This window comes from Pyxicephalus adspersus, chromosome 2 (assembly GCF_032062135.1).
Source record: "Pyxicephalus adspersus chromosome 2, UCB_Pads_2.0, whole genome shotgun sequence".
Taxonomy (NCBI): Eukaryota; Metazoa; Chordata; class Amphibia; order Anura; family Pyxicephalidae; genus Pyxicephalus; species Pyxicephalus adspersus.
In genome coordinates, this window is record NC_092859.1 from 85064121 (window position 1) to 85126660 (window position 62540).

At 36.8% G+C, this 62540-nt stretch overlaps 1 protein-coding gene across 1 annotated transcript; it reads left to right on the forward strand.

Annotated features, from left to right (window-relative positions):
• Nucleotides 1-15356: 15356 nt before the first annotated feature.
• WIF1 (WNT inhibitory factor 1) lies at nucleotides 15357-56377 on the forward strand. The gene is made up of 10 exons (XM_072401301.1): nucleotides 15357-15609; nucleotides 15745-15884; nucleotides 32139-32247; nucleotides 34837-34977; nucleotides 36895-36990; nucleotides 38533-38628; nucleotides 39192-39287; nucleotides 41191-41286; nucleotides 41885-41980; nucleotides 52438-56377. Exons 1-10 carry the CDS (start codon nucleotides 15468-15470, stop codon nucleotides 52557-52559), a joined length of 1134 nt encoding a protein of 377 aa, XP_072257402.1. The 5' UTR covers nucleotides 15357-15467; the 3' UTR covers nucleotides 52560-56377.
• Nucleotides 56378-62540: the final 6163 nt, after the last annotated feature.

The window sequence follows — 62540 nt, forward strand, 5'->3', positions numbered from 1 at the left end:
AATAAATTCCATGTGTCCATGTCTAAAAGTTCCAGCATTCCAGAAGTCAAGCTGTTTTGATCAGTGCCTGGTACAGAAGTAACCCTTGTACTCCAATGGAGGTCCTGCAAAAAAGACTTGAGGATTGATAGAGGATGTAACTTTGCAATATTTTAGACTGTGAAGTCTTAATTTTAAAACACTTGTGTTTTGAAAGTTCTGTAATAAAAATAAAACTCCACATGTTATTATTCTATGGGTTGATTTATAATTGCTATCTCCACAGGACAACACAGTGTTTACTCAAAACTACACCTTCATTTTTTGCATCATTCATAAAATTCAGGGTGCAGCATGAAGCTTATTGTTTTTGTCAGAGAGTTCTATGATTATTATTATTATTTTTTATAAACAGGATTTATATAGTGCCAACATATTACGCAGCGCTGTACTGCATAACCCTACAGGTAATACTCCATAATATAAGAAAAGCCCAGTAAAATTACCTATCAAAGTCATGTGACCAGTTACCTCCTCCTGACTATTTATTTAATTTATCAAATCACCTGTACACTGGTGTCCCTCCAACTGCAGTGTAGAGTAGTAAGTTAAATTCACATTTTCATTGCACTCTGTCTTTATTACTGTATGTTTTAATACTCCATTGCACTTTATATGCTGTGTTGTATAATACATAGGGTGCTCTGGTAAGCACTATGTGCTGTTTTTGTACAATAGGCTCAGTCAAAATGTTAGCTCCAATACTATGTTCTGTGGTGCCAGGCACCAGCATGACAATATATTATTCAGAGGCTGAATATTTAAAAAAATAAGCTTCTCAATATGAAATCCTGCCTATGGCCTTGGGTCAGGCAGAACAATTTTATAATTTGTACAAAGGCAGACGGTTTACTAGTAATGCAAACTATTTCAGCTAATAAATAATGTGAATCAATTCCATATGCTGCATCAATATCATAAATACCATTTGAGCAACAACATTTTTTTTTGTTTTAGATTCGTGACACCTGATTTTTAGCATGCTAACTTTGCCATGTGCAGTCTCCCACATGTGGCTTTATGAACATTTTTAGATTTTTAATTTGTCCATGTGTAGTGGTGTTTGTTTGGAAGCAGCAGGAGCATTACAAACACCTACTAGCCATAATGTTTATTGTACCCAAGCAGTCTCATTGTTATTTAAAATTTGATCTACATGTTGACTTCATTTTTTTTGTACTTTGGGAAAGTTTGTTCCAAATATATATTTTATTACAAACTCTATGAAGCTTTTCAATTACACTAAAAGGTTTGCAGTATCTGGGATCATACTGAGTAGTTGCATCAGCTAACTCCGTTTCTCTATTAAGCTGTGCGCTTTGCCTTGTATTTATAGTACCCTGTGCTGTGAATAACACAGTTTCCGACTCCATCCTTGTTCTATTATAGTATTTTATATGCTTTGCACCTTGAGGCAGGAACAGATTAAAAATGTATTTGTATTTAAATCTGCATTATTAACATCTTTTAGAAGTGGGAAGAATGTCACCATTACAGATCACCAACAAGATCATTGGTATTACTTAAACTGACCTGAGAGTCACAAACTGCCGATTGCTCACGGAACCCCTAGTAACCTCTGGAGGAAATCTAGGGTTCCCTGGTTCAGAAATATACAGTGGCTCCAACAATGGGCCTTAATGTTTAATACTGTAGGCTACTGTATCTGCTCCTTCTGGTGTGTGATGCACAAAAACATCAAAAGTAATGCATGTTCTTAAAAAATCTATCACTATTTAGAACAAACAAGCCTGAGCTAATCCCGTCAAAGATCGAGTTCTAATGCTGTTTCTTACTACTCACCTTTGACTGTAAAGACACATTACAATCTGACATGCAATCTGTGTGCAATCTTCAAACAAATTTACCAAAAATATACCAATAAATATGTAATATAAGGATTTACTTAAAGTTGAACTTTTTGAGCCTGTTTTATTGTGCCCTTTCCTATCCTATAATCTGGACCCTGATTGTTCCCTGGATAAGCCTACAAATAGAAAATTAGAAGCTACAGTCTCTCCTATTATGCAACTGTATTTGCTTTATTACCAAGCCGATGGACTAGTTTACCCATTGCAGCCCTTCCCCATCTGTGCTGTCCATGGCCTGTTTATTCCATTATTTCCTTCTTAAAAAGTAATTTATGTTTCCAGCATAATCCGTGGGCATCACCAGGGGCGGTCTGCTTACGTATGCAGTCTGTCATGGAACACCCACTTTTCATAAAATATTATAGGTACTTTCATCTACAAGACTTGATATGCACCACTAGTTCTGCTCCACCCACAAGCGCCCAAAGATTTTTAATTGACGACATCAGGGGACTGCTGTATAAATGTCAGATTTTCACCTGAAACAAGAACTGCCATTTGTCCCAGGCAATTATTATCTGATGTTTTTTATTGAACAAGCAGTCCATTCAATTGGTTCATCATTCATTTGTTTTCTAAATTTGATCACCCAAAAGATAATAAACCAAGCACAGAAGCAAAATAGCTGTGAATAATCTGGTTTTAAATTTTTCATAGATCATACAAGTATCTAACTCAGGGGTCCTCAAACTACGGCCCGCGGGATGAATACGGCCCGCTGAAGTTGTCCATCCGGCCCGCCGGCTGCTGAGGCCTGAGGCTGCTTCTCCTGCCTGAGTTCTGGCTGCCTGCCATCTGCACTCCAGGGAACCCGGTCACGTGACACCACTGTTGCCGGGGTAACGCTGGAGCTGTCGGGCTGAAGCCATCAGGCAGAGAAGGTATGAGCAGAGCAGAGACTCACTGCTGCCTTCATTCCTTGCTCACTGCTGCACAAATGTACATGATCAATGTACATTTGTAAATAGTATAAACATACTATGCACATTGATCATGTACACATGTGCTGCAGTGTGATCCATGTATGAAGGCAGCAGTGAGTGACAGGTATCGGACACTGACAAAGTTTTTTTTAGCAGCCCTTTTTTAATTAATAAAAAGTGTGGGGTAGTGTTGGGTGTAGGGTAGGGTGTATAAAAAGAAGCAAATTAATGAATTGCTTGAGAATCTTCATTTGCATGGAAAATGCAAGATAAATTTGCATTTTCAATACACACAGTGAAAATTCAAATTTATCTGTGCATTTTCCAATGCACATAGGAATTGAGGAATAATCTCAAGCAATTTTAAAGCCAAAGTAAACGCCACTTTTTTTTTTTTAATGATCGGCAAGTGTGCTGTGCATATAGTATTGTTCTTTCATGTTTTTTATACAATAAATACGTTTTGTGCACTGTGTATAAGAATCTTCTCCTGTTTCTTTTCAAACTATAGTACGGCCCCCCGACAGTCTGAGGGACCGTGAACCGGCCCCCTGTTTAAAAAGTTTGAGGACCCCTGATCTAACTGATTTTTGAAAGATGATATACATAGCTTATTCCTGTAAAAGCAAAGTGGAATTGCCACCTGATGCTTAATTAGAAACATTATTTGAATGTTAGTATCTTTTGTGCCCTGCTGTTCTTTTATCTGACCCTTTCGTTACTACTGTAAAAGGAAAGACAGTAGCTTTGTCATCTTATTTCAGTTTTGTTGGAATGGAAAGGGTGGGGTGAGTTTATGTCACAGAAGGAATGAGCTTTTCCTGGTTTGCAAGACATCTCTGTGTTCCCTAAGGCAGCATAGAAGCCAGAAGGGACAGCAATTCTCTCTTCTAGGTCCCTGCTGTGAAACTAAAGCTGCGTACACACTTTCAATTTTTGTCGTTGGAAAGGATCTTTCACGATCCTTTCCAACGACAAAGGAGTGCACGATGCATGAACGGTGCTGTACATACAGCACCGTTCATGCTCTATGGAGAGGGGAGGGGGAGAGCGACGGAGTGGCACCCTGCTGCGCGCTCTCCCCTTCCCTTTCATTACGATCGGCTGTCGTCCATCGTCCGTGGATCCGGCAGGTGGGTCGTCCGGACGATGGACGACACCGACTGTACACACGGCAGATTTTCGCCCGATAATTGGCCGATGCCGATTATCGGGCGATAAAAATCTGACGTGTGTACGTAGCTTTACTGTCCATCAGCCCTCCCATTGCATTAAATATTAACTTGCAGAGCCAGTACCACCTAGAACCTTCAACCTTTAATGTGTCAGATGGTTTGGTCTCCCTGCTGCTCAGTGAATTTTTTCCCTGACTGCTGTGTCAACGGTATATCCCTGCAGTTCTGAAAACAAATCCTACAATATATGAATAAAATGACAATTAAAATAATGTGTACACAAATTAAAGCTTGCTGGCAAACTTCTCTTGTTTACTCCTTTCTGGTCTGTAACATGTACAATGCGATCCCAATAAAGAACAAATTATTTTGGCTTTTGTCACACTGTGTTTGTATGCGTGTAAAAGGTAATATCTGATTTTTGTGCAGTGCTGTAGTACATTGGAATTTAAGGATGGAGGGTCTGCTTTCTTGCTAGAACTCTGCTCCCTTTAATGATAAATATTGTGGAAAAAATAGGATCCTAGCCTCCAGTGTGGGCGATATCACTGCTGCAATCCAAGCACTCGAAATGCTGCAAGAATGGATGTATTTTTAGGGGGTTTCAACATTGCTCATACACCTCAGTATATCAATGTGGTCAAGTTCAACTAATTACACCATATAACAAATGTGCCACATCCCAACTGAAGATATATTGCAAACAAAACCAAAGAAAAGCGACTTTTTAGGCACTAACTCATAAGAAAATGTCTTTCTTTCTTACATTAAAAATAATATGAAACAATTCTTATTGTCATATTACAGTATTTAAAAAAAAAAAAAAAGGGGGATATGATGGATTTGAGTCTGGATAGATAACCTCGGGAGGTTTAAGGCATTTAATCAATCCTATGTACATGATTATATAAAAAAAATAAAACATTCATTTATTCAAAACCTAATTAAAAATACATAAAACCATCAAGTTGATTGTTACATTCACATGTTTGATCTGTTTTAAGTTGGTAGGCACTAAACGTTCAACGCGTTTTACAGAGCAAACTCAGCTTTCTCAGGAACTGAGATCTGTCTCTATAGTGGCTCCCCGGTTCAAGCACCCAGACCAGCAGAACAATCCTTTCTCAAGATGTTAAGACATGCAGACGAAGACCACCGCACAGGGAAAGGAGGGCTGTAGATCCATCAGTTAATGGCCTCAATCATCTTTCAGATCGTATTTTGTATCTCCTGCGTCCTGTTTTTACTGATCTGCATATATCACACACAGCACACAAGGCCAGAGGGTTACTAGTGGGTACACTGGCTAAAGAGAAAACACCACATGCATTCTGAGAATAGAGTAGTAACTGTTTATGTACATTTTAGGGGTAAAAAAAGGAAAACTTTGAAAACTTTGGAGTTGTGGTTTGAACAATTCTTATTGATAGTTTGTAATTTGATCTTTCATTTGGAAACAGATACATTTGTAGGATCCATGTCAAAGACTAGCTGCCTTGAAGTTTATCTAGAAGTTTGGAAATGATTAGAATTCATCACATTTTGACACTAAGATTAACTGATTCCCAAGAGGAAACAAACATTCTCTGTCTGTATCACAGGGCAGAAGTGGGTGGAGGGGAAGACGATCCTTAATTTTATAAGAGGAAGAGGGAGTTTTTCCTCTCTTTCTGATTCTGAGTGGTGGGAGGATATTGGCTGTAGACAGAGGTTTCTGTTACTAGTAATTAGGGCTGGGATATTCGATTTTAGATAACATTTTGTGCTATAGATTCTGAATGGACATGACTGTATTTCCTTAGGAAGGGGAGCCCAGTCTAGTTTAGTGTAGGTGCTGCTCAAGAAGAGCCTTCCTTGACAGGAAAACAGGTCAGGGTTGAAGGAAAGCTGAATGGAGCAAAGTACAGAAATATCAATTAAAACCTGTTCCATGTGCTCAGGGCCTCAGACTGGGCGGAAGATTCACCTTTCAACAAGACACTCTACATTACACCTCCACCTTTACTTAATACATCACGTCCCTCCTTTATATCCGAGTCATACTTTCACACCAAAGTCTCCCCTTTACATCAGAATCCTACATATTCCCAAACCTCTGTCAGCACAGACCCTCAGCAGCTCACCCATGACTGTAACTTCACTAACAACTCACTGATAAACAAAGCTCACTGAAGAGATTTTCTGCTACAATCTCTTTTTACCAGGCTTTTAACAGATGACATCATCTAATGGATAGCCAGGAAGAGGAATCTGATAATAGAAGAGCTTCTTGCCTCATCTGTGTAAACAATAATTGTCTAGAAAACAGTGATGAGGAGGTTCCCTATAGGCCCTCTGGGGTAAGGGGTCCAGTCTCCATCAAGCGCCCTCTGCGACCTCCGTTTCTACTTCAGTGCCTCCCCTCAACCCCAACAAATCAACCTCTAATCTATCTATTTACTAATAAAGAGACCAATTGGTTTCCATTTCCACATTGTATTATAATATACAACCTGAACAGGGATGTTAAACTTTTCTAATCATGGTTGGCACCCATTCTTTTTAACACCATGAGAAAAAAAAACAGCACACAACTGAGAGGTACCCAGAGCCCTTAACTAAAATGGTATAACTGAATGCAACATCTGAAGCCTTCATTGGACAAAGTGTAAAGAGCAAAGTTACCTATGCTGTTACATTATGCTTCTACAAGTACATAGCCGCAGACTCTGCTCGTGCCATCCCAACCCATGGCCATACACAGACATTGATCCATTTTTGGATCGCTTTATTACAAGCTGAACTGAAGTGCATTTTTAATGGTTGCAGACAATTAAACCTGACCACTTCTTCATTATGCATCTGTTTAAATTGAAAATATGTCCCAGACCTTGCAAATCTGCCACAGTTGGCTGCCCAGGTAATCAGACACATTGGTTGCTAGTAGAGTTTACATCTTTTCCAGGGGTTATGCTCTGTTACAAGAAGCCTGATTTGCATCTAAAAGTGTTTCTAATTTGGTTGTTGTCCCCCAGTATTTTGGCTGCACACCACAGACTCTGTATTGAAAGGTGAAACCACACCAAATACTGAATAGGCCTCCAAGGCCCATCAAAGTTCCCACAAATGTACCACAGTGCTGTAGGACTAGGGCATAAAAGGGTAAGAGCCTGGAGAGGAACTCAAAAGTCTTCTCATAACTTCACAAGTTTTCCTATTGTTTTATCCCCAAGTCTCATTATACCATACCATGTGTTACAATTTTAACCTCTTTATCTTTAGTTTTTTAACACATAATTTCTGTCCCATTGCATCTTTTGCATCTGCCTATTTTCTGTCTATCATCTCAACAGTAAAAAGATATTTTTTTATTGTGAAAAAAGAAAATAATCAAACAGTGGCCATGGTTAATGCTAGAAAATTATATTATATAAATTAAAATATATTATATTATAATAATATTTGTGACCCCAGCACTGAAATCATTTGTCTCCATACCATATGCTATGAGACTGTTGCAAATTCTTATAAATATCTTAAAATATTGCAAAGAAATGTTTTTAACCTAAAAGATAGTATTTGTCTGTATAAAATGTTTAACTTATTAGCTGGACATTAGGGGTATCTTTTAGCTTGTTACCTTAAAATGATATAAATACTACCTACCTTATATTTGTGTATGTAAAAACAATTACATTTTAATCGTTTTTTTTTTTTTGGGAAAGCTATACAAAAAAAATAGAAAAAAATCAGTAAAAAATAAAGGCACACATACAGTTCATAGGGTTTTAGGGATGATTCCTTTTAACAGTTCACATCTCTATCCTGCAGAGGGCGACCTTGCACTACAAGCTGACCTGTTAAATAACAAAGTACCACTGAATCATTTGTCATCTTGCACATTACACTGATTACAATTTTCTTTTGCTTATAGTTTTGTTATTTTTGTTGGAACTGTTTTCGCGTTAATTTTTACAAAACAAGCTAAAATCAGCATTGTTTTTATATTACAAACATCAGATTTATATATATATTCTGACCAAATTTAATATGCCATCTGCAAATGATTTTTGTAGTTTTGTCTTTCAGAGCACTTATGTATAATTAACTTTTATATTATAATTACAATTTTTGTGCACATACATTAAAAAACATATTTATTCCCTTGAACCTTTTTATTTACCAATCCTTATTTTAAGTAAAGGTATAATTTTTCATTTTATTAAATAACTCTGCATTTTTATTCCAATTTATTTAAAGCTTGTTATACAATGTAAAAAGTTGGAAGGGATTTTGTATATCTTTTTATATATATTGAAATAATAGTTGAAAGAATTTATCATAATTTTCAATGTGATGTGGAATTGGGCTGCCCAATAGCCTGGTAGCATTTCAGCACCAGCTGATATCTGAACTCAGCTGGGCATGTGCAGGGACAGGTAGGGACAGTATGAGTCCTCAGAACACTGAGTTTCAGATATATATTTTTAGAGACATTAAAAGGCTGTGAAGGGATGAGTAATAAATACATATAGTGTATATAGAAATGAAAGATGATTTCTACTACTATTGAGAGCAAGACTGCCACTTTCCATATTCTGCAACTTCCTATAGGCCCACCACTATGATGGGGATACTTAATGGTCAACCTAAAAGAAAAGGAAAATGTGTTCAGTCTCTGCAGAGTCTACTTGTACAGTTCTGAGGCTCTGAATGTCTTATTTATTTAGTTATCTTTGAAGCAGAAAAAAATTATATGGATTCTTATTACATGCCTAGAGTTTAACTTGGCATGTATTTTTTTTTAATTTTTAGGTGGCCTAAAAAGTGTTGCAGGAAAAAAGCAATCCTTTACAATCCATAGTTTAACAGCTCACTGAAAATGTATAATTGTGCCTTATAAAATAGCAAGTTGAATGACGAGAATTTCAGTCCAGTTCAATGTTTATCATTCATGAGGACACAAAACATAATCCATTGCTTTTCATGTGCATTACCATTTCCCCTTTATTAAGGCTACACATGATACATATAACGTACATCACAACTGTAATTATAGCAAAAAAGTCATTTATAATGTAAATGTGGCACAGTGTAAAATAGTAATGTGGAATGTAATGAAAGGTTTGCTATAAGGGCATAAGTCAGTTGGTTAAACATATATATGGATAAATAAACAATATGCAAAACAATAATAAAAGTATATGATTAAAAAAGAAGACATAGTCATATTTTACAATATTTAACACTATACTTTTTATTCTAGGTGGAAGAGAGCTGTGATTAGGATGTATAGTCCAAAGTAAGTCAGGGAACAAATTTGCTCCATGAACTTTTACTAAATAAGCTATATGGAGAGATGATTCAATAAGTCATTTTTTTAGCTTAATGTGTCATTGGAATGACAAAGTTTGATCTACCACTGTTTCTTTAAATGGGAGTTCTGCTTCTAGCCCTGAAACAGCCGTAACATTTTAGCAGTACTTTTATGTTTTCTGTCACTGTGCCTGGTAAAGAGTCGTTAAATAATCCTGAAGCAAATCCATTTTAGTATACAGGGGATCATTCAGTCTTTAGGATGTTCCTAAAGGTATATATTCAAGTTATGTTGGCCAGTGATCCAAAAGTGACTTGTCCCTGCTATATCATTGGTGATTTCGCCATTAGTTCAATGGAGAAATGTTGTAAGCCAGAAGTAATTAAAGCTACTCTCTCTATGCTAAAATGGGTGGAGATTGGATTTTTAAATTTTATAAGATTTTTGGTATGCATTCCTGAATTATACCAGTGTTACCAAAAGGAGGGGTAATATTTTACTAGTGAATGGGAAATGGGGTCATGTGTTTTCCTTCCCCAGTTCCTCATATCTTCTTTAAAGCTTTTGTTAGTCTTATAACATCTTTGAACTCACATGGATTACTAATTTAATTGCTTCGGCTTTTACGAGTTGTCTTAACATGGTCAAACTGGCATACACAATTTATTGCCATCTTGGAAATAAAAGCATTTTTATTTTAAAAAGAAATACTCAAAATGACAAAATAATATTTAATGAAGACATTTACACAGTCTGATGTTATTATTTTAGGATGGTTTAGCACAGTATTTTTGTACTGAAAAGGGTATGAAAATAAAATAACATTTGCTATGGGTCACTAATTGAACATGATTTGTGGTTGTAAAATTGCTGTACTTCAAACACATGTTTAACTGCCTGCTGTCTGCTCACACTTGGAATGTGTCCCTGTCTTTCTGGACCTAATTACTTGCTTCAGAAAGGCAAATGCAGTACATGTGACTGAGATAACTATATGATGGTTTTTGTTCTAAAGTAACAGATCTAAATTCTCATATTCTATGGTACAACTGATGAGGTGAGAGCTATAGAACTGTCAGCCTTTATGATCGGTAAAGAGCAGAACAGCTTCATGCTTTTTTCCCTGTACCTAAAGCCAGAAAATACCACACAGATATTTCTCAAAATTTAAATAATCGCTGCTTATGGAGCTCCTAATCCTGCTTTGTACTTTGATAATTAGTCCTCTCCATTATCCCTGCTGGACAATGATTTGCAATATGTTTTCCTTAGCTGCAATTAAACTAACATAGTTTAAAAATCTTGTGACTTTTTTTTTGCCTTTGCATATGAAACATAAGGGATGTCACATCCCAATTTTATGACATACAACATAAGCAGAAGGAAAAAGAATTTCCACAGCATTTCAACACAGAAGAAAGGCAGGAAAGACAGAGGCAATCAAAATGCTATGTACAACTTCACAGATCTTCAAAATAGTTTACAATCAATGACTTGATCATGAAAAAGAACCACCAGGAATTAAGAAGTCTACCATTGGGATCCAAAATTTGATATGAAGGTAAGTAATTATCCTGCAAAATGTTGTTAGATAGATATTTTATAGCACACAAGCTTCCTCCTACTGTTTTTTAACCCTAATAGAGTTGTAAAGTCCTTATAGCATCCAAACTCTGTTGTGCTATCCCATGTGGCCTTAGAGAACACATGCAGAACAGCAATTTGGAGTGATCGTCAGATACGTCTCTGTCTTTCCTGAAGAAGCTGAAGGATAAACCACAAAATGTGTTAAAAAAAAATATTTGTAAAGTTTGCATATTGATGCTTCTTTAAACGTAATAACTTTTAGTCATCAAGGAACATATACTACAAGAAGCCGTGCCCAAGGAAATCTAAAATATATTACTGATAAGTAGCTGAGGCCATGTTTTTAATGTTTTTTAAGTAAGGATAAATACCCTATTTATACTTGTGACCATTGTCATCTCAACTTAAAGTTTGGGAAAACCCCACTGGAACTGGGATAATAGGGACTTGCATGTGCAAGTGCATCATCCTCACTTTCTGTTGAATCTATGGAACAGAAGTGAAAGGAGACCACTCAAATAGGGCATCAAAAAATAAAACTTGACAGAGGTTTTAATCTTTTCCAAGTATATTCCAAAGGTAAAAGGGGTTCGGCTTTAGATATACAGATCAAGCTAGTACCTAAATTACATGGGTCTTTGAGAATATAATGAAATGAAATAAAATATGCTTACATATAGGCTTATTTATAATGGAAGCTGAAAAAAAAATGGTGTGGAAAAATAGCAACACCCAGAATAACATTTTAGGTCATTTTTTTTTAACTAAATGCTGCAGACTCAAATCATATTTGCTTAATCACTACCATATAATCTGACCCAGTGTATGCAGTAATAATACCTAAAGTTTATACTTAGTATAGGTCCAAGGGGATCTAAAGTTTTGCTCATTCAGTATTTATGCTGAATAAAAAGAAACTAGCAGTGTACCTTAACTTTTACCTAACAGGTTTAAGCACAACAAAGGACTTTGATCAGTACTTGTATGCCTGGCTGCTCAATGGGAATTGGAATCATAATAATCCTTTATCAGATGGCTTCACTTCTCCAGAATGATCTTTATTTATTTATTTTTTAAAACATTCTTTATTTTTTAAAATTTTCTGGGTAAAACAGGGTAATAACATTAATGAAATGAGTAAAAAAAAAGAAAATATAAACTAACGTCACAAGGAGTACATCACAAAGTCCGATAAAAAGTCAGTGGTTGAAGGATGATCTTTGTTGACATAATGAGATTGATTTACCAAACCCATTAACGAGTTAAAACTGTGTTGACCTTGAATGTCCAAAACAAGAATTTAAAAAAAAAAAAACATGTTTTGGCAACATATACGTAATTGGATTTTTGTAGCTTCACGTCATTTACTAAGCCAATTCACATTTGGTAAGATTTTAGTGAATGAAGTTGTGCTGACTTTATACATCCAATAATTTGCTTGGACAAATACATGACATTTCACCTAGCTTTGCCTCATTTCAATGTGAATATGCTCTACACCTATAAAAAATCAGCTTTGATGTATGTTTACTATGGCTATGCAGGTATGTCTGCATAAACTTTCTTTACCTTGGCAAATAGCTATTCTGAATACTTCTAAATCCTAATAAAACAAGTGCAGACTAAAAACAGAGGTATTTCCATGCTTTGCAATATATCTTTCCAAGGTAGATGCATTTATGAGGTTTGGATTATTTATATCACAGTTGTTTGCATTTTGATTCTTTGCAATGGTGAAATTCTTTTAGGTGTTGGTTGATTAAGGACTATATTATAGTCCAGTATTAAATTTGTGTTTGTGTTTACAGTTTCTAATCTCTGTGCTTGTAATAAAGCATAAACAACTACTTCCTATGTGGAAAATGATCATTCTCTAATCTGTAAGTATTTTGGCACTTGAGGGCCACATATAGGCTACATTTTGGTATTATTTTCTGGCCCTGTCTCTCAATAAATAGAGATAAGGACCCTGATTAATAATACATCAATGCTGACATAGGAGAATAAATTAGGGCGCTCTTGTATATCTTTTAGTGCTTTAATGATTGGCTTTCGGGGTTACTCTCTTCCAGCTAACATATCTTTGGATTATTGGAGGTATTAGGTTTATTTTCTGGCTTCAAGTAAATTTTGAGCCCAGGATAGTTTTGTCTTTTGATTTGTATGACTGTCCTGTGCTGTGAGCTATTATCTTGATCGAGTGAACTACTATTTTTGTTTTTATGTCCAACGGGTGTATGCAAAAACACAATAGGATTCTCACGGTTGATTCCCTATGCTGTTTCCCATGAGGTTAGAGCCCCAGGCTCTTTGAAGGCCTCAGGTAGGTTCACTCACAAGTTTTTGACCTTTTAAATATAGGTCCCATTGTGGCTGCAGTCATTGTTAAGGTTAGGAAGCATTTAGCTTCCATCAGTGTAAGGACCCCAGAATTAGTTTGCCTTGATATTGGCTATGGGGGTTACCCTCATTAGAGGTTTATTCACTGGCTTTTGTGTATCTATTTTATTTTTATTTTTTTTGCTGTTTAATCACCTGGCAATCATGTGTTTACTAGCAATACTGCATTCTTACCAGACAATAGACTGGACAAATGAACAATCTTAAAATGGCAAATATTTAAAAAATATCAATTCCACATCCCCCATAAAAAATATTCATGCTGAATAAATAAATATATTCTGTATAATAAATTAGTCATTTGTAAGCAGAGATTAGTAAATTTAGGACTTTTCATTTACTCCAAATTTCAGAGAAAAGTTAGTTTTTTGGTTTGGTTTTTTTAGTTTCATAGTTTTTGTTGAAATGCATTTTTTTACATTAAAGTATCAAATAAAAAATTTTTTTAAACAGTACACACGTAATGTTAAATGCCACACAACCCAAGGTACGCCAACCGTGTAAAAAGTTACACACCTGCCAAAGAGATGCAAACCTACTGCACAGACAATGTACCCCATAAGAGGTGTTCATGTTTGAAATTTTCCCATTACCTCTTGATATGGTGACAGCTATACATGTGTTTTTTGTTTTTATTTCTTCAGTCTATATTCGAAGCATTTAATTTGTTTACTTGCCTTTTATGTTAGGGGAATTAAAAAAAGGTATTTTAAAAATAGTAAACGAGTACTTTCTTTGTGCCAATTGTACACACTTAGAGTCTCCTGCCCTGATTTCTGTTTGTCATCATTAATTTTTTTAATATATTTTTTTTTGGCGCCGTCACATGGCCTGGAGAGAAAAGTAGATGGATTGTCTGAGCAATCTGGGACATTGGTGCTATGTGTCATTCTGGGGCCAGCACAGAAGAAATGAATCTGGAAATGTAGGTGCTTCACAAGAATGTTGGATTTAGCTGGACTGCATGGAAAGGTAAGTGTGTATTTTATGTGTGTCATGGTAATGTTTATCTCTGTGTTTTGTTAGATTAGGCACTAGTTGTGCTATGTGTGCAAAAAGAGTGCACAATCTCATGTGAAAATAGAGAGTGAATCTCACCAATTGCGACAAAGATGGCAATATATATTTATACAGGTAGTCCCTGAGTACAGATGACTCCTAGATATGAACGGGGCTTCCATGCTTGTTGGTGCTTGATGGGCGGGGGCAATCTTTTGCTAAAAACAAATGAGCCTGAGCTCTTTCTGTAGCCTCTTGTAACTATTTAATGACCAAGACAAACTCTGCAGTTGTTTCTTTTTGCATATCAAAGCACAGCTTGCTGCAGTAATTAATGAATGTCTGGGCACCATAAAGTTTTTTTTTTTGCTTGTAATTTACTCACAGTGAGGATTTTATACAGTAACTGACACAACTCTGCCTAATATTATGTTGAGACAAACATCTGTCCTAATTGCATTTATTAAAATAATGTACATGTTCCGACTTACATACAAATTCAACTTAAGAACAAACCTACAGTCCCTATCTCGTATGTAACCCAGGGACTACCTGTATATTTATGACATAGGATCTAACCCTTCCCCACAAAACCTAAATACAAATGTTACCAGGATTGCCCCTTATTATCTCTGTTTAGTCCTTACTCCTGAATAGTACATTGTACACCATTGTTATCATCCCATGAAGTCCTGATGAGCTGGGTGTTGTGTGATTGTGTATTCAGCACCTCGGACAGAGCCAGGACAGGCAGGTTACACAGAGGTAGATACAGGTGGGGAGATCAGATCGGCTATACACTACCTATGGAATATGGGAAGAGTTGATGGATCAGCCATCCCCCCTATAACTTCTATATAACAACACATCACAGCCAGCAGTGTGTGACTTGGGGTGACTTCTGTGCAGCGATCTTCTCCTGACACCCCCGATCATGGAATCCCCCCGATCCCTACGATGGAGGCAGGCGTGGCGCCCCTGGTGGATGTAATCGGAACCCTCCCCCATGTCACACTCGCAGCTTCCCTCCTTTACTACTTCATTGACTGGAAGTGCAGAGATCCAACCCCTCAGTGAGATCAGAGCAGTGAACAGCAGCAGCACACGGGGCAAAGTAAATACTATCAGTGCAAGATCTCAGAGGAAGCCAGCAAGCAGATCCTTGTGTGTCAGCAGCATGGCCCTGACAACGTTGTGCTGCTTTCTTCTCCAGCTTTTCACCCTTATTAGTTGTGTGATTACAAATACAGAGGCTGCACAGAGGCAGGAGGACAGCCTGTACATGTGGATTGATGCACACCAAGCAAGAGTGCTCATAGGTATTTCACTTCCAGGGATGCACTGCCATACACTGCCATACACTGCCTGATCTGCTCATAGGAACTTATCTGCCTTATGTGATTCATGATATGATCAAGTCCCATGTCTGCTCATCACTCTACTATTTATTGCAGGCTTTGAAGAAGATATCTTGATTGTTTCTGAAGGGAAAATGGCACCTTTCACCCATGATTTTAGAAAAGCACAGCAAAGAATGCCTGCTATTCCTGTCAATATCCAGGCAATGAATTTTACTTGGCAAGCAACAGGACAGGTATGTCTGATGTCACACCTCTGTTAATATGTTATACATACTAAATATATATACAGTATATATATATATTTATATATACTAAATATATACTATATATATATATATATATATATATATACTAAATCCTCAGCACCGATATTGAATACGTCTCTGTCCAAATAATGTATTCATCTGAAAATTGACTAATATAGGATTAGAGTGCAAAAAAACCTGTATTGACATATCATGGGACTACATAACTAACTCAACTGCAATTTTTATTGCTCAAAAATGAGTTATGAATTTGTAGTCATTATAAATAATTATAAACATTTAAATTATTCTTCATAAATATTATTTTATTTAAAGTATATAGGTAGTAAATAAGTATTTTGCAATACTTCTGCCATATAAGTAATGATATCGTTTATTAACAGTAAAAAATCTAATATAGTATTGATAGTTTGGTTATGCTTACACATAAGAGTCACTTTTTAGATGATTGGATATGAGCTGTTTTAATTTTTTTTTTACAAGCGCATATACAATTACTATTGTTTTAGTTTTGCATTGATAAAATGAAGCAGTGACAAAGACTAGACAAGTGACAGGTTTTCTTGAACCTGTTGTGGCGGGTCATAGTGCTGGCAGAGGTCGGGCAAGATTCTTCTCATGTCCTAATGCCAAGCAGAGCTTTTGAATATTTAGGGAATCTATATTAGTCCCAAGCAGCTGGCCTTCCCCGAGAACCAGCTGCTCAAACACAGAACTGACAATAAATTTGTCACACATAGTAACTTGAAGGAGAAACAAAAATGTGTGTTTAACCTTTCTTTTAAGTTCATCCAAAACAAGGTCTTCATCAAAGGGGACACAGCAGGTAAGCTGTGCGTTGGGCTCTGTGTAGTAAGATCAGCCACATGACACTTTGATGGATGAAGAAATGCAGACATACATTTTACACTGCTGCCTTTCTAATGATTTCATACTACAGAGCAGAAAAAATGATTAAATAAAGTGAACAGTAGATTTCAGATATTTGTTTTTATGGAGATTGATTGCTTTTTTGTCTTACTAAGTCCTATGTATTTTTATCCACAAATGACCTATTTCCCTGCATGTACTGTCATTGCATATTGAAACCAAATATTATTGATGCTAGTAAGATACTTTTCTCTTCTTCGTCTATGCTTCCCTGTACGTATGGATCAATGGCGTATTCATAGAGCCTAACCGCTGCAGCGTATTTGATCATGCTGCTTAATATGAGCGTGGCGGACTCTTTCCTAATAAGTATTGTAGTGTATGTGAGCCAAGGGAACTACTTCCACTGAATTGCACTGAGAGCACTAACACTTCTACCTTTGCTGTGTAGCATGTCACCAAATAGAGGAAATACCTTGTTTCCTGACCTTTGCAGCAGAATTTCCACTCTGGAATGTCAGTATGTTTACATTCTGTGGGCTTGACTTTTTTTCACTTAAAGGGGTTCACATATCAAAAGTGTGCAGCTTCCAGGCTTTAATATTGAGATTCTGGTCTTCTGTGGTATTTTGCATCTTGGTGTTGTAGACATGCCACCAGGGATCAAAGCATAATGCTGCTGAGATCCCACTTCATTTAGTAGAGCAAGCATGTGCATGCCATCTGTTCTATCTGATAGAAAACAGCGGTAAACGGCTCAAACTGTGGCCAAAAAAGGCTTTAGTGCTCAGAGATGAGATGCGAGGCACCTTGTAAGCTACATCTGGTTTCCATAGTAGTTTACATAGTATAAATGTTCAATACACAACCTCCACATTAGTACATAAGGCGTCATTATTTCATAGATGAAAACATGTAGATGTTGAGAGTGGGGAAGGAAATGTGACACTGCATATCTAAGATATTTGTTTACTATAATCAACCGGACATTTTCCAACAAATACTGTTAGGATGACGGCTGAGATCTGCTTAGTAGGTATGTGGAACATACCTCAGTGTTTTCAATCCTCCAGATTTTAGGAATCCTTTTCCTTTTCGATTTACCAAGACAGCAAAGTTCAGATTTCTCTTAAACATGTTTACAGCAGGCTGTGAAATTGGAGTCCATGCCAATTTCTCTTGCGTGATCTATAATTCAGTTAAATCAACATGAATGCACTTATGTTAACACTTATCAGGTTTATACAGAAAGGAAGTCCTAAAAGCAATGGTTTCAGTTTGCAGAGTGGAAAATTAACTGGTTTCTTATGTTTTTTTTGTATTTTCCAATGTACAACATCATTGTTTTTGCAATACATTGACCTATTGGATAAGCCCCGTCATTTAGAGGGTGTGTACATTCTATGTTATAAAACACTTAATATATATAAATATATAATTTGAAATATATGTTACATATTTAAAATAAACTTCATTAATACAATAACAGAATCAAAAAAAAAAATCAACACATGGTTACAGAGATCAAGCAAAAATCATTTCAACACTTGGGTTTACTTTGTTCTTACAAAGCAGAAAAAAGTTATAGAAAAATGTTAAATATTCAAACCTATAAATAGGCAGCTGTATTTTTTTTATATTCCTTTTGCAGTTGATTGGATGTTTGCAATGAACTGGTTCACCTCCCCTCATTCTGTACTTTACTGAACGTGCTCCAGAATCTTTTCAAACTGTCACATTTTTTAAGCAGTAAATGTGATTTTCACTGGTTGTGAAATCAATCGCTGTCCTCTGCAGTGAATGATTAGAAGAAACAGTTCAGGCCCCTATCCGTTGTTTTCTTCTTTTTTTGTTCTTGTTTTGTCTTATTGGAGGAGATCCTGCTTCATTTGGCAGAGGCTTGATGGGACAGTGGAAATACATGTTCCTAGTGACATTCCTGTCACTTTAAGACATTTTTTCACTTCCTTCCTGTGTCTTCAGGACAGGAAGTAGAGGGAAGTAGAGGGAAGTTCTTTGACAGGAAGTAGAGGGAAGTCTCCCTAACATGGACATTGGTTGATACTGTATTATTTATTAGGCTGACTCTCGTGAGGAGCAAACATCAAAATGTCTTTTTGCTGGTTATCAGTCCTGAGGTGGGGTCTTTTCCAGCCAGGCTTATAGACCACCCTAGGTAATGCCTAGAGTTAAACTGACCTCAGTAGCTTCAAGCACTGCAGAGAAATTAATGGGAACTGAAGTGCCTATCCAATGTCACATATATGAATATATGTGTTCTGCTACCTTTAATCAGAAATGTATAGGCTAAAAGTATATTTGTTTTTAACTGATTGCTTCACCACATTAAATCGTGCTGAATAATCTTGGCATAGTAAAAGTGAAGGTGATATTTGAGGTATGAACACTATAACATAAATAGTGCGGTAAAATCATTCACTCATGAAACCTAATTCTAAAATCAGTTCACTCAGGAAACCTAATTGAAATTTCTCCTAAATCTGCAGATGGCTCAGGAAAGACGCCTCCATTCATGATCAGAAAGATTCCTAAACATAATTTTTTCTCCCCAGCTTCAATCTTTATTAATCACCTTCAAATTTCAAAAGCAGATCTGAATGTGATTGTTGCTGAGTGATAAATCCTTGTACTAAAACTGTCAGGTTTTGTGTGAAGAAGTTGTTAGGAACCTGTAGTAGGTGTGCCAGCATCACACGGAGGTGCATTCCAGGATAACTGGAAGTTGGTAGAACGTGCGTGCGCAGTACAGCTTTGTCAGGATGAAAAATATGAGAACTGTGCAGAGAAGCTGTGTTTCCTTTGTTCTTTTAAATTTTGGGAACAGTGTATCACAAACTTCTAGGCTACCAAAGATAACCTTTGGAAAATTTAGTTGTGTCACTGACCTTCTGGCTGCCCATCAAAGCCACTGCTTGGTAACTGCCTTGGAAATGGTTAATGGAAACAAAGACGAACTGTCAGTCAGGGCTGCTGTCATGAAGCAATGCTGCTCAAAGACTAAGGTTAAGTTTACATGGATGGCTAGGAAAAGAGTAGTTATCGTTTCATAACTTCAGGTGATCAGGGACCATCCATGAACATCCCAAAATCATGGCTGGGTGTCCAGGCTAGGGCTATATTGTCAGCTATCATGTCAGCCCCCACAGCATCACAATACTTACTTGAAGAGTCCAAATTTTGGAAGCGCAAAATATCTGTGTGTCAAGGTCTGCTGAAAGGGATGAAAAACTATTGACCATGCCAGGAGGCTTGATATTGTATGAAGCTGGAACTAACCCCTGCGTGTGTGTTTTTCTACATCATTTAATAAACATGGACAGAAAGTTTCAAAGCGCACTGTGGCCTGGTGTATTACAGTCCCTAATATATAATAATTTTGCAGCTCCGTGTACATACTCCAATAACATAATAGCATAATCTAATTCTGTGTGGGCATGGCCTAGTTCCTGTGCACATGAGTTACATTATATATTGAAGATGGCCAAAGAGGCTAAACCCCAAAAATGGGGGTGGGGGTAAGATGAGGGGAATAACTTTTGCCGTGGCATTGGATAGAGGCACCCAAAATGTGCTTACTTGCATATATTGCTTAATGTGCAAAACCCTTGGTGCCAGCTTGAAATAGTCCTGGCATGGACAATCAAGATAACTGAAGAATCTTAACCCAGCAAAAGACCAGGTGGTAATGTAAGCAATGGAGAGAAGCACAGATATCACAGGGTTTGGTAAAGAAGTCTATCATAATGTGAAAATATGCTGGCTTTTAGCCATATTGTGCACGCATTCTTGCACATTATGACAGAAAGCTCCTGGGTGCCCAAAATTGTTCCCTTAGTGCAGCTTAGTTCAGCTTTAAGGAATTCACAAGTGCACAACATGGTTATAGTTATGAACTGATCGTGAAGATGTGAATAATTTGTTGCCAAAAATTGGAAGGTAGTTTCTGTCTATTTTATAGCCGACTTCAATAAATATTTAATGCAACAGGGCAAAGAACTGAAATAGTTCCACAAATAGATGTTTTTCACATCACATCAGTTCAGCCACTGCCACTTCAGGTAATCCTCTATTCCTCACATGCTGTATTTTAGTTGAATTAGTAGAAAAGTATCTTAATGCATTCATGCCAAGACATGTATTGCAATCAGTTTAAAAGCAAGCAGCTGCTTTTGTTGATTAGTTGGTTGCCTTGCCAATGCAAGAACGTATTGTTTTCATCAGGACACTTGAAATGGCATATACTTTGTTATGTGGATTAGTTAGTATTTTTCCTGCACACATTACATAACAATTCCTAAATACCTCAGTATTTACAAAATTCATAAATGGGCTGAACCTGAGCTATTTCACAATGTGGAACCATAAATGGTACATGACATATCGGACCCCAATCTTTACTATGAGTCTCAGTTAGTTACAGAATTATGGCACAATATATTATATTAATACAACCAATACTGGCAAGCAGATAGTCAATGAACACATGGAGCAATGTTTTACTGGGATTGTGAAAGAACTGGTGCATCCCCGGAGAAGAAATGATGCAGCACAAGTAGCAGGTGGTCACATTGTATTGACAGGGAGGGAGGTTTTATGGGATCCTACTCTAAATTTATACATTTTGCTACACATTTATTTAAACTTCAGGTCAAAGGGTTCTTTTTTTTAAATGAATACTCTTCTATTATATTTGCTTTTCTGCACACAGAATATTGATTATAGAATTCTTTTTTTAAAGATATGGCAATCAAATAATAGTTCACATCTTTGCTTGTCTTTTTTTAAATCCCCATATTTATTTATGGTGTTCGATTTTAATGCCGAGGACTAGAATTCACTTAAAAAGAGTAACGGCTCACCATTTTTTGTAGAACTTTTAAAAGATCAGCAGTTATAGACTAACAGTCTGGGAAAAGTGGTGATTAGAGTGTTTGAAACAAATACCTCCGATCTTCGCTGTGGCCTTTGGCATTAAAGTGGCAAATGCTTTCAAAGTGCTTTATAAACCGCTTTATAAACATGTGCATGACCATCTTTTAGCGGTGAAAGTGGTGATCTTCTAAAAAGTAACAATCCTGCTGAAAAGTGGTTGTCTTTTCAACGGATTGTTACTTTTTAGTCTATTTGCTGCTTTATAATTCGGCTTTATAAATAAAACACTTTGACTGTTTTTTCACATAGGTTCACATGGGTACTGGATGAATATTTACCTCAAATTTCCAATCTTGTGCAAAATAAATGAGAAAAGAAAGATTTGCTGTTCACATCCTCTTTATGTAAGTCTACCTTAAAGGAGAACTTCATTATTTAATACCAGCACCTTGGAAAATGAAAGTTTTGTTAGAAGTATGTATTGTATAGCACAGTTTATAGATTGCTGCAGTTGACAGTATTTAATTCACAACACTGCATACAGAATGCAATGTTCAGAAATATTTAATGAACCGTTTACAATGCAGTGTTCAGGATTTTGCAATATACAAAAATATTTACAGACCGTATTGGTCATTAGTATGTACCATTCAACCCAGAGTGCAGCCTTTAAATATATGGAATATACAGCACAGCATACAAAGCGTAATGGTTTTCAGGATGTCTTTAAACATCTCTACAGCTCCATAGAATCGTCTCCCAAGAAAGGATAGCCACTTTTCTTAAACGGTTTAATCTCCCCAAACTAAAATCTAATCCTAAATTTTGGAGAAGCCCTTCATGACAGAAGAATTGGTAAACACGATAAAAATGACCTAAAATGGGAAGCTTGCCTGGTTTGGATGGCTTTTCTAATCTTTATTATAAAACTGTTAGCCTTATTTTGTTTATCAGTGTGATCCCTAAATCAGGGAAAGACAACTCAGAGAGTGCCAAATATAGGCCAATCTCTTTGATTAATTGTGACCTCAAAATCATGACGAAGATTCTTTCAGTACATCTGGGCTCCTTTTTAGGGGCTTACATCCAGCCGGATCAGGTGGGCTTCATGCTACATAGACAAGCACCAGACCAAATGAGTGCAATAGATCTTATTTCAGTAGTGAACACCTTCAGAAGGCCTTTGACAGTCTCCTGGCCTCTCCAGTCCTGGCCTACATATTTAGGGTCCTATCAAGCATGGACTTTGACCCTTTTTTCTTTAACCTACTGCTTTCTCTCCATGATGCCCTGCAAGCCAAAATATCCATAGGAGGTTTTTTTCTTCTGCCATCCCAGTTAGAAGGGGCACCAAACAGGGTTACCCTATTTCTCCACTCCTTTTTGCTTTGGCAATTGAACTTTTAGCGATTGCCATGTGCACCAACCAAAACAATAAAGGCATAAAATGTGATCAAGTTAAACACAAATGTGCTTTATTTGCAGACGACATAATAATGTATGTCACATCTCCAATCACCACTCTTCCTAACCTTTTTAAACTTTTGGATGAGTTCGCCTTATGTTCCGGGCTATACATAATTAGATCTAAGTCCCAAGCCCTTAATATCAATATTCCAGCACAAATTATAGACATCATTAAAAGTAAATTTGATTTAAGCAGGGATGATAGTTCCCTCCAATATTTAGGTATCAAAATGAGACCCTCTTATAACACTCTTTAAAGGTTGAATTACACACCCCTGTTTAGGAAAATTGCAGATCTTTAGCGTTGGTCCCAATCGCCCCTGTCCTGGCTAGGGCGGATCGCCACCACTAAAATGAATCTTCTATTTATTTTGTACCCTTCCGATACAAGTACCCCAGAAGGAGATTGCTCTCCTCCAAACTAAAATATTGAAATTGATATGGGCGGGTAAATAAAGCAGATATCGAAAATCCACATTGTTTGCTCCTAAACAACAGGGGGGACTGGGAGTCCCCAACCTAAAATACTATTATGTGGCGGCACAGGTGGCTCAATTTTCACTGAGCACCCTGCTATGGGCCCGACCTCAATGGGTAGAGATAGAGAATCTCAATAGATTTCATGAATCCATCGAATCTCTCATGTGGATAAAGAAAAGTGTGAAGTTATTAGCTGCCCCTCCCTCTCCCACTCTGTCCAGATAAGGGATAAATACCATAACCATCCAAAACTTGCTTCTGCTCACACCTCTCTGGCGTAACCCAGAATTTCCTCCGGGTCTACACCCAAAACAATTCGATTGGTGGACCTCTAGGGGTTTTATGAGATTGAAAGACTTGATGTTCGGTCTGTACTTACTGGGAATATCGCTCCAGCAAACGAGAAATATATCCTATATCAATAATATATCGCGGAGGCTCCGAAACCCATGCGATCTTCCCCATTTGAGAGCACCTCATAGTTACTACAAGAGGGCAGATTTCTATTATTTACCTGGCTCTAGTGTTTCCAACTAATAAACTCAAATATATGTTGGACTGGGAATCTGAACTAGGAGTTTCATGGGATCTGGAGGAATGGTATGACCTGGTTTTCTTTCTACCCAAAGTTTCCTTGAACACAGCTCTGGTGGAGGCCAATTATAAAGTAATGCTTAAATGGTATCTGGTCCCAGATAGATTGGCTAAATTTTTCCCGTCAGTTTCCCCTCAGTGTTTCCGGGGTTGTGATGCTAGAGGTTCTATGTTACATATCTGGTGATCATGTCCAATTGCTGGGAATTTTTGGAAAGAGGTGTTCAAATTGATCAGGACTTTGCAGTGTGAGGTCCGGAGCACTCCGAAGCAGCCTTATTTGGCAAATTGGATTTGGTCTTTCCTAAACCAGCACTAAAACTGACCAAGCTGATACTTTTGGCAGGTAGAATTTCCCTAGTCAAAGCAGGGAAAAGATTTATCTTGGTCATGGAGCCCTTAGCATGTCTACTTAGAGAAAGCCCCGATATTCGGGTCATCCCTATAGCAGATTCATCTTACAAACTAATACTATTTGCAGACAATCTTTTATTGACTATCACTCAGCCAAGAATTTCACTACCCAATTTGACCCGAGTGCTTAAAATATTTGCTTTTCGATTTAGTGGTTATTGAACAGAAGTCGGTGGCTTTAAATGTGACTTTATCTGAACAGCTGTGTACTACGCTCAAAGAGGAATTCCCTTTTAAGTGGGCTCCATCCCATCTGGAATACCTAGGTATTAATCTGACCAACAAATATACAACATTATTATCCGCTAATTACCCTCCTTTATTTCTCCTTTTCAAGCAGTTGATGAACAAATGGGAATCTCACCCTGTTTCTTTTCAAAATGACGATTCTTCCAAAACTATTATACTATGTTAGGACACTCCTGGTTCAGGTCCCTACGCACATGCTGGGTTGGGGATTCCCAATGTCTTAAAATATTATCAGGCTGCTCAAATAGCCCCGCTGACCTCCCTATTTGCTGGCCCTAAAGCCCCATCTTAGGTTCGATTGGAAAGGGATTTAGCCTTACCATTAGATACATGTTCTCTTCCTTGGCTTCCTCACAAGCAACGTCCTAACTCTAAAGGTGTTTATTTAGGACAAATTCTCAAGGTATGGGATGATATCAGGTATTCAGCAGATTTCATGTCTCCCCATCTCTCACTTCTCCCAATCCAAAGAAACCCTCTCTTTCAGCCTGAATTGGAATCCTCTGAAGCCTTTAATTAGTGGATAGACCACATTTATGGAACGGTTTTCTCTCTTCTAGGGAGGCGTTCTATACTCAGGGGTTTCGTACGGCACATCAAGCCCCGGGTACTGAGATTTTTCGCTATCTACAGTTGAAACATTGTCTTGATTCTCTGACTAAAGGGACAGACTTATCGGTCAAATTCACTATGTTTGAACATATATGTTATAGAACGCCTCTATGCCCACAACTGATATCTTTATTGTATGCTAAACTGTCGGGTTAGTCACCGGGGCATCAATGCATTCTTAGCGAAAATGGCTAAATGCTCGACAAATGTACTAACCATAGAATCCGCTTTCATAGTTATGATGCGGTGGTACATGGTACCATCCAAAATGAAGCATATTTCCCCCATGATATCTCAGTTATGTTTTGGAGGCTGTCAGGAGCGATGTACGGACTCCCATATTTGGTTTCCTGTACTTCTGTTATTAGATTCTGGAGTAGAGTGTTTCCCTTGCTGAGTGCTGTTTTCTCAAAACAGGTACATAGGGACCCATGGGTAGCCCTCCTGCAATTTAAACCTTCTAATCTTTCTAATGTCCAATTCCAGTTGTGTGTACATATATTGATTGCAGCAACAACAAAAACAAACAACAAACCATAGCAAAACACTGGAAAACTCAAGCTATCCCATTTTTTGAAGATTCAAAACGCGTAGACAACACATTTCTTAATGAAAAACTTTCCAGTGTCCTGAATGGCTCACAGGAAAAAAATTTCTGCTATCTGGGAACCCTGGCAGCAGTATTATCTCCCAAAGTGCAGTTAATGTGACAACCCTCTAGGTATGGACTACAATTTACATGGTGTTTTATACAATGTCTTCCTAGACTTATCATTTTCCCCCCTTCTGTCTTCTGTTAATTTATTTGTATTGTTTTTGTTTTCTTTTTTGTTTGAAGTTGCACTGGAAATTTTATTTTTGTACATTTAGTATTGTGCTATGACTTCTAATATGCACATTGTATTGTATCTATATTTTTGTTATGCAAAATTTGTTGAAAAAACCTTAATAAAAACTATTGAAACCAAACCTCTGGACCCAATCTATACTAAATTGGGTTATGATAAACGATAAACTCTCTCACACATTAAATAATTGCCTGGTTAAGATTGATGACATCTGGGAGCTTTGGATTTCCCTTATTAGTGCTTAAGAGGGGATCTCTCATGATTTTTTTTTTTTTACGGATGCTACGAAGTCTTTCCCTTTTTTCCCTTTGTTATTTTTCCTTATTCTACTTTCTACTATTTTAGACATTTCGCTTTCGCTCTCCTCTCCCCTTGTTAACTTTTTAACCCTCTGTTAAATTCTTTTGCTTCTCCCCTTTTACTCTTGTATTTTTCATATTGTTGACCCATATCATGTCTTTGATTGAGACACACAAGGTGTGTGGCTTTGCCCGATTCTAACTCTTCCCCACCACATGTTTTTGTTTAAAATGTCTTTAAAACTCATAAAAAGCTGTATGGATCTTTTGAAAATTAAAGTCAGTGCAGCCTCACCCTAACTGAAATGCCGTTTGTGAGTAACATTACCTGGTAATGATCTTTGTGTTTGTGTTTTTTTTTTATATTGTATACCGACAGAAAAAAATGCAAGTTTAGATGAGAATACACTAATACTTTGTACAGCAGAAATATGATGTATCTCTTTCTCTATCACTCTCTTTTTCAAATATATGTCTCCTTTAACATAGGAATATATCTATTTCTAGCTTTACATCCCGCAGACTGTCATGGAATGCTGTATTTAAATCTTCAGATATTTTTCCATTTTAGTTCTTAAATACATAACTTTACATTTATCCACATTAAACTTTATCACTTAGATGACCCAAGTTCATTTTGTCTGGGTCAGTCTGTAGGTTCTGTTGGGCAAGAGTAAATTATCATAGAGGTTTTGGGTTAGCAAGCTTTGGGTTTGTATTGATTGCAAATGTTTGACATCAGTTTGAGATGCTTCTGAGATAATATTTTAGAATTCATTGACAGGCATTCTCATATACTTGAAGCAATTAGCTAATTTGTCTACTGATAATACTCATTGTATTTTATCACTTTTAAAATATTTAACATTTTTTGAAAATAAATCTAGAAAAATCCAAGATGCCAGTGAAAAAAGAATAAGTACTCTACATATAAAGAAGACATATATTTATAAAACAGGGAATCTGACATTCTCTCAAAAAATTCCAAGGTGGGAATCAATTACTGCCATTAAAACACCTAGAGGACCTGGAGGATTTCCATGAGGAAATGTTTGAGAGAATGCCTGATTCTCTGTTTTATAAACCTGACCCTAAATAGTTTATAAATCAATGTCAATGTTTTTTGAAAAATACATGCTTTTTAAAAAGTAATTAGTATGGGTTTGTTCCCACAGACCCCCTGAACACCCCTTCCCCCCCATCCTGCAATACTACTTGCAATACCACATATGGAGGCTTTCCAATTACCATAAAAAGTTTGTGAGAATGTAACATGTATATATTTCTCATTTTTGGCCATACCTAATCTTGTGCAAAATATTAAAAACATAACTGTATCCTACAAGTAGTAAGGAAATAAATCAAAATCCTGCTGTCATTTTTTTGGAAATCTCAAAACTTCATGGTGAGAGGAATCTGATTCAGGAACTATTGCAGACAGATCTCTCTGCTTGAGTCCCAAGTACATATCAGAAACCAGGAGGTATCTGAATTCACTCCAGCTGTAAATGATTTAACACTTAAAGGCCTAATTATTTTTTTAGTTTAAATCAGCAAAATACATTCTAGATGCAATAAAACAAATAGTGTGAAGTTTATATTTTTTCCCCACAGAGTAGAAAATCCCATTCCATCTCAGTATGTAGCATGCAGTAAAGAATGTTGATGTCTATGGGATGTAGTGGTCTCTCTGCAGATGTCTGACACAATCCCTGATGCTCTCCATTCAGCATTGGGTATGGGCTTTGTTGATTGCAGAGTTATAAGTCTGATTCAGGGTGGGCACATTGGACCTTTGCACAGTCCCCTGCTTCAGCATATGGCCTGGATAGTGACACTCGGGATGTAAAACTGTGGAACTATGAATGTTGGATCAAGGTATACATCTGTAGAGGGGGAGGGTGGGTTACATAAATTCAAATGAGAAGGGCACTTTAATTTAATCTACATTTATCCTTTGCTTTGTTTCCCAGCACTGCCAGGGCTACCCCGAAACCTCTGTGCATCTGTATTTTAGAGATAAAGCATACATTATATTAAGTATTATAGGTACATTTGGAAAAAGATGGCGTTGCTTTCCAAAAGGCAGCTAAAGAAATATAGCTGCAGTTAAAGTAGCTGAAGTACTTTTGTGTAAAATAATTTATTAATCTAGAAAAGGTAGCATACCACAAAAAAGTAAAACACCCCAGAAATAGAACCCTGTGTGACAGTGCAGACAGACCTCCATAACAGCCCCAAGGTGCACACAGACCTTCAGCACAGACTTAGTGATTAACTTCAGTGACAGACCCCCAGTGCTGACAAACCTCAGTCATACAACTTCAGTGGAGACCTTGGTGACAGACCCCATTGCAGACCTCAGTGACCGATCTTAGTGTGAACTTCAGTGACAAACCCCGGTGCAGACTTTAGTGACAGACTTCTCCCCCAGTGCAAACAAATATCAGTCACAGACCTTCAGTGCAGACCTCAGTGACAAACCCGCGGAACAGACCTTGGTGACAGACCCCTATGCAGACCTTAGTGAAAGATCTTAGTGTGGACTAAACCCCAGTTCAGACTTTAGAGACAGACCATTATCAGTCACAGAAGTCATTGACAAATCTGCAGCAGAGACCTCAGGGACAGATTCCAGTGCAGGCCTTAATAAAAGACCCCTCAGTAATAGTTATCAGTGGCAGGCCCCCAGTGCAGACAAACTTCAGTCACAGACCTCCAGTGCAGACGTCGGTGACAGACCCCATTGCAGACCTCAGTGACAGACCTCCGTGTGAATGTAATGACAGACCTGACAGAGCTCAATTCTAGATTCTTCCGTGCAGAGCTCAATGGCAGAACCAGTGAAAGACCTCAGTACAAAACTCTGCGGCAGATACCAGTGCAGGCCTCAGTGGCCTAGTCCTGAATAACAAATATCAGTATTGGACCTCTGTGACAGACCTTTGTTCACAGAACCCTGTGTAGACTTCAATAAAATAACACCCCAGTGACAGACCCTTAGTGCAGAATCCCAGAAACAGACCCCAGTGTAGATCTCAGTGGCGGACCCCTCAGTGCAGATTTTGGTGACAAATCCTCAGTCATAAAAACCAGTGCAATGACAGACACCGGTACAGAGCTCAGTGACACTACACAAAATCCCATTGCATCCACATGTATTTTTGTAACACATTGCTATAGCTTTCTAGTGAAAGCTTTCTCTTGGCTTACTTTCATTGTAGAATTCTGTTTTGCCCTGTGTCGAAGTTTCTTTGCCCTCTGTTGTATTATGTGTTCGGAAACTGAAGCAAATCCCAACTGAAGTATGTCACATTTTCCTCCCTACACAGCCTGAAGCTTGCTCACAGCCAGCCGAGGCTTATCCTAATTGTTAAAATCTGCAATGTAATTTTTAAACCAGTTACACTTTACAAAGCAACATGCACTGATACAATGGTGACATTGAGTGTATATATGCTTTATGGTTTGTTTTGATGGATTCCTATAACTGACCAACAGAAATACTTGAAAACAAATATATATTGAGCAGGACATTGAAAAATACCTGCTCATTGGTTGCTCATGTCTCTCTCAGTTCATTTATTCATACCTCTTCTATGCCAGTTTTTTTCTTTAGGTAATGCTAGTCAGAAGTGTTACACTTCTAATTCACATCACAGAGTTTTTCTATACAAAGTACATTTGTGGAATGGGTTAAATGAGGCATAAACAGTCAATAAAGTTTTAATTACAAAAGCATTTTAATTCTCCTCCCTTTTAACGTGCATGCACTATTGATTATAAATTCGTTAGAACATAATCGGGCATTTGGACTTTAGTGTGCCCGGGGTGTTTTATCCAAGACTTCAAAGCCCTTCTGTAAGTCCTAAGAACAAAGGCTTAATAGTTTGAAGCCTGTCCAACATCAGTCTGTACCAGCTAGCCATGTGTCTTACCTTTCAAGGCATGGATTAACCTTCTTGCAAGCTGAGAACTCTTTCTAGCCAAATGAGCTAAATACCTATCACTGCAAAATGACATTAGAAAACATTGGGATGTGTTTATATCAAGTTTTAGGAAAGTTATCAGGTAAATGTGAGGGTGCAGTCTAGAATATACAAGTGTGATTTGTGCATTATCTGGTAAACCAGTTCTTAATTAGTTCTGTATTATATTTGAAGAAGTTAGGGCTTGATCACATTTGTTGTGAAGTGGTACGATTACCACTGCAGGGCAAACGCAGCCACCTCCATCTTCTCCACCTCTATTATCTTTTCTCCTAGTGGCTGACAGCCAGAGCCCAAAAAGAAACAATACCCCCAGATGCTGCAAGTAACATGCACCTTTGGAATATACATTGGGTCTGGGCTTGTGAATGCTACCACTTATCATTAAACATCAATAAACACACAATTCCAAGCTCTATAATTAATCGTTTTGTCATACCCCCTCTGTTTGTGAAATTGTAATGTAAGTCATATAAGGAAGGCATTAGTGCCATCAAACATAGTTCTGTTAACTTTTCACAATAGACTTGTCTTAGGAAAAAGCTAGAGTAATCATATATCAAATGGTGAAGCCTAATTAAGTGAGTGGCATGCCAATAAAGGTAGAAATGAGACAGGGTGTGACGAGCAATATTAAGGAGCCTGGCAGCAAGATCTTGTATTTATTGGAGAAGGGACAGTTGAGGTTATGAAAGGCAAAGCGTATGAAAAGTGGTAAATTTTCATCTGATGAAAAGCAAAAATTCCAACCTTTGCAGCAAATTCTTAACACTGAATATAACTGTGGAAATCCTCCCACATAAAGCAAGTGTTTTTTATTGCCTAAACTGGAAGATATTTGAGGGAATATTTAGTGCTATATTTTGTTATTTTCGTTATAAATATATATTCATTTTTTTTCCTTTTTAAAGCAATCACATTATAACATGTTATATGTTTGTTGCATTTCATTTTGTATTAAACGTTAACACATATCATCATAATCATCATAAACATGCACTGACGCGTGACATTAAGTGTATATGTGCTTTATGATGTGTTGACATGCATTTCAATGGGTTCCCATTATTTGGGATGGAAAACACATCAAGCCAAGGTGTCAACCAAACACTGGACATTTGCCACTGAGACAGATGTTAACAATGATACATTTCCCTTGAACTCTCATTCAGGTGACAACTCCAAAATGCTGGATTTCTCATCAATATTTGTCCTGGTGACAAACGTCACAATAAAAAAAAAATGCACCCCCCCCATTCAAAACAAACAAAAATGTTTTGGTTAAATATACACAGTAATAACAAATGTATTTGTAGTTATCTTTATTATCAAATAATGACACCTTATAGAATTTATTCTATGAAAAATCAAAGGGTAATATGTAAAATGTCTTAAAAAAGCCCATTACCCCCTGCCAGTTCAGATTGGTGTTTGTTGGAAGTGCAGGTGTATATGAATTAATAACGTTCATTATATTTCATGAATATTTGCTGATTTGTGTTATAGGCTGAATATTATTATGAGTTTCTATCTCTTCGCTCTCTGGATAAAGGAATCATGGCAGATCCAACTGTAAATATGCCATTACTGGGTACTGTCCCACACAGGGCTTCAGGTATGTCATCCTAAGTGCATTTTAATTGTATATTTCATCTATTCTTTTTGTATTTAATTCACTTTGTATTCCACAGCTTCCTGCCATTACATCATTATTTTCTTTCATTTATTAAATGCCAAAGAAAACACAGATGCATGGAAAGCAACACTAATCTATAAAAAGATATATGCATAGATTGGATACAGGTTTACTTTGACGCTCTATGTGCTTACCAGTGCTTTAGGTTGGCTGCTGACTGTTGAACTATCTCTGTAGAATGTATCATGTATTTAGTGTGATGTGTGGACCCAATACACTGATGTTCTATTTATATCTGAACAAACAGGATGAGGTTTTAGCCAATGTGTATTTTAATGGGAACAAACAGCTATTGGAAACTCATTTTGTAACTAAAGTTTACTAAAGTCACTTTAAATAATATTATGTATTTTTCTAGATACAACCTAAAACAACCTAAAATAAATAATTATTGTGTTATGAATTCCCAATTTGACATTGTCAGCATTTTCTTATAAAGGCCACATACAAAAAATAGTAGCACACAGCAGACAATGAACTTTCATTCTTCCAGGGAGGCAGGCCCACCTACTTCAATTTGTAGGTTCCCCCAACAAAACTCAATAATCCAAAAATGCATATGGCACATGGACCATCCATAAAGCCAAATTTAGTTTTGAATAAAAATGTGAGAAATAAAGTCAGACTGAATAAAAACTTGTTGTACATAACGTTTTTCTTTGCACTGACCAGGTAAATAAGTCTGTTTTTTTAATATTTACAATGTATTGAAGATAAAGCAAGAAGATTGGTATGTTGGGTCCTCATCTCAGTTTTGAGTTTAGTAAACCTAAAGTATATAGTGTAATGGTTGACTTCAGATTCGTTGATGTTCCACCCAAAATTTGCAGTACCTTTGTTTTTGAACCAACTAAAGCTTGACCCCAACTAACAGTTTTTCTAGGCATATATGAAAAGAAATAATTTTTATTTCTGTCTGTGAACCACACCTGGGGAGATCACAAGAGAACACAGACAGCAATAGAAAAAGCACTATCCCCTCTAAACTCTACTAAAATGTATTTTTGTCTCTGTCCCCATTGGAGTGATTTCTTATTACTTTATTCCTGATACAAAGGGAGGGAAACTCTTTCAAGCAGAGACACATTTAGCAATAGAAACTGCATTATAACATTAACCATTTCCAAATTATAAAAAACAAATTTTCCACTAAAGATAGAGTTTAAAGCTACTTTGTCAGAGTGTATAAAAAATGTCAACAAGCACATCCTGCAAAACAGAGATTTATACGCATCTGTCCCAGTGCTGTTTCCCCTGATCATCACTACGCTCCCTGATTAAAAACTTCAAATTTGACAGTTCTAAGAGTGTCCAGTATTTGCATCCCCCACTACACAATGAGGTTTTTTTCTGCTGACCCTTACATCAATAATGTGTCCTGTATTGATGTTTGAGCCTGCAAGAGGAACCATTGATTGCAGTACAGGAGCAGGCATCCGAAACATTCAGGTGTGTATCAGAGAAAAGTCCTTTGTTTTGCAAGAGAACAAACATCCAGGGAACAAATGGCAGAACCTGTGAGTATAACCCCTATTCTTTTGCAGGTTGAGCTTTTAACTTTGAAATTAACAAAGCAAAACATAATGCATGTACAAGGGTCAGGAAGAATTCACTGCATTTTGTATGGCAAAATAAATCAACCTTTACTTAGCATATATACTCAAATATAAACCAAGATCCCCCCCCTCAAAAAAAGGGAAAAGAAACTCAGTTTAAACTCTGGTAACAACAGTAGATGGGGCTGTGTCCTTATGTAACCGTGTAACAAACTCTTGCTGTTGAAGTGAAGAGACATTTACACATTTTATGAAATTTGTTACACATTTTACATCTACTGGTGGCCAACACTAATGCACTAAAGATCGTTTAAGAGCCAGTGACCTGCCATAACCAACTCAAACCTGTAAAAAGGGAGAGAAAATTAAAAATCCAATGGGCTCAGTCTGTTAATCTTTTCCCTATTTTACAAGCTTAAGAATTTTGTTTTTTCAGTTGGTTATAATGGGTCACTTGTTTCTAAAGGATCATTTGTGTAGTATTGTTGGCCACCAGTAGATAAGGCTGCACCCTAATGTAAAGTGTGTAACAAGCTATAATAATATCTAAGATGGCAAGAGATTGTTATACACGTTATATGAGAACATGGCACCATCTAGTGGTGTGACCTGATTATAAACCAAATTTCTTTAGACATACAATACACTAAGGCCACTTTCTTGTGTTTGAATGTGACTGAAAACAGCTCTGCTTAGGCATCAAAAAGGAAAATACAATTGGCAAAACAATGCAAAAGGAAATAAAATGGAAAAAGGAAAACAGTGATTTTTGAAAACTTGCCTAACTAGTCTGGGTATTTTCAAGTGGAACTAAAGCTAAAAATATGTAAAATTGGGACCAGACAGGTGCTTTATTGTAGCAGGGACATTGCCTGTCCCTTTCTGCAAGAAAGACCTGTTTTTTTGTAGATTTTTTAAGTTACTTAAATGTATTCATCTTCTTATGTTTCAGTTGTTCAGGTTGGTTTTCCGTGCCTTGGCAATCAAGATGGAGTGGCAGCATTTGAGGTTAATATCATTGTTATGAATTCAGAAGGAAATGTTATTCTTCAGACTCCACAAAATGCAATCTTTTTCAAGACTTGCCAGCAAGGTAATGGTAATAATTTACAGCTAAAATTTTCATCCTGTGTATCTGTGTGTAATGTAAATAAATACTGAAGCAGCTAGCATAAATAAATACACTGTGTTTTTACTGTACAAGTATCTTTACAATTAAACTGTGTGACCACCTACCTATATAAAAATTATAAGGACAGATTCAGTATTTGTGCACATTATCACTGTCCTAAAAAGAGCTTTCTGTATCGTTGACAAGTTAGTAGTTTTCTTTATGCTGGCTGTGCATGCAGTTGGTTTGGGAAATCCTTCTGCTGCTGTACTGGTGGAAAGACCCTGGAACTCTCAGTTATGATGGATTGTTTTTGACAATTTAAATTTGTGTTATGTTGTTATTTTGTTATGTTGCAACCTTATAATAAAATAGTTTAAATTCCATTTTTTTCTTCTTTATCTACACTCACCACTCCATAATGACAAAGTAAAAACGGAATTTGACTTTTTAGTAAATGTATTAAAAAGAAAAAACTGAAATATCGCATATGTATTAAGACCTTTTGCAACAACACTTGAAATTTAGCTGAGGTGTCTCCCATTTCTCTTGATCACTGCTGAGATGTTGCTGCACATTAATTAAAGCCCCCCTGTGGTACATTTAATTGACTGGAAATGATTGGAAAGGCACACATCCCTCTATAGAAGGCTGCATAGCTGACAATGCATATCAAACAAAAGACAAGCCGTGAGGTCAAAGGAACTGTCTGCAGAGTTCAGAGACAGAATTTTTGCACAGCACAGATCTGGGTACAGGCTACAAAAAATGTCCCCTTCAATGAAGATATTCAAGAGCACAGTGGCCTCAATAATTCTCAGATGGAAGAAGTTTGGCACATGCAAGAGCTGGTAGGCCGGCCAAATTGAGCAATTGAAGGAGAAGCTCCTTAGTGAGAGAGATGACCAAGAACCCGATGGTCACTCTGACTGAGCTCCAGATATCCTGTGTGGAGATGGGACAAAGTTCCAGAAGGAGAACCATAACTTTAGCCCTTCAACAACTGTCCAGACCAAAGCCTAACTTGTGCAAAACACATGAAAGCCCACTTGCAGTTTGCAACAAAGCAAGCTGGTCTAATGAATCCAAAAATAAACTCATTTCCAAACGTTATGTCTGGAGGAAACCAGGCAAAGCTCATCATCTGCCCAATACAATCTCGACAGTGAAGCATGGTGGTGGCAGCATTATGCTTTGGGGTGGTTTTTAAGCAGCGGGGCTGGGAGTCTGGTCAGGGGTGATGGAAAGCTAAGTAGAGCAATGTACATAGATATCCAATGAAAACCTGTTCCATGTGTTTAGGACCTCTGATTGGGCCCAAGGTTCACCTTCCAACATGACAATGACTCAAGGTACACAGTGAATACAGCACAGGAGTGGTTTTGGGGCAACTCTGTGAATGTCCCAGAGTGGCCCAGCCAGAGCCCTTACTTGAACCCATTTGAACATCTCTGTAGAGACTGGAAATGCTTGCTCAAGAATATTGGCAGAAAATCCCCCAATCCAGGTCTGCAAAGCTTGTTGCATCATACCCAAAAAGACTTGAGGTTGCAATTGCTGTCAAAAGTGCTTCAACTAAGTATTAACTAAGGGTCTAAATAATTGAAATATGTGATACTTCAGTTTAATAAAACTTTTAATAAACTTTTCAAAATTTTGTTTTCACATTGTCATTATGGGGTACCCAGCATAGATTAATAATAAAAAAATAATGTAAACAATTGTAGCAACAATTGTAGCAGTGGTATCTCCATCAATCTCTCATAACTACTGTACATATATATACTATATAGTTATGAGCTTGGAAACAACAAGGACAACATTCTTTGTACAAAAGTTCTGAAAAAAATACTTACCATCAACAATAAACATGACATTGTATTATTTTCCCTTTTTAAGCTAAATGTCCAGGAGGATGTAGAAATGGAGGCTACTGTAATGAAAGGCATGTCTGTGAATGTCCAGATGGGTTTTATGGGCCACACTGTGAGAAAGGTAAAACATGTTTTCTTTGGTAATGCCATGAAAATGAAATAAAATTCAACATTGATAGAGCAGCAAAATTGATGACCTCTACTGTGCAAGCTGTTTCCAAAAAAAAAAAGACAAGCAGAGGGCAGAGATACACTTACTCAGAATTCTAATTCCATAATAACTTTGTTGAATTACTGTATGTAATTAGTATTGTGTTTATTATGAACAATCATGACTAGGGGAACACAAAAGTCCTGTTAAACTGGATCAACTATTTTAGGTTCTCATCCTTTTTTTTATTGTGTATTTTTTACTGCATATACCTTACATTTTTGCAATTTATCTAATTTTCTTTTACCTTTTAGCAGTTCCTGTTTTTTAGTCTGACATTTCTGGTAAAAATGTTTTCATTCTATGTGGTTTAGACATGTTTTGGGAAATACAGTTTGAATGTTTCACTCCTGTTTTGTATTTAGCATTTGCTAACAATAAAGCAAGCTAAGTATGTACTAGCCCTGAAGCATTCTTTTTATAGCACTGCCAGTGTGTTTAGGGAAGGAGCCTGTGTTTCCATGTGGTCTGACCGATGCAATTTATCAGTGACCGTACAATTATATGGAGCTGCTTAACAAGGGAGGCATGGATTTATGATTACCTTTGCGAAAATATTCCTTTACCTTCCCTGTAACTGCTGAATATGGCATTCCTATGCTGACATGCATGCTATTGAGACTTTCTAACTTCCAGTTAAAAGATGGCCCAGTTGGCATCACTGGATATTAGTATGAATGGCCCATAGCATACTGATCCCTGAAGTTTATTGTAGGCCCAATACTAATAAGGTATGTGACTAGTAAATTACCCAGAATATCCCCTAAAAAATCAAATCTGTAAAAGTCTTAACAAGATTTGGCTGGACTTTCTGATTGATTCATTGGTTCTTTTTTTTTGCTCCTAAAAGCCATGCATATCCTCGCACCGTTTGTAAAAAAAAGGCCACTGCTAAATGGGGGTTAAAAATGCTTCTGAGGGAAATTCATTTATTTATTGTTGTTATACTGAATACCTAGATAAAATACTAATGTATCGAATCTGACTCAGAATTAGGCTACATACACACGTGAAATGGTTCTTGTCCGATAATTGGCTCAGAGCCAATATCGGACTAGAATCTGGCATGTGTACAGCGCTTGTCGTCCATTGCCCAAATGACCGTCCTGACAGATCCACTGACAATGGATGACGAACGATCTTAATGAAAGGGGGAGAGTGCAGCAGGGTGCCGCTCCGTTGTTCTTCCCCTTTCCTCTCCATAGAGCAGAACAGTGATGTATGTACAACACTCATTCATGCATCGTGCAGTCGTTAGTCGTTGGAAAGGATTGTGAAAGAACCTTTCCAATGACAATTATTGCACGTCTGTACATAGCCTAACCCACATGATCTGAATACAACATGCAAGGACATAAAAGTGCTGTAGTCTACAAGTCATCTGTGCTATTTTTAAACAATGCTGATAATGATATCTAATTGTATTGCTATGTCTGTGTCATTTTGTTATAGCTCTCTGCATGCCACGGTGCCTAAATGGTGGGCTTTGTGTAACTCCAGGACTATGCATTTGTCCACCGGGGTATTATGGAATCAGCTGTGATAAAGGTATATATAATAAGTTGTATATAATACAATACATATGTGCAGTACTGTCAAAAATTTTGCTAGCACAAATCATCCTTCCATACTGCCATTTTTTAATTAAATAAAATAGCGAATTAATAGTTATAAAAAAGTGGATGACAAATTTGAATTTAGTAAATCTCAAGTGAGAGGTTTTCTGAAATCTGGTTGTGCTTGAATACAAGGAAACCTTGGCTAAAGATGTGGTTATTCTGATGTCACTACATTTTCAGTGTATGCTGGATAGTATTAGTAATTCACTGGTTGGTGTAATCTAATTTTACCCTTGTGAATGAAAACTGAGAGGATAGCATGAATAAAGGACAGTTTATAAAACCCAAATAGTATAATCAGTCCATATTTAAAACAAATAAGCTACTGTTCTGTATTATAACTAGAATACAGAAACCAAAGCTGATGCACAAAATGTTTTTCTCATTATAATATGAAACAAATCATATTCATTCATCTACATGTTATTTGATGTGTTCTAGTAAAATGCCTAAAGCATGAATACTTTGATAATAATTATTTTCTTTATGCAGCAAACTGTTCAACCAACTGTTTGAATGGAGGAACATGCTTTTATCCAGATAAATGCATCTGCTCATCAGGTTATGAGGGAAATCAGTGTGAAATAAGTAAGTTATATAATCGAGCTAATTACACTATAAAGCAGAGATTGTATGACCTTTGTCTATGTTAGGTTAAAAAGTGGTAAAAAAATAACAACTTAAAAGCTGCTTATATTTATGTCAAGATCAAAGACTTTTCTGAGGTTTGGCATCAAAGGTTTTAACACATGCCACTGTTACACGGTGATATTTGAAGCTGGAAGAGATGCATTCACATTTTCCTATCAGCTGGGATTCAAATAATCCATTTCATATTTAGCCTAACCTGTAGAAACATGTGTATGTGCAATGTTTGCAATCAAAGCAGTTTGTATATGTTTTCCAATAAGAATGTGATTGAATAAAATGCAAAAATAAAATCTGAGCCAAAATGCAAAGAAAATCAAATAATGGAGGAATTCTTTGTTAACTGTCCATATTATTATAAGCATATGTTAGGAACATATGAACTGAAGAGGTGGATTGGTCCCTACAGAAGCTAACTTGAAATATTCATGTTAGGGCTTATTCCTGATAAAGAGATCCAATGCATTTTACTGCTTGAAATGAGTTGCTGAACATTGCCCACAAATGTTGTGCAGGCTGCATTGTTTAAAGCTATTTCACAGCTGCATGCTGCAGTGTGCTTACAAGGTGCATTTGGGGTGCTTCTGAGAGTAAATGGCAACCCAGCTCACCAATGCATGTTTTATAGGTTGTTGTGTGCTCCATTGACACATGTGTTTCCACATTATAATTTTGTTAACATAACGTTCCAGCAGGAATAGGCCCTAAGGGTTCTTGTGGAACCTGTGAACCTGGCATTGATCCAGAACAGGTAGGCTGTAAAATAATTGATTGTGCTGAGTCAGCCAACAGGTGATTAACTCTTCCAGATATCAGATGTAGAATGGGTTAGGCTGGTTAGGTTAGGGACTTAGCTTAATGGTAACTGGATAACAGGGGCATTTCATTAGGTGTGATGCAAGAGGATTTTAAGAGTAACATATCAAAACAGATTACTAACAGCTATTTAGGGAATACACAGCATGACACCTCCTACTCATCCTACCCAACCCCACTTAATAGAACAAACATCTATGTCTGTACAGCATTCATTCATTTTTACATTAGTGATCGCTCCCAGCCACAATGATCTAGTGTCAGTATGTATCTCAATGTGGACCCTGGCGTAATTTCTAAATCATCAAGTAGGAACAAGTATGCAGTAAGAAAACTCTAAAAAAATTTTTTTTTATCTGACATCCGAGCAACTAGCATTATTCTTAAAAGGTCAGAAAAGCTGGTTCACTATTTCTCCCATGGTGGAATTCTTTAAATATTTTATATTATTAAATATTTTGTACATCAAAGACTTTGCAAATAGAAACTGGTTGTGTATTGGCTCAGTCTTTAGCATCACTGATGTTTTATGAGGGGCTTCTCGAAATCATCCATGATCCTTCCTTGGATCTAGAGATTTGATAAAGAAAGTTTCTTGTAGAACCCAGAGTCTTTCCTACAGCAGTAGTCTGCTAATAAACCTATTCTTAAGCCAAATTTACCATCGTCCATAGGTGCCTGCAGGCAATTTTACACCTCCATCTCTCCCAATGCCAGCTATATTTCACCATGCATTATTTATTACATAAAAAGACAGAAAGCTACTTTAATTTTAAAATTTCAAAAAGGACATTTTGACTTCTTTAAATGCCAAAGTAGTTGCACAGTTAGAACACACTGCTTGTCACCTCAAAGGGGACCTCATTATATGAAATACATTTCACACATACATGCATTAACAAGCCATGAATTGAGCAAGAATATTCAGAATTGAGCACCAACGTGTATTATATATGTTTTGTTTAACAGTTCCAGTGATTATTGTTTCTTTAAAATGAAAAATAAGTACTATTGTGTTCTTCTTTAGGTAAATGTCAACAGCCATGCAGAAATGGAGGCAAGTGTAACGGAAAGAATAAATGCAAATGTTCTAAAGGTTACCAAGGAGATCTGTGTTCAAAGCGTAAGTATAGATTTTTTTGGAATGCCAATTGTGAGGTATTTTATCTTGGCCATCTTAGGTACCCAAGTTTACAAATGCTCTTTTGGCTGAATGACCACACATTACTATAAAAATAGCTACGAGTAAGGGGAAAGTAACTCAATATTGATAGCCATGGTGTCTGAATAGGACGTCCAATGGGCACAGCTTTGTGTAATGGTCATGTGTCCACAAACATTTGGCAATATTACACCAAAGAACTACACACTTGATTCAACTGAGAAATCTACATTGTCTTAGATTACAATGTAAAGTATGCATATGCTGGTTTGTAGACTTATTCCACTATAGATTCACAGTTTGGTTTTTAATGTAGCACAAAGCTATATTGGTGGTATTTTTTGTATTAAACTTGAGCTGGAGCATACTTTTGTCTTAACTTGTTAAATCACTGTGATATGAAAATATGTAAATTGTAAGTGTAAATCTTTACTACATTGCAACTAGATTCTGTGCCAAAAGGGTTTTATTTTTTATTTGCTGTTATCTTTGGATTAGATTATTTTATTGTCCCATTAGGAAATTACCTAACACATAAGCCTGTTTCTTACCTCAATAGCTGTGTGTGAACCCTCCTGTGGGTCACATGGAACTTGCATTGAACCAAACAAATGCCATTGTAAGGAAGGATGGAGTGGCAGATACTGTAATAAACGTAAGTTTTCACCATATATTTACTGAATCCTAAAGGTCTGTTTTTTTTTTTTATTTCAAATGATTCTTCTTTTATGTTAACTCTTTTTAGTTTATGCTCTAATTATATAGTAATGATAAGAGTAAGGCTTATATTTAGTGAATAATACCCAGTGAAAACATTTTGTTTATATCACACAAACATCATTTCTGTTATATAAACAGAATTATTCATCACTTTTTATTATTAGGTGCTCTTTACTTACTGCCAACCACTATTGTTTGTTGCCATTGTCAAAAAGTCTGCTTTCCCCTATTTCTAGGTTCAGGGTCTTCAGTCTCTTCATTGGTGGGCTGGAATGAGGTAACAGGTAGACAGATAGAAGCATTTATGGCGGGAGAGATATACTTAGCCTCCTCCGTCACACTAAATCCTCCCCATCAACTATTTTTGTAAAGATTACTTTAGTTCCGCTTTACCCAATTTCTTTTCTTTTTTTTCTGGTGATGCTATATTTAATAATTTGCCCCTTTGGTTGCCCTTCCCTTGTTTTTGGCGTATGATGAATTTCAGTGATAGTAAATATTTGAAGTGCATTTTTACTTGCTTTTTCTTTAATTTATTATGATTGAAAACAGCGTGCAGTTTTCTCTATTTATAGAGTTCTAGCTGATGTTTGCAGTACTTCTTACATATCAGTTTGTACCGATTAATCACAATTTGTTGTATAAATCTCCCAAATAATAAGTAAAGAACAAATTCTCTTTATGCATTAAAAATGAACTGGGCTAATTTAAAGCTTACCCCCAAATGTCGCTGCTGTCCATTCTTCATGGGTCCATTAAGGTCTGTAAGAAGGATGTGCTTAGACATTTTCTCACGGCAGCCAGAACAATTATACCCCGAAAGTGGAAACAGCCCTTGGTAACCCCAACCCCTATGTGTTTTTTCCTTGGTTGGCCCCATTACGTTTAATTTTAAGTACTGATATGTCAATGTAAAATGTCACTTTTTGTATTCTGTGTTTTTGCAAGTAAGGGCTGAAAGCCCCCGTGTTTATATATGTGTCATTTTCTGTTATGGTTCTGTTATGTTATTAATATTCAATAAAAATGAAACTGGGCGTGTGGCCTGGGCATTGTGGAATGAGTACATGTATTTTAAGGTGTTACTGTTGTTATCTTGCCAAACATCTCTCCTGAGCACCTACATTTTGGAATTTTGCTTCAGATGGGAAACAGAATGTATGGACTTTACCAACTCTCAAACCTGGCTTCTCTAGCTACAAAATGTGCCAATATAGCACTGGCGCCTCTGTCCCCTGTCAAAGCCTAACAAAGTCAGAGTTGGTGGTGATAAGTGCAGTTGTTGCTCCTGGAAGGAGGGAGGGACTATCCAAGGAGGAGTATTTGGACTTTTTGTCGGGACTTCTGCATTGTCCAAGCTTTCTTGGTCTGCACCCCGCTGCACTGACTGTTAAGGTTCACACTACTATAAAAAAAAAGATATTTCCAAGTGTTTCCATTCTGTTGTGTCATTGGACCCTCTGACTATGTCTTTTCTAAAATGCACTAACCATGGAGACCAACTATAGGTTTTGCCTATGCACTATGGACTAGAGACTCTGCTTACAGAGCTGGCCTCTTATGAGGCAGATCTTGATGAAGTTTAATGGGAGAGGGAGCCTACAAGTTGAACAACTTAATTTGCAACAATCTCAGACCTTGCTTCAGATTGGGAGACTGGAGCAGGTCAGAACATCAACAGCGAACACCAGACCTATCTGCATTCCTTCATAGTGCCCTACAAACATAGATCTTGTAAGATTCTTGTCTGTTTTGATGGGTCTTTTGTAAGTTTTTATCTTTCTGGGACACCTACCCTGATGGCATTCTTTCCTTTGCGGCTATTGGGAAACATTCTGGCCAGTTGTATTGAGTTGTATAGACTTTTCCACCAGTCTGGGAATGTGCAGGGGCCCCAGGGGACCTCTATCAACTGGGAAATATTTTGGCATATCTCCTCATCACTGTTGCTTCCTGCATTGCCAAAGTAATTGTCCCAGAGATCTTGATCTCTGGGACAATTAATAATAATTGATTAATAACAATTAATAACAATTGATAGAAACTATCGGGCTACCACCACTCCTAAAGCATATTTCTGAATATCAGGAAAGAACTCTTTTGAAATACTCTGGGACTTTATTTGTTTCCCCCTAAGTGTACAATACTATCGCGATTATTGTTCCAGAGGTATGCTGTTATGTCAAACTTTTTCTAGGTCATGCCCTGGTAGTCAGCTTGCCAGGACTGTATAATTAATTGGCCGGGGGTTGGCAGGTCTTCCTATGCTCACACAATCACTTTCCCTAAGGTATCTGTGTTAACAAATGTGTTATAAAAGGTAGTTCATTCTCCATTCTTGTGTTACCCTTTCTCTACCTACTGCTATCCTTACTTTTCTTATGTTTTCCTCTCCCTCTGACTGTATACCAGCCTTCCTCTTCCCTTACTTTCCCTCTGCCTCCCCTTCCTAACCAAAATTTTCCCCCCTTCTTTTTCCTTGTGGTAAAATTGTTGAACTGCTACTGGGAAGATCGGGAGGTTGTATTTCATTGTGTACCTTGGACATGGCATGCAGCCCAATCAGTCCAGAAACTGGGGTACATGTGGTAAGAGGAGGGGTAGAAGTGAACCCATTCCTTTTACCTTTCATCCTCACAGCTTTTTGCCTCTTGGGGGCAACAGAATTTTTACCCTATATGCTAGTGCCTGCAATTGGAATCCCCATATTCCTAGATTGGCCAAATGTGTGTAATTCAGTGGCCCTGTTTGTCATCCATCAAGGAATTGGCCTTTCTCTCTCCAATTTCCCTATGCTATAAAAATATTCGCCTGGGTTTGGGGGGACAGGGGAGGTGCTTTCCCCTGTGGGTACTCAGAATAGGAATTATGCAGGATAGTGATCCAAACCTTGGCTGTTTTATTCTGTTTAGTTTAGGAGTGCACTAGGTTGCTGGATTTTGCATGGTTGCACCAATGGTATTGCCTAAGGTTTTGGTCTTTCTCTCTTTTTTACAATGGTTTGGTTATCCCTGGGTATTCATCCACCTACTTGCTCATTCTGTCATCTTCCTTATCTTTCTGATAAATACAGAATGTTATAAAAACCCATAAATATAATTTTAGGAATATTTTTTCTTGACAATTTACCATCTATAAACAAAAGTAAAGCAGCTGGCATTACACTTTGTCCCTATATTTGGTACATGGTATGTCAGTTTTTTAGGTCGTGTGACCCAAATTTAAGATACATGACCTGGCTTTTGGTCCTGGACAATATATTTAATTGAAGTAATAGTTGGAATTAATAGTTGGTTGTGAACACAGCCAAAGTGGCAGTCTAATGCAGAGTCAATATTTTCAGTTGCAAAAAAATGATTATCAAAATACCAACTTTTACAGAAACCTATTTAAAGCCAAGCATATTATTACTAATGTTGTATATCTGTATATATTTCTAATATTCTGCTGAAACAGAACGCTAGAAAAACTAGGCTTTCATTAGTTGCCAACCATAAACAAAAATGACTGGAATGCATGTGTGTGTTGCTGTTTAATGACAGATGTTATAACCTGCTTTTTGCAATAGATATTACATGGAAATAGTAAGGAGCACAATTCATGTAATAGAAAAGCTGAAAGAAGTTTGGGGTGTTGTTTTCCTAGGGGTGAACTTCCATAGTTATCTGTTGCTACCATTTCTGCATATGTTACTTCCCTCCTTTCTAAAATAAAAAGATGCATGTGATCTTATTTATTTCACCCCTCATTCAACCAGCAGTTTAAAAAGAGCAAAGCGGATTTATTGTTCATAGTCTGATTCCTTGTTTTCTTTTCCAAATCTGATTAAAACTTTTTTACTGTTTTTTCCCGTTTGCAAGTTTTACAAAGCCATGAAGGCATATTATGCGTGTTGGGGGTAGGGGTGGGGGGCAAAAAAGCAAATAAGGATCCGGTAAGGTGAGATTTTTTCTTCTTTGGTGCATCACTTATCTATGTAAACATTTTGGTCAACTGAAACAATGCATGATACAAAATACCTTTTAGAAATAAAAGTTATATTAGGCCAAGCGCTAGTCTAAGTATGGCTGCCACTTGTTCCACCAAACAGATCTTGTGATAAATACTCCCTGTCTGTGAATTGCCCATTTCCCAATGTCACTCAAAATAACTAAGAGTTAGGGTCCTTTTACCTTCTAAGTTTATCATGACAGGAGCCAGACCACCACAGAAGTTTAAACTGGCAGAGAAGTTTTGGCTACTGTCCAATGCAAGCTTTTAATCTGATGATGCTGGCAGATAATGATAGGTACTATTATAGAGTGTGACAGGACTTCAAACAGATCTGTCCTTATGCATTCATGCAATGTGCAGAACTGTTTACCAAATCTGTAAGTATGCTGAACAAACAGTGACATGGAGTAGGAGACATAATATGCACACACAGCAATAGCTTAACAAGGGTTCCACTCTAAAAGAGCCAAAAAGGTAACTGTGTAGTAAAAAGTCATTCCCAGAAGTTAGCTAAATATTCTTAAATTTAGATCTCCTGGTCAAGAGAAAACAGTTTGGTATTATATGGTTTGTAGCTAATAGGACAGAGATATGTCAGAGCTCATCAATTATTCATACATTTATTATACATACAACATTCCTGAGATAATTGCCTTCTAATAGTAACCATACACAGAAATCCTGATCATTTTATTTCAATTGCAATACAGAAGTTACAGTATACATATGTTATAGTAAACCAAAAAGCCATATTGTAAAGGATAACCCTACTAGTACTCCCACCTCCCATGGATCACAACCTTTATCTTATGTGTATTTTCACATATATCTCAGTACACAGGGACAGATTTTCACTTACGTTCTGATTTCCAGTCTGATAAAACCTAATACTACTGAACACTTCACAATAATGTCATGATTACCAATTACCTGGGGTGCTGGTCTTACAGGGATCCTCTTAGATGGTGTTATGACACGGGGAAATCAACCATGTCCTAGCATTGGACTGCATTTACTGCCTGGGTCTCATAGGCCTCATAAGTCTCATAAGCCATAAAATAGCAAGTTAAGAGGTTATCAATGCTAAAGCAGCATTTACAATCTTAGTAAATAAAAGCAAAACTAGGGCAAATACTTCATCAGGATGGAAAGGGAAATTCATTCAGTAACTGTTGTGCTCTCATATCAGCTTTATATTACTAATAAACTGTATAATCTAGGGTAAAACAAATATAAAGCTAATATTTTGCCTGCAATGGCTTTTTCTACATATTTTCCTAACAGTGATCATTCAACAGGGTTGGCCTTTAAAATGGATGAAGCCTGATGTAAGGGCAAAACATAATATGTGTATCTAGGGGCTTTGCCTAGGAAGCTTGTACACCTGCTACCTTGGTTCCTTTTTCTTGCTCCAACAATTGGACTCTTAATATCATCTTTTGCTGGACCATATATCTTCTAATTCACTTTCACCAGAGTTTTGGCAGTCTTGAAGTTAAACTCCAGGCAAATATTAATACTGTTACAATCATCCATACACATGCTAGTTCTGCACTAGAAATTATGATTTAAAATATGATTATGTATGCAGGCAGCAATTGTCATTTCTTCATCCACTTACATTTCATTACACAATTGGTTCAAACTTCAGCTTCATACATGTGGGTGGTCCGACAGCGGTGCTAAATAGTAGGGTTATATAGGCAGGTATTGCCCAAGAATTTACCTTCTTTATGGTGAGGCAGAGAAATCAAAACTTTATATCAATACATATGTGTGTATTACCTCAAAAGCTTCTTTAAGTTGGTGATAACCAGAAATCATGGATTGGGGCAATAAAGAAAGGATAAAGCTGCCAGTGTTTACAATCCCCTGTGCTAAGCCCTGGCAATTTTATCTACCACTTTTTTTCCATTCACTTTCTGTCCTGCTGATAATAGAAAAGGTGAATCTGCACAGAATGGGAATTATCAGCAATTACATCACCAACAGAGGTTCTATGCATTCATTTCCACCCAACATAATAGTTTTAGAAACTTTTTGATAAGATATAAATTTAATGGATTGCATTTTAATTTTTGAGTCAGTGGGCCTGATTTATTAAAGGTCTCAAAGGCCGAAGAGGAAACACTTTCATCAGTGAAGCTGGGTGATCCAGCAAACCCGTTATACCCTCGCCTGAACCCTAACAATCCAAACCCCCTACATTATTGTTAAGCTAAACTAACCCTTTAATTAGTCCCTACAAAATTTAACTTCATCCCATACTTGGGGCAATTGCACTAAATCCTCACGGTCCGATCCAGAAAACAGTCCTAACACTAATATTTAGCAATGTATATTTTTATAGAACATAATTAGATGCATTACTGTATAGGGTCTAGCCACGCCTTCAAACGAAATTTAGGAGTGATGGTGGTGGGATTTTTACAGCTCTGAATTGTCTGTAGCAATTTAATGAAGTGTTCAGCAGTCAGAAATTTAGGGAAGACACTTACTATGGCCAAAAATCCCACTAAACTATCTTATTTATATTCCACTCAACTTTGAGACCCACTGTTTTATTGGACCAAAACATGTTATGGGACCTCATATGGAGTCCAAGTTCAAAAAATATATTCTTGGTATAAAGACCACAATTTCACCATATTATAGACAATTGAAATGTGAATTTTGCCTTTGTTGAGGCGAGAAACAGCCAGAATTTATGGAAGGCTTTTAAGGGAAACCTCTATATTTCATTACAAACCTTGCCAAACTGGCATGCTAATTTATTTTGTTGTTAATATTTTCCAAATCATTGACCCCCAACAACGTGCTGCAGGCAATATTTTCTGAAGGAATAACAACCCCTGTTCCTATGTATATACTGTATTTTTGCCTTAAATTTCCATTGATTTGTAAAATGTCATTAAAACTGTTTGTATTCATTAATAGGCAAAGAGAAGCCTGGCTGATATAAAATGAGATATTATTTAGGAAACAATTACTCTCTATTCCCTCCATGAGGATAATACAAAAAATGTTTCAGGCTGACCTTTTCAATGTCATTACTTCTAAGTGCTGAACTAGTGGAATGTTCTCTGGACGGTAACATTTAACTTACACTCCAATGATTTTTTCAGTAAAAATATTTTTATTCAGAAAAGCTTTGAAGATGGGTCTCTTTTTTATTATTTTTTACTTGTTCTCCTATTGATCTGTAATTTTAGACCTTGGATTATCTGTAACAACAATTTAAATAATACAAAGTTTCTTTTTAACATATGCTTCTTGCAATGGTATGCAGGACATTCTTGTACTTATCTTGTACCAAATACAATACGTGTAAACAGAAGGACAGAAAGATGTCTGTATATCTGCAGCTATATTTTAAAGTGTTTATCATTTTCATAAACTATGGTATGCTTACATATAAAAAAATGTTCTTACTAGTTTAAAGGCATTATAATGCAAAGTCTATGTATGCTTAAAGAAAAACTTCATCTACATTTAAAGAATATAAATATGATTATAAGTTGGTTTTGTAGTTTACTCCATTTAACTATTATTTACTATTCAAACGTTATTGAGATATCCACATCAATCAACATTCAACTACCGGTACATAAGCTGCCTAAATTCTAAATCTAAAGATATGTTTTTTGAAATTGTATTTTTATTGAGGAGTTTTCAACAGGGTACAGAAAGGAAAAAAAGGGAAATAACACAAAGGGGGAGGCAACACCATAGGATTATAATACAACATAGTTTAGTTTCAAACAGTAACAACCAATTCTCAAACAGAGTATATCTTAAATCTTCTTAGAGTAGCGGGTGAATCTAAGAAGATACATGACATAAAACAGTGTTTAGTAGGATAGAAACCAGGTGGGGGAGAGGTCAAATGGGCAAGCCAGCATAATACCGTGTTTCCCCGATGATAAGGCAGGGCCATCAAATAAGACAGCCCGCCCTTTTTAGGGAAAAATGAAAAATAAGCCCCCCCCCCGCAAATAAGCCACCCACCGATTACTTACCAGAATCGGGTGGTACGGTGGGTGACTCCGTGTGTGGTTCCTCCGTGTGTGCCGCGCCTCTTCATGAAGAGGAGGTACTCCATGAGGCGGATCTCTTGGATTCTCGCATATAGATTCTCCATGGAGGGAGGCAATGCTGTTTTCCATCTAGAAGGAATCAGCGTACACGCTGCTACAAGCATGTGGGAGACCAATTTGCGAGAGATCCTCGGGAGGGTAAGGCATGGTTGACCCAAGAGATGGGTGAGGAGGTCTAGCGTTATAGGTTGTTGAATCACCTCTGATATCAAAACATTAACACATGACCAATATGGTTTAATGACGGGGCAAAACCAGAATATGTGCTCTATGGTACCTCGGTGAGTACCGCATCTCCAACACATGGGATCCACATTAGGAAAAAGACGGTGAAGATAAAGATTTGTTTTAACAGGATGTTAGCTATTAAACTTCCTTGATACCCCACTCAATTCCTATGTGATTGGTTTACTTATTTTCTCATATTTCTTCACAAATGTAAAATTACAGGTATTCCCTTGCATTAGGTTTGTCATTGATCAGATATTTTAGAGTTTACATGAATATAGGGATGCTACTTGTGCTGCATTTTTATTGCAACATTATGGATTCTATTTATGGGGTTAACTCTAAGGGATCTGGTGAAAATTAATTACTTCCACTATAACACATGGACCTGGAAGATTCCCAGGAGAGAATGTTTGAGGGAATTTCAGATTCCCTGTTTTAAAAGTAGAGCCCTATGAATCTGTAATATTAGAGGCAAACCATCATATTTAGCAGGCATTTCAATGAATCAATGAAGATGTGACACGTAATATTAACATAAAATTGCTATTAATCCTTTTAATGTATAGCTGACCAGGATGGAGGTTATGTATAATCTGTTTATTGGTTTTTAAGAAAAAAAAAGTAAAATAATTAATTGAAAACCAAGCACAATAAAAAAATTAAGCTATAGACGATGAACCAATCCAGATTTATACATGGACATAGAGCAATAAATAGGATACAGATTCACAGACAACAAAGAACAGTGCTAGTACTAGTGGAAGACACAATATATCAATACTTTTCAATAAAACGCTTGCCAACCCTTAGACAACAATATGTGTATATAAAAATGAAGAAAAAAGAAACAGAGGGTTTTTCTGGCAATAGTACTTATATTCAACAATAGTTACACAGAAACCTCAATATTCTGCTCTATGAGAAGAGTAGTTATAATCAGTCCAGCAAATCTTTAGTTAAGTGAGTATTCAATTTTCACACAATCGCTAGACATAGAGCACCTACTGTACAGGGATTTGTTCCTATATCCGAATATAGCAGAACGGCTGTATGCCGATGCAAGTAAGCTGTATGATGGTCAATGAGTACCCACAGCCTTTAACTCAACGCGTTTCACCCTCATTGGGCTTCTTCAGGGGTAGCTGTGTGTTTTTTTACATAAATGCCTTGATGAGAGGTAATATACAGTAGGTGAATGGTATTGAAGATATAGTGTCTTAGTGGTTTTATGTAAATATATGCTGGTCCCAGAGAGGTATGTGGATAGGAAGGGGGGTAGGGGTGGTCACGCGGCACACCCATCTGCTGTAAAAGTGTGTATGAGGTAATTCCCAAACTGATAAAGTCTGGTCCTAATTTGTACTGATAGCAGAATGGCACCGGTAGAATGGGGCTTGCCCCATTCTCTAAAAGAACAAATTGTGAATATTATGGAGATTATAATTTCCAACGACAAAGAACTGCTCGATGCATGAACGAGTGCTGTACATACAGCGCCGTTCTGCTCTATGGAGAGGGGAGGTGGGCTCTGTCCTCTTCACTTGCATTATGATCGTTCATCATCCGTGGATCCGCCAGGACGGTCATTTGGACTTGTACGCACACAAGATTTTTGTCCGATATCTGGCCTGAGCCGATTATGGAGCAAGAACCATTGCATGCAGCCTAAGTTGTAAGACAGGAGATAGCTAAGAAGACTATAGAACTAAACAACCATAAGCTTTTCTTTATGCCAAGCATAATGACCATATGACCTCAGGAAACCTGCTGAAATGGAGTCTCTAGTTTGATTATATATATTTTTTTTAACTTGTTTATCCATTATGGTATATTATGCATATTGTAATTTGTAGGGGTCTATATTTGCTGCTGAAAAATAGGGACAAAAATAATGGTCATAAATACAATGTTTTGGTTTTGTTAACATTTACATTCATATTATTTTACTGCATAACTCATGTCTTTTAATGTGTTGTGTTTGAAAGCAGCAGAACATTAGTTTGTTAAGTGTGTATAATGACAGAATATCTTTTTCTCTCATTTTGTCTCTTGAACTTTGGGTAATTTTCAGGGTATGGAGCCAATCTCATGAATGTCCTGAGGCCAGCAGGCACCAAGAACAGACAGCACACACCTTCTCCCAAACGGACTGATGACAGGCATGTTTCACCCGAGTCCAATTATATCTGGTGAAGCCTAGCACATCTGAAACCTTTTACATTACACAGAGTTCAAAGTGTTCATTAACCTTTCATGCATTGTATGATTACTGGTTTAAATCCCACTTCCTACTAGCTTCAATGTGAACCACTGACATACCATTTTATTCCATGCAATTGCTGTATCAGTTTAACAATTTAATATTGGTTTCTGTTTTTTCAGTGGTTTTTACACCCTATGTAAAATATGTCTAATGTTCATTATTATTTCAGAAATAAAATTAAATTCCCAATTAAAGTTAAGCACCTTGTCTCAAAAATGTTGTACATTGAATTCAGAAGGAGTAATTTATGAGGATAATTTTCCATGAAGAATGAGAATGAGATGATTAGGAAATATTTTTGAGGGGGGGCTGAGAAGTTCCTGGCTTTGCCCAGATAGAAGCGAGCCAGAGTTATGAAATAACACATTTATTCAACATGTTCCCCCCTGAGACTGATGCACTTGGTACAGCCTAGTTGCAGCTTTTCTAGACCGTTCAAATGAAAGCAGCTCTCAGTATCATCTTTGATGTCAGAAATGTCCTCAAAACGTTGCCCCTTCAGGTATTTTTTGAGAACAGATAATAGTCCGAAGGGGCCAGGGCAGGTGAGTAGGGGGGATGGTGGACCAATTGGAAACCCAAGGTGTTCAATTTGCCAGCCACAACGTTGGACGTGTGCGCAGGTACATTGTCCTGCAAAAAAAAGGATCTCTTTGGTAAACTTTCCACGGCGATTTGTCTTAATTACCTTCTTCAGCTGGTCCAGGAAGTTAGCATAATTCTGTCTGGTGATACTAGAGCCCTGCAGTAGGTAGACCACCAACAGAATACCGTCTTTGTCTTTGAAAACGGACGCCACTACTTTTTTGGCCGATTTCTGGGTTCGGAACTTATTTGGCTGCGGAGACTCGATGTGGCGCCATTCCTTTGACCGTTCCTTGGTTTCAGGATCATAGATGTGGAGCCAGGTTTCATCCTCAGTCACTAACCTAGCCAGAAAGTCCTGTGCAGCTTCAAAATGGGCCAAAACGGCTTTGGCAGTGCTGTAGGAAGGACTTCCCCAGTGTTTGTGACATCTCAGTGTGAATGTCCCTTGCTGAATTTCCCTGGAGAAACAAAAACTTTGTGAGGGTCCGTAACTCCAACGACATGAAACTTGCTTGTGCCTCTGCCTTCACATCTTCTCACTAAAAGAAAAAACAGTTTTAAGAATCGCAAGACCTGATATTTGCACAGTTACATACTAAGATATTAGGCTGTCATATGTCCCCACACTCTATTTTTCTATTTCATCTGGAAAGGGCCCAAAGCCAGGAACTTCTCAGCACCCCCTTGTATATATGGCTGACATGCCTTTATTGAAGTCTTTTGTATAGATAATTATTCTCTTGTACACAATGCAGTGTTTGGCTTTTAGACAACACATTCTATTCACTGCAAGCCACTAGAGACATAATTTACCTTTACACTCAATGTCAAATTTCTGTCCCTGGAAATGATTTTTTGTGACCTCCATTGCAGATCACTCAACATTACCAGGGACATGTTGCACACATACTAGATTATCTCCCGAAACAATCATGAACATTCATCCAAGGTGACAATTATCTAATGTACTTATGTGGCCTGGTGTTTCAAGCACGCACAAATGCTTAAAACTGGCAATTTGGGGGGGTACCAATCAACGCTTATCCATGGCTAAGGCCATATAGATGATTTGATCTCTGTGACTCCGTAGGGCTCCAAAACATGGTTTAAGTCAAATACATTAAGTTTTTGTGGAGGGGATCACTCAGTAACAGAAATATTTTAAAGGGTAAGATGTAAGCTTTACTTATATATGCCCATATTTTTCATGTAGTGCCATTGTTGTGGAAAGGTACATTTTGTAGGAAATGCACCAAGAAAGCGGGATGTTGATTTTAAAGGACCAATCTACCCAGCAGGTATATTTCTTGGAATCTAATGGATTGTGTTTCTGTCTTTCTGGATTTGGCTATATATTTTGCCCACCTTGGTGCTGGCTTTTTGAACATACCTTTGTGTGTCCTCTCATCATTTTTTTTCATTGTCCATTTTGTAAAACACATTAGAAACCCAACAGAAAGAATGGCTTGTTATCCACTTGTAATGGCTATTGCAACATGTGCAAACCTAGTTCCCTACAGAACTACTACCAACATCCCAAAAAGATATGATATACTATCAAGTCATTTAATTCTGCAGCATATGCCAACACATAAAACATGAGTTTTGGCTGCCTGTTTCATAGATTTATTGAGGCTAAATTAGGAAAACTAAAAAAAAAATGTTGCAAGCAAACTGATTTTTTTTTATTAAAACTCATAAGAATTTTCAGTTTATCTTATAATACATTCCAGGAGCATTAAAAGCTGTGTAAAGTCTAACAGTTATCTTTCTGTAAAATCTATGCAACAGTAGAAAAGTCACCTGCCACCTAAAGCTAAAGAGCTGCATCCAATAGTCTTGGCTCTGACTCAGCTTAGGGGTATGTTTGACTTCTTCAGAAAGACCACTGCTTCCAGAAAGAGCCTTTCTGTACAACATTCTAGCACTGGCAATATTTTGGTTGCTTTCCAAGGAACACATACTGTGTATAATTTGTACACATTTTGTTTTCGAGTATGTTTGGCTTATCAAGCCAGTTGGGCTTTGCAGGGCTTTACATTTTCTGATAAAATGTTCTCAATAAATGCACATAAACACAGTTTGATTGGTTGCTGCATTTGCATTGTGGAAGATTAATTTCCTCAAAGTGAGTTGCATAGTGAAATTAAGTAACTTTATTTCTGTTGATTAAATTTTTCTACCACATTTATTTAGTACATACAGTGTGTGATCCCAAAAAGGTAGATGCCTATAGGTGATGGAATATCAAGAACAGCAAAGCACTTACAGTAATGAAAACAATTTTAGGCTATCTAACTCTAAACCACTCTTGCAGAATGTGTTTGTGTTATTGTCTGTTTCTCTTGTAGCACAGGAAATTATGAGATGACAATAAAAACCTGACAAACTCACCACCATTCTATCTTAAATTTAATAGATTTTGGCTGGGATTGGGCATTATGTGTTTGTAAAGCCCCAAAGTTTCTAGTTAGTTTTGGAAATGGTAGAGAAGAATAAAATCCCTGCCTTAAAAATTTTGCTGTTTGAGTTCTGCTGGGGAGATATATTTAACTTCGTGCCCCAGAGACACAACTGAAAGTGGTTAGAAATCTCTTTAGACAGCTTACACCAAAACAGGTTTTACCGCTGGAACATCTCTTCTCTATTCTTATCCTGATAACAGCTCTAAAATGTTGGATTTCCCATCACTTCTTCTAGTGACAATGGTCACCGGGGCAAATAGAGAGTGTGAACCTACTAATGAGATCTGTCAACAATATAAACTTGACAAGGTTTCTAATTCTTTCCTTCTTTATCGTGAACTAAAAGGAAATAGCTTTAAATCCACTTTAATTAAGTAAAGATGAAAAGATGAACTGACTGGTTCAACATGTAGTCCATTCACAGCAAACTCAGCCATGTGGTAACCAGTTCCATACATATTTATACAACCTCTCATTGCCATATTGTAATAAATGTAATCCCTTTGTATCAATATGTTGGAGTATTTAATACATAAATATAAAGCTTGTTTTGGCTATATAGTTTTCAGATGTGCTATTGTTCTTTATGACCAAAATATGTTTTTTTCTTTTGGTAAGTGGCATTAAGTTAACTAGTTTATTACATTAAATATTACAATATTGTGTATTAAATAAAACTGTCATTTGAATTGTAAGCAGTATATCTGAGTCTTTTATTTTGTATACAGATTCAAATAAATCCATGTCTATAGCTATCTATAGGGTCAAATGAGGTAGCAAGTTCACCTTTCTGGACACTCATGTTAAAGCACGGTCAATGGGCCTTATTTAATAAAGCTTATCCAAGGCTGGAGAGGATACACTTTCATCAGTGAGGCTGGGAGATCCAGCAAACCTGGAAAGGATCTGGTCCAGGATTCAAAACATTTGCTAGCTAATAGCAAATTACTTTGAAGAAATCCATTCCAGGTTTGCTGGATCACTCAACTTCACTGATGAAAGTGTATCCTCTCCAGCCCCGAGGGGCTTTAATAAATCAGGGGCAATGTCTTGGTCATTTGACGCTTTCAAGAGAATCAGGGCTGTACAAACGCCAGATTCTCGCCCGATATCTGGCCGATGCCGACTATTGGGCGAGAAAAATTTGACGTGTGTACGCAGCTTTATTCCTCACACTAACCAAAAATTTTTACATGGCTTAGACAAAAGTGTTACTTTTATCATGTGTTTTGTTACTAGTTTACAGTTATAGCACTAATGAAAAATCAGAAGTATTTTTTTTTCTTGTAAGTAAATGAATGAATCAGAATTTTTGTATAGGTCAAAAACCTTTTTTAAACTTAAAAGCGAGCGTGAATTTTAGGAATAATCAGTTAAATTGGCATATGTCTTTTTTTTATACAATTTTAATGCACTAGAATTATTTTGTTAGAGAAGGGAGTCTGTATTTAGGTTCCAAGATGGGAGTATATTAATTCAGCTTCAAAGCTAACTGATAACTGTACTGAAATATTTCAAGTACTTTACCTTGATTAATTTCCAAGTGTGTGGTGTTTTATTGACATTACTAAACTCAATGATATTGGTTATAGTCCTGTAATAAATATGTGGATACTGAGCTTGGAAGCATCTAGCTTTGTAGAGATGCCAAAATAAGTAAACCAAACTAAAGTAAAACTCTCCAATGTTTAATAGGAAAAATATCAATATAACTGTTATAATAAAGTTCCTGTATTAATGCCATCTTTAAATGCCATCTAGAAAGTTTATGAATATGATTCTGTTAGACTGGTAAAAATAAAATGAAATCAAACATTCTGATTTTGTTAGATGAACACAGTCACAGCTGAAAATTAAACCTACCCACTCAGGCTTTCATTTAAAATGGAACTTTCACCAAAAAAAAAAAGACACAACCCTTTCCTTCCACAGAGCCCTCAATCCCTACATGATCAGCTACCATTCCATACCATCCTGGCTTCATTCTTCGTTCTGGCGAGGAGGTACCAGTAGGTGCCGCCATCTTCTTCTTGCTTCTGCTTACATCACCTAATCTCCGACTGCGCGGGCACAAGGTCAGGTGACATTTCCTCCTGTAATTGTCAACATTTTGTTTTTTTACATTGCGGAGAAAGCCCCTTCTCCATATGCCTGAGATTGGGCATATGCAAAAGAAGCAGCCCAAAGTCTGCAGGCTTCCCATTCCCATATTAAACACATTTTTTACAATACATTATACAAAAAGGTTATCTACCCTTTTATATAAAGTAAATGTACATGTAATCTGGGAAGCCATGTATTGCAGGAGAGATATTCTGTGCAACAAGCCTAATTATGTGGCCATCAGAACTAGGAAGTTCCTCACTGTCACCCATTAATTTAAATGTGCCATGGAATTTTGAAGTTTGGTGGCTTCACTTAGAAGGCATCAAAAAGATTTTAAAAAACAAAAACAGGTTATTATTATTAATTATTGTTATATTTGTATTATTTTTTTTTATACAATAGGGCTAGGTACACACGTTTAATGGTTCTTGTCTGATAATTGGTTAATGGCTGATATCAGATGAGAATCTGGCGTGTGTACAGCGCTCGTCATTCATCGTCTAATCGACCGTCCTGGCCAATCCACAGACGATAGATGACGAACGATCGTAATGGAAATAAAGGGCAGAGAGCACAGTGGGGTGCCCCTCCGTCGTTTTCCCCCCTCCCCCCTTTATAGAGCAGAACGGTGCTGTATGTACAACACTCATTCATGCATTGTGCAGTTGTTTGTCGTTGGCAAGGATCATGAAAGATCTTGTCCATCGACAATTATTGCACCTGTGTACTTATCCTACATTTATTACAAGAGTCATCAATGATATAGTTTTGCAGAGCAAGCATTTTAAAGTACACAGTATTAGTTTCCTACTTCAATATGTATAATTAAAAAACTCCTTAATGAGCTGCACAACCCTTGACATATTCCACGGTGTGTCTTTTAAACTTCAGCAAATTAACTGGCTATTTTCAAACACAGTTAAAATTAGCATAGGAAGCCTGAAAAAGGGGTCAAGAACTCTATTTGATGTCTGGAAATTTTATAAAACAGCGGTTGCCAACCAGTGGTCTGTGGACCTCTGGTATTCTGCGATAAAATTTTTGGGGTCAGCAGAAAAATTTGGACATTATTTGCAATTTTTATGTTTTATTAATAATAAAGCAAACATAATATTCTAATAAATTCTTATATTCTGAATGACAATTTTCTCCTTTTTATTGCACTAAATTCATGAACTGTACTAGAAAAACAAGAGAGGCACAGCATGACGTCAGTGTAGTCTTAAGTTGTATGAGGCAACCATTGCCAAGCCGTACGCTTCAGTATTGTTTCCACCATTACAACAGTCATCCCACTCCACAAATACCGATTCTCATCTGATTGTTTTATTTTATTTGTTTTTTTCTCAGATCTTCTTTTCTGATCAATCAGCATGATAAACCAGAGCCTCCACAGTCCTTATCAGGCACCATTAGGAAGATCATTATTTACAAATGTATTTATCTTTTTAAAAAATTCATAATAATGGTCCACGGGATTTAAAATTATGAATTTAGTGGTCCGTGAGGTCCGAAAGGTTGGGTCTGCTGTTATTAAATATAAGTACTCAATATTTTATACTTAATTTTTTTTTAAGTTTTATTACATTTTTTTTTTGTAAGCAGAATCTCTGTAAAAATATTATAGATTCATGTAAGGTATTCAAGTAAATTTTCTGACTCCAAGAAAGCTACTTCAGGAGATTTTGAGGGCAATTTGTTCCATTTTATTTCTGAATTAATATGATCCTTGTAACAACATCTTCTAGGCTAGAAAGCAAAACTCACCGTATGTCTATTTGTTCAGTAATGAACAGAAGGAGATTGATTTTTGATAACAAAGCAGTCTTTAGGTAGCAACCGTAATGTGATCATCTGAACACTAAATATTTGGAGCAAATCTACTTTTGCATTCATTGGTATTGACGTGTTAAAAGCAATTTTTCAAACCTTTATATTACATCACAAAGATAAGCCTGAACAAAGCAAAAGACTTTAAAAATTAAACAATCAGTAAAAAGGACATAACGTTATTAATGTTTTAAAGTTTTTATCTTTTTATCTTTCATATAGTAATTTAGGAAGGAAAGAGAAAGATAAAACTGAATGCCTAAACACAGTTTAAACCAATGTGTTCAATAGATTGGACATTAGATTTTATAAAAGCATCAACTTTGGTTACTTTAACTACTCATCTATTGAAAACATTGATGGAAATGCCAGTTCTTTGACCAGTTAAGTGCCAAGAAAAATCCCCTAAATTTTTACCGCTCTGCCAATTCTACATGTTATATTAAAATTCAAGAAGCATGTCCATTGACTGCTGGTTGTTGAGGAGCACTCCCCACATATTTATATATGGTTTTATTTATTAGCCTGCCAAAGTCGGGTAAGCAGACGAATCTTGCAACACTTGATTAAGCTGGTCAGTGGGTACATGGCAATCGGGGAAATTATTGATTGTTTACCTGGTTGTGCACCCCTTGACCATCTTTCAATTTGCAAATATTGGTCTCAGCACCAGAAAAAAATTAAAAAGTAAAGAGAGCCCACATATCACTGACCCTATCATTTAAAGATATACTAGGGTTGGTTGACTAAAAGACATTAGACTGTTCGCTTAACAAAATGTGTTATCAATCTGCAGGGGATACTTTATTTAGCTTAGTGGATGAGGTGGAGCTCTGTTGAGAAACTTACCTAACACTCAATCCTCTAAAATCTAAATGTAACACTTTGCCCCATATCTATCACAAACCTAAAATAATATTAATAAAAATTGTGTACATCCAAAAAAAAAGTCAAAGATATACACAGAAGATATACAGAAAAGATTTACACAGCTGACTATCATACCCCTTCTACATTTTGTCCCTAAAACCTATCCAAAAGTCCTGTGGTCCTTACTAATCAACAAAGAGTGTGTGTTGGGTGGGGGGTAGGATCAGTTTTGACCAGAAATCATGAGTTTAATAATGTATGTTTTTTCATATATAATATGATTAAATTGTCTAGACACTTGTTTGTGACAAGGTTAAAAAATGTATGTTTCTAATTTGAAATACATATACTATATTTAAATACACACATGCAAAAATCCAAAAGCTTGAAGTCCAAAAGGTTCTTTCAATTGTAATTGTAGCTTACGATTAATATTTCTACATATCTGAGGTTTATGGATAAAACTCATACTTTAAGCAGTTTAATTGCTTTGCAGATATACTGGCATATATAAAGAATATGACATTTGCCTGCTGGCTTTTGCATTGAGCTCTCTGTATTTTTTCAGTCTGTCACCAGTAGTTTCAATATGTAAATTGGCATTGAGAAAAATACATCAAGTGAGATCATGGAAATAAGTGTGCAAGTGAAAAAGAGCCATTGAACATATATTTGCCAGAGTAGAGAAAAACAGACCCTGAGAAGTACCATGGAATCATAAAATGGAATATTCCAAAAACATCAATTTCATTGTTGCTGGCAAAAATATGGCAGGGGATGCAAATCTATCAGGCTATCAAACTGCTCAGAAACATAGCTGTGCCAATACGAAACATCTGCAAGCCATTCAGTGGTATGGTCCCTCAGCAATACAAAGCTCTATTTGGGTTCTGCACATCAATATTATGCATTTCATTTTTTAGCCTTAAGTCTGCCGGATGACTCTACACCAAGCTATGTAGCAAAGTAACAGAACAAAGCCCCTTCAAATTGTCTCTGACTTACATTCTTACCTGAATGCACCATTTTTATTTGGTCAACTACACAGGAAATAAAGTTTTTTTGTTGATTAAAGTAAAGGTATGCACATAGAGGCTAAAACATGCAAGCAATGTGCAAGCATTTTTTAAGTTCAGGGCAAATTAAGGTGTAGAAGGATCCATGTTTTCTGGTGGAACATAGACTTGTCAATAGTATGAAATGTCAAGCTGCAGTTTGTAAAGTAAACAAAAACATTATTGTAATAAAAGGTGTATAGATTCCAGCATAAAAAGTCATAATTTGGCATTTGTAAGACCAAATCCTAAATGTACAGTTCAGTTTTGGACACCAGTTCACAAAAAGGATGTAAAAATGGGGAATTTAGGGGGAACATGATCATTTGTAATCAATACAGAAATGACCGTCTTGAAGGTCATACAAAAAGGAAAGTTGAGTTTCAATGATCCCCCAAAATAGACAGGCTGGTGCACACTTACTGCTTAATGTCATTGATCTCACTCATTGCCACAGTATTGACATGCACTTCTCTATTGACTTATATTGTGCTGACTTGTACTTCTATATATATATATAGAAGTACTATATATATATATATATATATATATATATATATATATATATATATATATATATAGAAGTACTATATATATATATATATATATATATATATATATATATATATATATTTACATAAAGGTAGTCCCCGAGTTAAGGACATCTGACATACGGACGACTCCTAGATACGAACGGGGCTTCCCTGCTTGTTCCTGTGCAGGACGGAGGCATGATGGGGGAGAAGGGGCGGTTTGCAAGACTTGCAGAAGAAATCTTTTGCTGTTCTGCAAGCTCTTGTAACTCTTTAATGACCAAGACAAACTCTGCAGTTTGTCTTGGTCATTAAAGAGCATATCAAAGCATAGCTTGCTACAGGAGTTATTGAATGTCTAGGCTCCATAAAGTTTTTTGCTTTGTTAGTGATTAATAACTCACAGTGATGATTTTATACAGTAACTGACATCACACTGCCTAATAATATGTTGGTATTAAAAT

Coding starts and splice junctions, on each gene's coding strand:
- WIF1 (XM_072401301.1), top strand. CDS start 15,468: ATGGCCCTGACAACGTTGTGCTGCTTTCTTCTCCAGCTTTTCACCCTT. Junction 36,991..38,532: donor TGGGCCACACTGTGAGAAAG/GTAAAACATGTT, acceptor ATTTTGTTATAG/CTCTCTGCATGCCACGGTGC. Junction 41,981..52,437: donor TGGCAGATACTGTAATAAAC/GTAAGTTTTCAC, acceptor GGTAATTTTCAG/GGTATGGAGCCAATCTCATG.